Source organism: Chelon labrosus (assembly GCF_963514085.1).
Source record: "Chelon labrosus genome assembly, chromosome: 2".
Classification (NCBI taxonomy): Eukaryota; Metazoa; Chordata; class Actinopteri; order Mugiliformes; family Mugilidae; genus Chelon; species Chelon labrosus.
The window spans coordinates 7,897,037-7,968,292 of record NC_140338.1 but is presented as its reverse complement, the minus strand read 5'-3'; the positions used below and the strand labels follow the sequence as shown (position 1 = coordinate 7,968,292).

General features: G+C 42.8%; 4 protein-coding genes across 6 annotated transcripts; 2 read left to right on the top strand and 2 right to left on the bottom strand.

Moving 5' to 3' along the window:
- Window positions 1–10,998: 10,998 nt before the first annotated feature.
- LOC311496301 (apolipoprotein L3-like) lies at window positions 10,999–13,665 on the bottom strand. The gene is made up of 5 exons (XM_084556104.1): window positions 13,600–13,665; window positions 12,547–12,586; window positions 12,410–12,461; window positions 11,479–11,608; window positions 10,999–11,307 (listed from the first exon to the last, which is right to left on the bottom strand). The coding sequence occupies exons 1-5, from the start codon at window positions 13,636–13,638 to the stop codon at window positions 11,104–11,106; spliced, it is 465 nt and encodes a 154-aa protein (XP_084412230.1). The 5' UTR covers window positions 13,639–13,665; the 3' UTR covers window positions 10,999–11,103.
- Window positions 13,666–15,165: 1,500 nt separating this feature from the next.
- rps19bp1 (ribosomal protein S19 binding protein 1) lies at window positions 15,166–17,555 on the bottom strand. The gene is made up of 4 exons (XM_084560221.1): window positions 17,409–17,555; window positions 17,007–17,192; window positions 16,683–16,780; window positions 15,166–15,836 (listed from the first exon to the last, which is right to left on the bottom strand). The coding sequence occupies exons 1-4, from the start codon at window positions 17,461–17,463 to the stop codon at window positions 15,687–15,689; spliced, it is 489 nt and encodes a 162-aa protein (XP_084416347.1). The 5' UTR covers window positions 17,464–17,555; the 3' UTR covers window positions 15,166–15,686.
- A 3,684-nt stretch (window positions 17,556–21,239) lies between these two features.
- mpst (mercaptopyruvate sulfurtransferase) lies at window positions 21,240–30,798 on the top strand. The gene is made up of 2 exons (XM_084568196.1): window positions 21,240–23,969; window positions 29,048–30,798. Exons 1-2 carry the CDS (start codon window positions 23,390–23,392, stop codon window positions 29,344–29,346), a joined length of 879 nt encoding a protein of 292 aa, XP_084424322.1. The 5' UTR covers window positions 21,240–23,389; the 3' UTR covers window positions 29,347–30,798.
- A 1,217-nt stretch (window positions 30,799–32,015) lies between these two features.
- LOC311504840 (uncharacterized protein) lies at window positions 32,016–52,171 on the top strand. Of its 3 annotated transcripts, XM_084568169.1 has the most exons (11): window positions 32,016–32,383; window positions 39,346–39,391; window positions 44,521–44,732; window positions 44,863–44,983; window positions 45,165–45,261; window positions 45,679–45,766; window positions 45,863–45,996; window positions 46,103–46,304; window positions 47,441–47,537; window positions 47,620–47,686; window positions 48,592–52,171. In XM_084568169.1, the coding sequence occupies exons 3-11, from the start codon at window positions 44,630–44,632 to the stop codon at window positions 49,597–49,599; spliced, it is 1,917 nt and encodes a 638-aa protein (XP_084424295.1). In that variant the 5' UTR covers window positions 32,016–32,383; window positions 39,346–39,391; window positions 44,521–44,629; the 3' UTR covers window positions 49,600–52,171. The 3 variants fall into 3 exon arrangements, with proteins under 3 accessions (XP_084424295.1, XP_084424296.1, XP_084424297.1); XM_084568170.1 differs by lacking the exon at window positions 32,016–32,383 and having other exon boundaries at window positions 39,099–39,391; XM_084568171.1 differs by lacking the exons at window positions 32,016–32,383; window positions 39,346–39,391 and having other exon boundaries at window positions 44,263–44,732.
- Window positions 52,172–71,256: the final 19,085 nt, after the last annotated feature.

Genomic DNA, 71,256 nt, shown 5'->3' with positions numbered 1-71,256 from the left:
TGTACTCGTCCAAACCTTTTGTGAGGATCTCTGTTATCTCGCGGATTTTCTTTGCAAGCTTTGACTCTAGGCCCTTTTTTACCTTCTTCCCATCTTTTCCGTCTGTGAAGTAGTAATCCATACCAAGGGAGAAGCCTTGTATCACCCCGGAGGCCCTGTTGCTTTCCTCCAGTGACAAGGCACTTATCGCTCCATCAGCAACCAGCTTCACTATCCTGGATCCGCTCCTTGGAGGAACTTTCATCTTCATGAGGAGGGACTGACCATGCCCCGCCAGCTGTTCCAAGCCCTCTGTGATGAACTTCATGGACTGCTGAATAATCTCACAGAGGCCGTTGTAGTCCTGCAAGTTCTGTTGGATTTTCTTCTGGTCCATTGTGATGTTCACCTGGAAGAACATATTGCAATAAACAAATACTGATTTCTCTTTACACCAAGGTTCAGTGTAGTTGTTTTGTCCTTCAGTTTAATACTTGTTTTTTAAAAAAAAAATGCTGCTGAACATCTGTTAAATTTTTGACATTTTGTCACCAGTGCACGTATTCAGATTGTACATCCCACTACATGTAACCTCATTGTGGTTTATATTGCCATTCAATTCAACATATAGCACAATATAACACATAACAGTGTATCCTTCCTATGTATATAGCAAATATTTACTTATTTTTCAATTTCTTGTAGATTTGTACAAATGCAGATCTTGTACTTTTTCTTCTTCTGTTTCATTTTATTTTATTTCAATTTTATTAAAAAAATTTTTTCAACTTACACCTATTTTTGCTTTTATTTGTGATTTTATTTATTTATTTATTTATTTTTATGTCCAACTAAGCTACTGTGACCAAGCACTTTCCCTTGTGAATTCAATAAAGTCTATAAATGCTTTAAGTCAGGACTTTAAAGTTAGTTTACTATCGGGGCACCTTGTTTGCGATAGCTGCCGATGCACCGGTGACACCGCCGGCTGCAGCCACACCAACCCCGGCTGCAGTCAGAGCCAGCGAGGCTCCCAGCGTGAATGGGGACAGAATAACCCCAGCAGCTGCAGCCACACCTCCTGCTACAGTCGTGGCTCCTCCCGTGATGCCAGCGATCTTTGTCCCCTTTGAAACCTTAGAAAAAAAAAAGGAAATCCAGTGATGAACTGTAAATCCAACACATCTGAAATAACTTCTTCTTCTTCATCTTCAATACAGCCTACTGCTGAAATTAAATGCAATATACAGTAGATATGCATTCTTACCTTGTCTAAGTTGTCAGCGATGGAGTAAAGCTCAAAGATGAGTTGTCTCATGGTGTCGCCATGTATGTTCATCAGGTGGATGTAACGCTGGACAGCTTCATTGAGCAGAAAAGCTTTAACTCTGATGCACCTGAAATGTTTTACAAGAACATTTGATCATGTATTTATATATGTTTATACATTTATATATCATATATTTGCTAATTTCAAGACAGACAGAGTTTCAATCCATTCAAAGGTAAAGTTACCGTTTTCAAGGTGGAAGTATAGGCACTACTTTAACTTTGAGGTAAAAGGCAAGAACGTACACGTGAAGTTTACATTGCGCTCAGAAAAAAAATCTAATTCTTAGACGTATTTAAACATATATTTTTTAAAAAAGTAACGCAATAGTTACTTTCCCTGGTAACTAGTTACTTTTATAGTGGAGTAATTCAGTTACTAACTCAGTTACTTTTTGGGAGAAGTAACTAATAACTATAATTAATTACTTTTTAAAAGTAACATGCCCAACACTGTGGTTAAGTAATTTGCTTTATCCATTTATTATCTTCAAATAAAACTGTACCTATTTTTCACCCTGGGGGAATATGTTTATCAGGTTCCGATTCTGTGTCACAAAGAGGTGACATAGGACCACTATGGAGACTTATGATTGCCTTCATAGTGGGGATGGTGCTCTTGCTAAATCTCAGCATGTTAACATGGTCAGTTTGAGCATGCTGCACAACTGTGTCCGTGACATAGAAAAGACAACATAATCTACTTACTCAGCTTCTAATGACCCTTTCAGTCTGAGTTCTCTGCACACATCAGCCCAGGCTGTAAGTAGATAAAACTGTGGTTCAGCGCCAACAAGATGCCACATATACAACTGTTCAACAGATAGAAGTCTTACTCACGTGTCATGTTCTTGGACCAGTCTAACAGAGTTTTGGCATCCTGGTAAAAGAAAGGTCATTTATAATCCAACCAAAATACTGTGGGTTTTGTACTGGGATATTTTATATTATTTCAGTGGTTTAAAATAATTACCACGGTTTCAAATTCATCATCAAACTGGTGTGTGGGCACCCTATCAGGCGGCGGAGAAGGTCGTCCTCCATAGTTTTCCTGTGTTGGTCGTTCGGACACTTTCTGAGAAAATTTGTGATAATATCAGAACAAAGTAAAACACATTAAACCTGTGTCAGTATACTGTAGACTGGACCAACACAGTGATGAGTTTGATCACGAGCTGTTACGGTTTAGTTTCACACTCTGACTCAGTAAAAACAGAAGGAGACATTTATGTCTTGGTATAGTGTCATCATTACAGAAAATGTGCTTTGTGTCTCTTAAATGTGAAGACAGACAAAAAAAAATCACATTTTTAATTTAGCTGGTCAAGAGACCTTTCACATGGACACTTTTGATGGTGTATTTTCTACATGATGTAAGTGGAAATTCTTATCTGCACTCGTTTTGGGAACTGATGGAGAATTTTTGTCCTTTTAAAACACAATGTGTTCCCTGATCTATTTAACAATAAGCTATATAGATCTCTGCAAAATAAATTTGAGAGAAGAAGAACCCTTCTAATGGACCAATCTTTACACCTTAGCAGTAAAGGTGCCAATTTCTGATGCTAAACAGACCCACGCTAAGGGGCCTCTCTGAACGCTGAGGACATCAACTGAGCCAAAAAAGACAATTTACAATAATGAGGAATTTCCCACTCTCTTTTTCTGATCTAATTAGTCTCGAATTAAAAGGACATCAACAGGATCTCCCGTTGTTAAAAAGGACAGATGAGAGGAGTTACCTCTTCTACTTCATATGAACAGAATCTAGAAACCTTAATGTTATACTCCGTAATGTTTTAAATCTGTGATTCATGAATTCTTCCTTTTCACAGATACACACATGCAGGACACTTTCTTTCTTCCCCTCTCCCAGAGTGACCAGGGGACGGAAAACAGATAATGGTCGTAAATACCTCCTCTCCCACAGCAAAACTCTAATATGTTCTCCGCTGTAAAAACCTAAGTTTGATACTATGTCTATCGAAATTGTATAACCTAGTAAGTCATATATTGTTTTTCAAGAAGTGCAAATGATCACAATGAGACAATATTCATCCTCATACAATAAAATTAACACGATCTAGCTAAATTCAGAGAAATGTTCCGCAAGTCAGATGGATCTACAGTGCCCTCAAGTGGCTATTCTTAAAAACATTTTTCTTTCTTTTAAACCATTGTTAAATTAAAGTGTGTTGAACCTTAGGTATGTTCTTATACTAATAGTAGCTATTAGTTGAAATTGTAGTATGAAATTGTTATTTAGAAACCCTAACCTTTCCTTCATTAGCAAAATATCATCTATAAGGAAGAACCTGATGTTATTAATGTACTGATGCTTGTAAGTTATTTTGATTTGGTCATTCAGATATGTCATCTTGTAATGTTGAATGTTGCTGCATAGGCAAAAACATTACTAACGAGCCATGAGTGATGCAATGATTAAATTACTTAATATAAAGTAGGTTAAGAAGATCAGGTAATAAGATATCTTTCGACAACGAACTATAGGCATTCCCTTCTCTTTCGGCGCAAAGAATTTGGAAACCCGATCCAAAACACGCCCTGAATAATTAACAGATAAAACCAGAGGGACACACTCTTCTCTGCACTTTTAACTTTCTTTTGACTTTTTAACTTTTAACTTTTCTTTTGACTTTTGACTTTTGACTTTTAACTTCACTTTTACTTTTACTTTAACTTCATCTTTTCACTTCTTCTTTTCTCGTCTGACCCTTTTTTGTGACGCACAATTTTTGTAGTAAACTTAAATTTTTAGGTTTTATTTATTTTTCTATTCTGCCGCTGAAGTACTAATTAAGAAAGCCAGCCTAGTTTATAAGTTAGCCAGCGTAGTCAGGGGGACTTCAGAGCAAGACCCAATCTCTTCCACGGATCAAGAAACCAAGAGGCTTGAAAGAAAAGAAGACTGAAATAAAAAGGAAGACCAGTTGTTGTACCTTTTCTATTTCCTTACGCTCACCGAAACTTTCACTTAGTCCGGAACGTCTCCTGGCAGTCCTCGTCTTTTGTAACAGCGGTGGTGAAGATCTCTGAGTTCAAACGAGAGACAAAAAAGCATGTTTGCAAGTTTTCAGGTTCTGTCTCATCTGTGAGATTGCTGTGCGCAAACTTCTGGAGGTTTTGTGGGAGACTGAGGAATGAGAAATCAAAAAAGTAAACCAGATGGGGATCTGTTTTACTTTGTTTTACATCATTAATTTCAACTTCTTTTGCCAAATAAACAAGATTAAAATAAAAAGAATAACTGTACTGTTTGCACGTCCTTATTGAAGGTTTCTCTTGAATCCATTTTAAAAGATTTAGGCTTTGGTAACACTTTTGGTGGAGTTGGACCCGAACCTCTCTGAATTGAAACAAAACATATATTCACCAGATCAATAAAAATAATTGAAATTTAACAACGTCCAGCATGTTGAACTGTTTAAGTTTGCAGGTTCTGTCTCATCTGTGAGATTGCTTTGCACAAACCTCTGGAGGTTTTGTGGGAGATTGAGGATTAGAGGCCCTTGGCTTGGGAATTGGAGGAGTTGGCTGCAGAAGAGAGAGGGAAACAGTTCAAACCATTGACATGCATCTAAACACTGAAGGTGTTGGAGTATCTGATGACACATTTACCTAACCATCTCAACAAGGAAAAACTTTTTCTGTAGAATTTGTTTTCTACATACACTCCTATACGTATTCATTATTGTGCTGGAAGCATATGTGAATAAATATTATTTTACATCATTAACTTCTACTTCTTTTGCTAAATAGACAAGATTGAAATAAAAATAAAAACAACTTTACGTCATCATTGAAGGTTTTTCTTGAATCCTCTTCAACAATCTTGGGCTTCGGTAACACTGGATATAGAGCTGGTGGAGACGAAGTAACCGAACCTCTCTGAATTGAAACAAAATGCATATTCATCAGATCAATAAAAGTAATTGGAATTTAACAACGTCTAGCATGTTGAATTGTTTAAGTTTGCAGGTTCTGTATGGAATTAGAACGCTGCCATAAATCGTGCGCGCGCAATGAGACTCGCGCGAGCGCAAATCAAACATCCGCGCGCGCAATGAGACTCGCGCGAGCGCAAATCAAACATCCGCGCGCGCATTTTTGCCCCCCGAGCGCTTTTCCAAGCACTCGCGAGCTATTTTGTAGCTCGCGCGCGCGCAGAGTCCGCTCGCAAAACTTTCCCCTGCTCGCTCGCGAAACTCTCCTCTCCTCGCGCGGAAAACTGTCCCCTGCTCGCGCGCGAGTTATTTCTTTTAGTGGGCGTTTTTGTCAGTGAGGGGGACGGGCCTGGGGGCATGCCAATCACCATTGTATCCCCGAATATAATTGGTTGAGCGTATTGGCCAGTTGAACAGCAGGGTACGGCAACACTACTAGGACAAACGGGACAAACCACACAGCCCCGAATGCCTGAATGACATGTATTGTGATTTGGTGTCTTGACTTGAAAGTTTGCAAAATGTCACACAGAGCAATGAACTTCAGTATGTTTGACTGAGTGCTGTCTTTCCTTCCCTCCATCGTCGACATTAATCTGATAAAATGCTGATCATTTTTTGTAACTTGGATTCTGTTGCACAACGACATTTTTTATTTTGGTAAAACTGTTTTGTTCATATTCTCGATTTAGACTTCTTCTTTCTCCCTGAAAATTATAAACGTAATGTTAAAAAATCCTAAAAATAAATAAAAAAGATAGAAGGCCTGTAGTTTATATAGGCGTCAGCAACTCTCGATATGAGAGCAGCATATAGACGTATGGTCCAGATGCAGATGTGTGTCAAAATATAGTAGGCTATTTCTTATTAAAATCTTATTAAGGCAAATATGCCCATGGACACTCTTTTTAAGAGACACAACCCTGCAAACATTTCGACGTCTAATAAACGTTGAAACAACGTCTAAACGTACACGTCGCCAGGAGGTCTAAAAGTAATCTTGAAAGGCAAATTGAAACGACGTCGCGTTGCAACCTCGACGTCTTTTTAACGGTCATAAACAACGTCCCGTTGTAACACAGATGTCTTCTAAGCGCGCATTATTCACCTTCTAAAAACGATCCAGTAAATATTCTGATATATATTTACAGCTGTATGTGTCGAGTTTTAGATGTTGTTTCTGCAGTGAAGTTAAAAAGAGGTTGACAAATGCAGGTAGAGAAGATGTTGACGTTGCGATCTGACGTCTTTTCAACCTGCATTTCAGCATTACTTTTAAAGCCCCTGGCTGCGTCTAGGTCTCGACGTCGTTTTAACGTTTGTTCAACGTCGAAATGTTATCTGTTCAAACTGACTGATTAACTGTAACAATTAGTGTTTACATATAGATAATACATTTAATGAATAATAAATGATATTAAAAATATTTTTTGCTATAAATAAACACATTTATATAAATACAATGTATTAACAGAACCTACCTTTGGGGGGAAATTATAAGTTTGACAACACAAAAGTGCAATTTCTTTAAAGTTTTATTACACAAACAATCAGAACACTTGAAAAACTAAAAACTAATGAGACCAACATGATTCTTACACATACAGCTCTGGAAAAAGTTAAGACACCACTTCAAAATGATCAGTTCCTCTGGTTTTACTATTCATAGCTATGTGTTTGAGTAAAATGAACAGTTTTGTTTCATTCTATAACCTACTGACAAAATTTCTCCCAAATTGGAAATAAAAATATTATCATTTAGAACATGTATTTGCAGAAAATGGCAACAGGTCAAAATGACAAAACAATTCTGGTGTTTTCAGACGTTGTATAATGCAAAGAAAACAGGTTCATATTCATTTTAGAACACAACACTACTTTTCAAACTTAGGAGGAGTTTAGAAATCAACATTAGTGGAATAATCCCAATTTAATCGCAGCAGTGGTCTCTTTATTTTTAGCTGTATGTGCAATAAACATAAAAACACCAACACAGTTGAAAAACACTTTGTAGGCGATCACGATCTCCTCTGGACCCCTCTCCCTCCTATCAATGGCTCCTTCACCTGGAGTGGAGATCCTCACTCTGTCATGTGAAGCTGGAAAAACATTTGAAGTATATTACTTAACAATTCTTAAACACATCTTGGAAAATTATACACCGTTTTACCATCTAATTCACCTACGTACATACTACATACATCACATGAATGTTAAGTCATGAAACAGACATAAATTGCTTTTTGGTTATATTTACATAGGCCAAAAAGTCCCAGATAATGATAAAATAAAAACATTACATGATTTTAAATAGAAGAAGCATTGTTGATTAACAAAGCAGACAATTAGGCATTGCATTGGGAGTCAAATTTTTATGTTCACAATCCACTGAATATTAACATTTTAACAGCTAATCAATAGATTAGGCTACTATTGTTTTTTTTGTTTGTTTGTTTTTTCATGAAGATAAATTAACATTTTCAAATTATCTTGGGGAAAAAAATGCATTTTCTGGACACCTCCATGTCAGCTCGTCTGTATAAGTGCTTCACTGATTTATGTCTGGATTTCTAAACTCCAATAGTCCAAAAATATCAGAATATTAGACAGAAAGCACACTGCAGAGCCCTGTTTATGTTAGCCGAGTGAGCAGCTAGCTTGAAATCCACTCGACAGTTAAACACATAACGCACGGTCGGTCAATGACACTTTTTAAAACACAGAAAGTTGCAATATGAACCTACAGTCTATGATATGAACACATAAACCGTCTCTAATGTTTTATGTCAACGAACTTACCGAAAAAACTGTTCGGTACGTGCCGTACTTGCTTCTCTGCAGTCGTTCCGCTGCCAGGTTTGGAGTAGAAGGTCCCGCCCTTTCCGCCTCTGATTGGCTAGAAGGGCTCACCCGATTGGTTGTATAATTTAATTTTTTCTTCTAGTTGGTTTGTGGTCGAGGTGCAACCTAGACCTACATTTATTTTTTTCATCAAGTTGGTTTGTGGTCGAAGCGCGACCTAGACCTATTTTAAACTCGTTTCACGCTAGAGGTCGCCCCTTAGACCTACCGTCAAGGTTGATGAAATGTTTGCAGGGTACTGTCTTTGACGTTACCTGAATGGCGGTTCGGCAACCAGCTTTTTGGTGCATTACCGCCACCTTCTGTTCTGGAGTGTGAATAAGTGTGGTTTGTCCCGTTTGTCCTAGTAGTGTTGCCGTACCCTGCTGTTCAACTGGCCAATACGCTCAACCAATTATATTCGGGGATACAATGGTGATTGGCATGCCCCCAGGCCCGTCCCCCTCACTGACAAAAACGCCCACTAAAAGAAATAACTCGCGCGCGAGCAGGGGACAGTTTTCCGCGCGAGGAGAGGAGAGCTTCGCGAGCGAGCAGGGGAAAGTTTTGCGAGCGGACTCTGCGCGCGCGCGAGCTACAAAATAGCTCGCGAGTGCTTGGAAAAGCGCTCGGGGGGCAAAAATGCGCGCGCGGATGTTTGATTTGCGCTCGCGCGAGTCTCATTGCGCGCGCGGATGTTTGATTTGCGCTCGCGCGAGTCTCATTGCGCGCGCACGATTTATGGCAGCGTTCTAATTCCATAGTTCTGTCTCATCTGTGAGATTGCTTTGCACAAATCTCTGGAGGTTTTGTGGGAGATTGAGGATTAGAGGTCCTTGGCTTGGGAATTGGAGGATTTAGTTGCAGAAGAGAGAGGGAAACAGTTCAAACCATTGACATGCATCTAAACACTGAAAGTGTCTGATGACACTTTATCCAGCCATCTCAACAAGAATTTTTTTTTTTTAGAATTTATTTTCTATATACACTCCTCTACGTATTCATTATTGTGTTGGAAGCATATGTGATTAACACAAAACACTGTTAATCTGAATTCCTAATCTGAACAACCATGCCAGCTGCCCTTCTTATCAAGGTGGAGACGTCTGAGATGAATCCATTTAAGACAACTGAACCTCGCTGAGCATGTTATACAAGACTGCATATCTCTGTAGCTGCATGCTTTCATTTTTGCTTTGAACAAACACTGGTTATTTATTTGGTTGTTTATTTAATACAAACTTGACATTACCTTGGAACATGCAAAGACATTTATTAATTTGCTACAACAATAAGATATAAGATATTTGAAATCAAACAACATGAGTTTTTGCAGGATGTTAGAAACTTAAATCACATTTAATTTGAGGAGTGCAACCAAATCTCTGTTACTAAATGCTTCACAATGCAGGTTTATACATAGTATTAGTTGCTTTGTTGCAAGAAGTAATATCTCAATAAAGTTCCAGGAGACGGCTGTGCAGTGAGTGAGATGGAGATGAACAGTAGAGTTACATAACCTGGTAACTACATAATGTTAAAGACCAGAGAGTTAATAAATGGGCAGCCTATTGAAAAACCAAAACACGTTTTTTCTTCCCTAACCCTACTGCTATCTGTCTAATCTATGGTCATGATTTGAAGATATGTGCTATCACTCCACGTTACCTTAAATGTGCTGGGAAAAAAATGTAATCACATTTAGAAAATCTCCAGAAAGAATTTAAACTGTATGCGTCTGTGAGAATTTGATGAAATTATGCATTCACTAAAAGCAACCTGCACAATGAGGGGTTTTATCTGACAAACAAAACACATTCAGTTTTATTAAATTATTTCTCACCTTGGACATGGTGGAACTCGTCGTCGCTCCTGCTACTGACAGCCGATCCAAATCAAAGCAAGTCAGGTGTAAAAATGAAACCTTGTGGCTCAGCTGGTATTTATTTAATGCTGTTAAGGCGTCAGCATTTCAAACATTACTAAACAGCTGAATATTCAAGTCATACCAGTCTGGCTGATAGCCTATAGAGATAAAACCCATACAAAGTCATCCATTCAGAAATCAGTTGTACTTGTAAATGTGTGCCCTGTCCTGTGAATGCATCACAGACGGTGATTAAACTTGATGGATCACTACTATATCTCACAGAGTAAAGGACCAGATTGCCCCCCTTGGATGTTAACTACTTTATTTTAACAATCACGAACAGATGATTTGCCAAAAAAAAACATTGAACCTGGACGGACTCAATCAGTGTCATTAAAGACAGAACACCAAGTAAAAGAACAAAGAAGACCATCCAGAGTAAACAGGGTAAGCAAACAAAGATGCAAAATATAAGATAAAGTCGAGTTTTCATACATGCATACATATATATATATAAAAAACAACAAAATGACCGTAAAATCAGTCAAAAGAAGAGCTTCATATGTTCCTTAATAACTCATGCTGCACAGTTCCTTAATATTTGTGAGCTCAGTCAAAGCTTTTTCGAGGTCCTCTGCAAGCTCGCGGATTTTCATTGCAAACTTTGACTCCAGGCCCTTCTTCACCTTCTTCTTCCCATCTTTTCCTTGGGTGAAGTACATATCCATGCCGAGGGCAAAGCCTTTAATCACCCCGGAGGTCTTGAGGTTGGCGTCTAAGGGCAAGCCGTTCGCCCCCGTCGTAGCAGCCAGATCCGCCATCTTGGTCGCCTTCTCTGGGTCCATCCTGAGTTTGCTCAGGACGGGCAGACCGTGCTGCTTCAGTGGTTCTATGATGGACATCAGGCAGGGCTGAATACTCTCATTGATGTGCTCGTAGTCCTGCAAGATCTTTTCAAGTTTCTTCTTGTCCATCACGGCATTCACCTGCAAGCACAGATTTCACAGTGTGTTAAACAGATGCCTTGAACTGATGGTTTATCAGATGTGCAAGTTAAAAATTTATTTCTTTTGTTTTGCGTTGAGAAATGAATCAGTCCTGGTGGGATTCAAGTTAGTCTCATATCTGGGGCACCTTGTGTGCGATGGCTGCTGATGCACCGGTGACGCCACCGGCTGCAGCCACACCAACCCCAACTGCAGTCAGAGCCAGCGAGGCTCCCAGCGTGAACGGGGACAGAATAATCCCGGCAGCTGCAGCCACACCTCCTGCTACAGTAGTAGCTCCTCCCGTGATGCCAGCGATCTTTGTCCCCTTGGAAACCTTAAAGCGAAAAAAAACCAAGTGATCATATAATACTTCAACTCAACTGTTAATCTAACACATCTGAAACAAACTTCTTATCCTATCTCCATTTTTGCAGCCTAATGAAAAATTAGGTGCAGTATACAGTAGATATGCATGCCTGCTCGTTATCCCATGTGGGCTTGTTACCTTGTCTAGGTTTTCAGCGATGAGGTAAAGATCACAGATGTATTGTTTCATGGTGTCGCCATGTTCATCCATCAGTTCGATGAAACGCTGGACATCTTTTTGGAGCTGTTCAGCTTTATCCTGGATGCTCCTGGAACATTTTATAAGAACATTTTACCACATTAATAGTACTGATCTTTAATTATAGGAACTTAAACGGGGGCTGCACAGTGTTTTCAATGCTTCTTGAAGATGAGGAGTCTTGGGAGTGTTGGTTGGTGGATCCACTGCTTTGGTTTTTAAGATGCTTAAACATCTTAAAAACTGCCAGACTGATTTCCATTAAAGTTAGCGCACAAACATCTTATGGCACCCAGCTCATTATAGAATCTTACTGACTCTGACAACGGTCTGACTTTTCCTCTTTTGACACAGGACACCCTCAGAAGGCCCATGTACATTCTCTGATGAGTCACAACTGCTTTGGAGGCAACAAGGGAGACCTAAACAATAATGTTATGCCTGATCGGTGTATGTATATATGTCATGTCAAGTACTTCTTATCACCTTGATGTCTGACAAAGGGTTAATAGACCGTGACAGACTCTTGATGTCGACAGGTGAGTTTACCAGTTTTAGAGGGTGTAGTGGATGCTGAGGTGTGATGGTCAAAAAAGCTTCTTGCAAAGTTTACACTAGACTTTCTAACAAAACACAATGACATGTCCAATAAATAAAAATGTTTGACTTTTATTTATTGGACATTGTGTCATTAATTTCAAGTAAACTTCCAGTTAATCTTAAATCTAGAAGTCTCCATTGGGTCATGCGAAGTAGCACGTCCTTTGTCATGTGGCATTTCAATGTGGGGAACAGAGGGCCCTGTGACCATGGGAATGGCTTGTTGCACAGCCGTGTCCCCTGCACAGAGTAGAGGAAATACTCGACTCACTCAGCTGATGATGCCCCTTTTTGTTTGAGTTCGCTGCAGATACCATTCCAGCCTGTAAGACAACAAAACTGGTTCAACAATAACAACAACTCTGTTACATCAGATAGAAATGTTTTCAATCTCGCTTTCCTACTCACCAGCGGTTTTCTTGAAGAAAGATGGCAGAGATTGTCCATCCTGGGCAAAGAAAGTGAATTAATCGACGTGCCTCTTCATTTAGTTCATTAGTGGTTTTAAATAATTAACATGGTTTCATTTACATTATTAAGCTATTAAGCTTATTTTTTGCCAGCTCTGCAGGCAGTGTTATCTGACATGGTGAGTTTGATCACAGAGTTGTGATGGCTACTACACCGACCAGGCATAACATTATGACCACCTTCCTAATATTGTGTAGGTCTCCCTTGTGCCTCCAAAACAGTTGTGACTCATCAGAGAATGGACATGGGCCTTCTGAGGGTGTCCTGTGGTTTCTGGTAACAGAATGTTGTTAGTGGGGATCCTTTGAGGGGAGGGGCCTCTGTGAATTATCCTACAGATACGTGATCAGTTTCAACACCTTGTGCTGTTCTTCTTGTTTTTTTTTTAGTTGTTCCTAAACAGTTTTTGTGTGTGTGCCTGTGTCAGGCTGCATCCTGCTGGGGATGGCTGCTGCCATCAAGGAGTGTCATTGCTATGGGGTGGGGGTGCCTGGTCTGGTCTAGGTGGGTGCTACATGTCTAAGTAACATCCACATGAATGAATGCCAGGTCCAAAAGTTTCCTAGTAGAACACTGAATTGTCACAAGACGTTCATTGTTTTTCACTTCTCCTGTCAAATGTCATAACGTTATGCCTGATCGGTGTATCCTTTTTTTTTAATTTTTTTTTTTTTATTATTGCTATGTCTAACCTATGCACGATCCCTTTACTTTTGCAAATTTTGCATCTACAGCTTCAGAAACAGTCAAACTTCTGTTGATAAATGCTGATAAAGTTTACTGTCACTGGGATTTCATAGGACTATTGGAGTCAAATTAATGAAAACGGGTTTCTTAAAATGTCCCCAAACTGGAAAATCCCACTGGGAAACTTTGGACTTTGAGGTCAGTACTGAGCACATGGGATGGGGACTGTTTCATTAACTTCTGCTTCTTTTGCTATACTTTTAAATAGACAGGATTGAAAAAGATAACATAAAATAACTTTACTGTTTGCACGTCATCACTGGAGCTTTGTCTTGAATTCATTTTAACAATCTTGGTTTTCGGGTACACCGGAGGTGGAGTTATTGGAGTAGTTGGAGTTGTTGGAGTTTTTGGAGTTGTTGGAGTTGTTGGAGTTTTTGGAGGAAGTGGAGGTGGTAGAGGTGGTGGAGTTTTTGGAGGTAGTGGAGGTGGTCGATGTGAGAAAGTTCTCTGAATTGAAACAAAACACATTTTGACCAGATGAATAATAAACAATTGGAATTGCAGCATGTCCAGTGTGTTGAACTATTTAAGGGATAACCGTGCACAGACCTCTGGAGGCTTTGTGGGAGACAGAGGGAAGGAGGTCCTTGGCTTGACAGTGGGAGGCATTTGCTGCAGAAGAGAGAGGAGGGCAACAGTTCAACCACTGACATGCATCTGAACATCGATGGTGTCTGAGTATCTGATGGCACATTCAGACACATGTAAAGCAAGTTACACAGGTAAAGCAAGTTAACGGGGTGTATGAGTTTATGGTCATACATAGAGTCAAATCTTGGCATCAGTACTAAAGGATGAACAATCCAAAGCAGCTGCTTTAGATTCCTTTCAGTCATTTCACTACTGAGATAAAAGCAAAACATCAAAAGTGTCGAGACAAAAGGAATGTCAATCTGAATTCCTGTTCCACACATCGATTCACACTGCATCTATTATCAGGGTGGCGATCAATTCATCGAAGTCAAAGGCGTGTCAATCTCGACACGCTTTTGTTGGTTTCACTTTGGTCTGAACAAATCTTGGTCACTATTTATTTTTTATGCAAACTTGACATTAGCTTGGGACATGAGTGTTTCTCCTTTTCCCACAGCAGTAGGATCAAAGATCTTTAAAAGCACCTAAATCACATTTAATTAATGATTTTAATGGATTGTTCTGAGTAAACTCGAACCAAATCTCCTCTATTAAATGTGTCACGATGAAGGTTTATGTATAAAATTGAATGTTTTGTTGCAGAAATAACATCTCAGCAAGGTTTCAGGAGATGTCTGTGCAGTCGTGAGATGGAGAAACAGTGGTATTTCAAAACATGGTTCACTGCAAAGTGTTAAAGTGTTAAAGACTAGAGAGTCCTTGACCATTTTGACTTTCTTGGACAAAATTTCTTGGACAAGATATAAATTTTAAAAAATTTAATTACATTCTGAATAAATTAAATCTATGTGCATCTGTGAGGCTGTGATAAAATGATGCATTCTCTAAAAGCAGCGTGCACATTTCAATTTGGATATTTATCTGCCGACCAAAAACATTCAATTTTATCATCTTGTTTCTTACCTGGGACATGGTGGGACTCGCCGCGCTGTATTCGCTCTACGTCCGCTCCTTCGGTGCACTCACAGTGTAGCTCGCAGGCTATACTGCCACAGCTGATCCAAATCTGAGCGGGTCAGATGTAAAAATGAAACCCTGATGCTCACCTGGTATTTAGCCACCGAGGTTCAGACGTCAGTGTTACAACAAGCAACTGAACGATCACGTCACGGCAGCTGGGCCGACAGTCTAGTGAGAAGAAACTTACACAAAGTCATCCGTTTAGGAATAATTTGCGCATTTAAATTTATTGAAATTACAAATCTGGGACGCTGAATGTTAGAAAGAAAAATACTGCATGTTTGAATTTCTGCTCAACATGCAACATTAATTAAATTACAGAATACAAACTGAAGCATCCTGCCTGGCATTGTGACTGTAATAAAAAAAAAAACAGAGAAGAAGAACCTTTAATGTCATTGTTTGAATAAAGCCATCTTTTACTCCTAAAATGAACACTGGCTGCACAAATCTGAGTCATTTATCAGATTTTCTCTAAGTTTTAGAACAATAACTTATCAAATGATCAGTTTCACTGTTCAGAATGGGCACGTTTTCATCATGACACTTGACACCGGGCATACTGAAAGGTTCCTGTATGCAACACAATGTGTCCAAAGTATGAAGTGGAATCAACTTCCAGAAGACAATCTGATCCAGAATCCACCTTCATCCACAAAACGCGGCCCCGCTGCTTCCACTGAGGCTGCAGTGTCTTTGCGGCTGCGCGTTCCTTACTTCTCCTCCTCGACCATCCGCCCAAAATACTCTTTCTGGAACTTCTTGAACTCTTCCTCCGTGAACAGAGACTCCTCCTTCTTGGCCTTCTGGACCGGCCTGTCCGGGCGGTTTCTAGACTGTCTCCCCGCATTGTGGCTCAGGATCTGAATTGGATGGAAACACACACACATATTTAGGACAAACTCACACTCGCGGACGGCAGAAGGAGCACAGGGCGACATTAAGATGTGAATCTACGTGGATCCGCAAGACAAAGAAATACTGAGAAAGCAGATCGCCTGGGATTCTGCCCTTTACTGTTTCGATTTTTCAGAATAAAACCCAAATAAATAACCTAAAAGTCCTTTAAGGAGAAAAAGAAACATATTTTAATCAGGTCTATAAGTTTATTTCTTGAACAAGTATAAAACGAAATACTGTATCCCTGTTGTAATTGCATATACAGTATGGTAGCGTTTGGGATGTCCCGATCGGTACTGGGGCCGATCCAGGTCTACCACGAACCAAAACCACGCCTCTGCAGCGTCAAAACAGGTTCTTCTTTTTCTTTCGTTTTAGCGGTGGTTGGCTGGCGTCAAAGCCACCAAAAATCCAAGAAGAAGAAAAAGAAGACTAGGACATCGTCAGGGCTTCTTCTTCTGGTTCAGTGGCGGTCGGCTAGCGCTAAAGCCGCCAAATATCAAAGAAGAGGAAACGAAATCACTAAACAACGTCCGCCGTGAGGAAGTACTTTACGTGGGAAAATAAAGTTAGTCAGACAGTAATTACTAAATTGTGCAATGTGGATGTTTGGCGAGGTGATAGTAGTAGATAATCATACAATACTACCAACTTGAGTCTGGAGTCAACTCAGGACTTAATACAGTCAGACGGTGCAAAGATAAGAAAATCCTTTAAGAATAACCAGGAGGAACATTTTGTTTGTTTAAGATCGAGAACTGGGACATCCCTAGTTAGAGTTGTGGGTGACTGATTAAAGGCTTCCTTACCTTCATTGCCTCTGAATCTGATGCCGTGGGTACAGTTGCCATGAAGTATTTGAGGTTAGCGCTCAGGTGGCTCTTCCCCTGCTTCTTCCTGAACTCCTCTATCATTAAAACACCAAAGAAGAAGATGTGACTTAGAAGCAGGAAGGAATAACAAACACCATCACACCAGCTGTAGATACCAGAACTCAATTATAGCCAGGTTCAAGGAACAGGTCTTACTGCACACAAAGTGCATGGTCACATCTTGACAGTCATAATTGGTGTCTACGAAAAATAACTTTTTGGACTTTTTTCTACAGTGAGATATTCCACAAGCTGACCCACCCACTGCAGATTTGATCCTCTTGTCTTTGACAGTGGCTTTGCTCTTTCCTGGACCGAGCCGGCCCTGCAGCCTCTTGACCTGCTTGGTGACTCCCTGCCTCTTGGTGCTCACCAGCTCCATCACTTTGTCCGAGCCGGGGGTCCGGTGCTGCTGCTGCTTCTTCTTCTTCTTCCCTTTACTGACATCTGGCAGGGAGCACAGGAGAGGATTGACGTTACTTTTAAAGGGCTTAAGAAAAAGCAATTTTCCACATCAAACACAATCTAATCTAACTTAATATCATTTAACTGAAACAATGTAACATTCAAACTGGTCAAGACAGGACAGGGACCACACAGAATGTCCCCAGCTACTTTTAGCCAGCCAGCTAGCCGGCTAGCGGGCTAGCTGGCTAAACCGACCTTTAATATCATGGCTCAGCAGCTCCAGTCCTCTCCTGATTAACGACGCCGACATCTCGACTTAATAATGTGAAGTTTAGTTATAATATTGGCAAGTCACATCTACCAGCCCTTAACACCGAGAAGCAACATGTGAGTCAATCAACATCCGGTAATCTCCTCGAGTGCGCCGAACAAAACCTACCGGCCGGATATAAGTCGAATGTGCACAAAGTTCCTACTTTAATTAACTCTTTTGTCACTCCTCCTACTTACTTAAATGTAATAACAACAACAACAACAACAACAACAACAATAATAATAATAATGACAGCTGGCATAGGCTTAAATAAATACCTTTATTTAATGGTATTTTTTAAATTTCAATATTCAAAGCTACTAGGCGCGTTCGACTTGATCAGAGCCCGTCTACGGAGATCCGTGGCACTTCCCATTAGCCCCATTGTATCGATCTTGATTGCAGTTCCATTAGAATTCCACTGGAGGCGCTCGCGGGCGAGTGCAGACTGAATGGGACTCTATGGAGCTAGACGGCTAAATGTATCTCTTTCTCCTGCTTGTCGTTGAATCAACGTAGATTTTATTGTTGATTCCGCAAGTTCAATATAGATTATAGTCCAAAAGTCGAATGAATGAGTACTTATGTCTTTTCAATTTCTTACAGGTTGGGCCGTTGTTGGCCGGAACACGCTAGCATTCTGCTAATGAATGCTGATTGGTTAGTGACGGACTTGCGACTGATTACGACCAGAGACCTCATTTGATGGCACCTGAAGCTAAAGCAGAATCAGAAACATTTTCTTAAGGAGGACTTTCTGTCGAAGTTAATATTTGTGTGCTGTATTTATGTTTTCCTGCGGGCACTTTTATTTTCATATCGTTATATATGTGTTGTAAAAAGTACACGGGTGAAATTGCCGTAAAGCAGCACCTCTGGCAGTATGAAAATATGTGACGTCATCACATTTTTTGAACGGATTTTTAGAACAGATAAATGAACTTAAAAATGCAATTTTCAGCTGAGTGTATTATCTTAGCCCCCCCTTTTGAATGCAACTTTCAAATTACTTGATAAAAAATTATATCCTGAGAAAAGTGGATTCTGGGGGTGAAACCCCATCGGCTCCAATTCATTCTGCACTCGCCTGCGAGCGCCCCCGCATGGACAGAGACGTGTTACTGCAGCCAGTCCAGAAACCGGAAGTAACCAGAGAGTGCCACTTCTCTTCCTATTAGACGTTCTCTGACTTGATGCAGATCTGTCTGAGTCTGACCAGAGAACGTCTAATATGGGGAGAAGTTCCACTCTCACTGAACTTCCGGGTTCTGAACTGTTGCAGTTCCACTCTGATTCCATATGAGGGCGCTCTCAGGACGAGTGCAGAATGAATGGCGGTCTATGGAGCAATACCCCTCAAAATCCACTTTTCTCAGGATATAATTTTTTGTGCAGTAATTTGAATATTGTATTTGAAAGAAGATGCAAAGAAATTACACATTGCTGGGTGTTAGATTTTTTAGAGTCACTTATTTGCTTTAAAAAGTATTTTAAAATGTCAATGACGTCATACACATCGTACGACCAGATACTGCTTTACGGCAATCCTTCAGTCACTGGTGCTTTCGCGCTCTGCACTTTCTTTTCTCTCGAGGCATGGACAACACAGCTGACACGGGTAAATAATCGTGCTAGAAGAGTTTCTGTTTCGTTGTTTTAAAAGACCGGGCCGAAAAAAAAAACTTGGGCGAAAAAGTCCGCCTTAACATTCTGGTCCCGCTTCAGCTGCCACGATGCCGTCAAGCGGGATCTGGTCGTAATCAGTCCTTCACTGACCAATCAGCGTTCATTAGCACAATGCTAGCGTGTTATGGGCAACAACAACTCAACCTGTAAGAAAACGAAAGGACATAAGTTCTCGTTCATTCAACTTTTGACCTATAACCCATGTTGAACTTGCAAAACCTACAATCAAATCTGAGATTTCTCAACGACAATCGGGTGAAAGAGACACATTTAGCCGTTTAGCCCCATAGAGTCCCATTCATGTTGCACTCATGGCGATCGCCCCCAGTGGAAATCTGGTGGAACTGCAACCAAAATTCGTTACAATGGGAGTTAATAGAGAGTGGGAAGGCTCTCCGTAGACGGGCTCTGGTCTGACTTGACGTGATGCATGCTGGGATGAACGCAATGCATGCTGGGATGGACGCAATGCATGCTGGTTAGAAATCCTGTCCGACTTGAGTCAGACGGGGAGGGACTTACCACTACGTCACCATGTCACATGACCTTAAAATATCGCGGGAGTCTTCACCTGCAGACAGATCTTGCAGTTGCTCTCCAACGAACTGCACGACCGGAAACCCGCCCTCATGACGTCAGGTCAAAGGCGTGATTGGGCAGTTTGGGAGGAATCTCCTAATGACGATTTTGACGTTTCTCGCAACGTTATGTTGGAATATGCGAAAATGAACAGAAATCGAAGGGATACCTTCTTATATGTGATTTCTGCAACAATGGTAGGCTGGCCTACTGAAAACGTTGTACATCTGACTGCAGTTCAATGCAGTGTTCATTTCTTCGATTAAACAGTAAAAAGGCATTTTTAACATGTTGGTAACAGTAGAATAAGCGGGATAATGGACTTCACTCCATTAGACTATAAAATAAAAAATAAAAAATAAAAATAGCCTGGACTATTGGCTCAACTGTCAGCACGCTGGCCTCCCGATCCGAGGTGCTGCTGGTTCGAGTCCGGGCGTGTGCAGAGCTGAATCGTGCAGGTTACATTCTAAGGCTTCGCGTTGGGCCGTTTTACCATCTAGAACGCGTGCATTCAATTTGTAGAAGTGTCGTCCATTGTCCTTCACTTATATGGTAGTACTGCTTCTTCAGTATCATCCTAAATTGGTTTAGTGGGTAACACGTCAGTCTGGCGATCAGCCGTCCGTAGTTCAAATCTTGTTAACGGTTAGTAGATTTTTGGGGTTCTTCTTCACACTTGTCTGTCTAAAAATGAAAACAAATGGCATTTAATCTCCATCTCAATATCTTTCTGTGAATTCGTTTCATGGTTGAGTTACAGGTGCTAAACGACTTTGGGTGTAAAAGTAAATATTCAAATAAGTAGCCAAATCAGCAGTTCATTTTCGCCAAGACTGGAGACCAAAGCACTATGCTACTTAATCCTTATTCAGTAGATTTGCTGCTATTCACAATCCTTTGCATGCAGCATGCTTGTTGTAACACGGGTATAAATTCCGGTAACTCCAAAGGTTCTATTTCGTCGGCAACAACGAATGCAAACACCGCGAGATCCGCCATTGTTTACACGAAGTTGACCGTGTCCGACTTGTCTGCAGCCGTTTTATGCTCCACCCCTACAGTCGGCGTAAGATCACGCTGACGTAAGCAAGTCAGACTCAGACAGGCGCAGACAAGTCGAACGCGCCTACTCATGTTTTGCCGCTGGAATCCTGCCAACATGGCGGAGAGGGTGAGGATCCCGCGAGACACCGCGATATCGAGGGGAGGGGCTCTGTACCATGACGACAACTCCTCACTCTCAATACACCAGCAGTGCATATCAGAATGAAATTCGTATCGTTGACTCGCAAGTAGAATTATACACACAATAAAAAAAAAAATAATAGCAGATAAAGAAAACAGAAAGAAGTAAAAAAAAAAAAAAAAACAACAACAATATCATAAATATATTATGTATAGATAGCTGTGTAAATAATAATAATAATAGATAGATAGATTGGTTTTATTTGTCACATGCACAGTTATACATAGTACAATGCACAGTGAAATGTATTCTTGTACCTGCAGCCAGTAGTAAAAAAAAATGTAAGTACTACAGTAAACAGTAGTTTGCACACAAGGTAAGCAATATAAGTGTAATGTACACACATACATAATAAGACATACATAAGATATGTTTATTATTTCCATGTCACAGTAGCACGAAATGTAGCAAAATATATATACAAAAACAATAACGACTTCGACAGAGGAATTACCAAAAAACACAATACAAATATACAAAAAAATATATACAAAAAAATAACAACACTCTGAAAAATAAATATAGAAAAAAATAGAAATATAAAGACATTCTGTATGCACAGTGTGGTGGTGGAAAAAAACTTTACAAATAAATAATTGCTAAAACTTTAAAACACTATAAGATGGTGAGGTAGTGGTTCGTGCAAAAAAACAAAAACAAAGCTGATTTATTTGTGCAAAATGACTGTTATTGTTCAGATGACTCAGATGGCAGCTGGAATGAAGGACCTGCAATAGCGTTCCTTCTTGCAGCGTGGATGCAGCAGTCTGCTGCTGAAGGAGCTGCTCAGGTCGCATCTAATAACAACCGTTCTTGCTGTTTTTCCCCATTATTACAAACACCGTAATTTATCAAATCTAATTAGCCCATTCTTATTCAGAATAGTCTAATAACAGAACATATTTCATTGTGATTAACAAACTTATCTAAGTATGATCGAAGAAAAGCGTGCAGCGGTATAACTGCAAACTGCAAAACATTTTAAGGCCAGTAAAACTGGGAGTGAAGCTATTTAAAGGTGACAGAGAATGAAAAAACGTTTTTACCTTGTCTTAGTTGAATAACGGTAGTCTGCCCGCATTCACGAACATACGAAAAGTGCTAGACATTCTGAACATCTCCGTTTCATAGAAATTCCTCCTTTAGAAATGTCAGCCAGAAAATGGCCCAATCTGAACAACGGATACATATTACGTAAAATGCATCTCACTGCCCCCCCACTCTCATTCAATTCCCTCCCCTTCAAAATAATTAGCATACATCCGCCCTCTCGCCTCCAACGGGAAGTACATTGCAGCAGTGCTTGCGGAGTTCAAGGCGAAATGGCGAGTCGCGTTCCGAGGTGTGCTCTTCCAGGCTGGGCAAGCGGTGTGCAAACTTTCCATTACATTCCCACCGAAAGAAATGCACGAGATGCGTGGCTGCTGTTCATTTATAATCGGATTCCAACTACATTCAACCACAGACTGCTACTTCGTTTGTGAACGGCAGTCTATGGCGAAAGATAAATTATTTTCTGGTCCCCATCGACTTGTGCCTTGGATTATACATATGTTGTTTTTCAGAATAAAAAATGATTTTACATGTCAAGAATGTCACAGTTTGTCGCAAGATAGTTCAGTAAAACGCTATGGAAAATACGTAATTAAACGAACTACAAGTCCCGCATGCTGGCGCGTACAGAACCGACCAAAACTCCCTTCGGTAAGTAGAGAGGCGGGACTTCGGCTCTCTTTTGAGTGGCAGCAAATGCAGCCAATCAGCGTCAAGTGCTTGCATTTCATAATGAGGTTGCCAGTTAAGCCCGAAGGGGCGCCAAATAGGTGCAAAACCACGCGTTTAAAATCCCCCACCCTAATATAGCTTTCTGAGAGAGGTTTTTAGGAAGCTTCTAAGGCATTACAGACCCAACCAAAATTTTGTTGTCTACATGTCACATCACAGATCAAGGATAAATACCCCGTTCAATCATTCTGTGTCACCTTTAAGAATATAGGTCGAAGCAACGGACCCAATTAAAATACAATGAGTGTTTTTTTCAACGTGAACAAGTTACTGTAGGTTACTACTGGTCTAATAGGTTACTAATGATAATAATAATGACAATTTCTGTTAAAATGAATTATGGCATGTTATATGACAGCAGGACCATAGATTACACAGTAACAAGGTAATGTCACCGGCCTCCTTTCACTTCCAGCTCTCTCTCTCTCTCTCTCTCTCTCTCTCTGTATCTCTATATCTCTCTGTCTCTGTATCTCTCTCTCTCTCTCCTTCTCTCTCTCTCTCTCTCTCTCTCTCTCTCTGTATCTCTCTCTCAGCCGTTCCCAACCTTTGGCACAGGACCAGGTGGATACAACTGAACTCCGGTAAACTTTGCGGCTCCTCCAGCTCTCCAGCATTTTCACCATGGCGCTCCAAGCAAGAGCTCTGGTCACCACTAAATGGCTCGCGGACGCCGCCAAGTCCCAGGGGAAAATGCGCATCTTGGACACTTCTTGGTATTTGCCCAAACTCAAACGGAGCGCCAAGAGCGAGTTCAAGAAGAGGCACATACCGGGCGCCGGTTTCTTTGACATTGACCAGTGCTGCGATAAGACCTCTCCCCTGGACCACATGCTGCCGCCGGAGAAGGTCTTCGCAGATTACGTGGGGAACCTGGGGGTAGAGAGCGACACGCACGTCGTGGTGTACGACGGCAGCGAGTACGGCGCGTTCTCGGCGCCCCGCGTGTGGTGGATGTTCCAGGTGTTCGGACACAGCTCGGTCTCTCTGCTCAACGGGGGGCTCAGGAACTGGGAGCTGGAGGGTCGGCCGGTGAGCGACCGGTACGTGAAAGCCCCTCCGACCGAGTTCAAGGCCTCCCTGAACCGCTCGTGGATAAAGACTTACGAGGACATCCTGGATAACCTGGACACCAAGAAGTTCCAGGTGGTGGACACCAGGCCCAGAGGCAGGTTCAGAGGACTGGACCCTGAACCCAGAGATAGTGAGTAGACTGCTGCAGAGCCCGTATCATGCATGCTTCTGTTTAGTTTTCCTGCAAATGTGCATGCAGTGCTTAGGAATTGCAGGTGATACGCCAGGTTCTGATCAGCCACAACATTAAAACCACTAACAGGAGAAGTAAATAACATTGACCACATTGTGACAATTCCGTGTTCTGCTGGGAAACATTTGGTTCTGGCAATCTTAGACATGTAGCACCCACCGAGACCAGACCAGGCACCCCCACCCCATAGCAATGACACTCCTTGATGGCAGCAGCCATCCCCAGCAGGATGCAGCCTGACACAGGTACACACACAAAAACACTTTAGGAGCAACTCAAAAAAACATGACCTGACCTCCAAATTCACTAGATCCCAAACTGATTAAGTATCTGTGGGATGATCCACAGAGGCCCCTCCCCTCAACCCATAGGACCCAAAGGTCCCCACTAACAACATCAACTGTTGTCAGACACCACAGGACACCCTCAGAAGGCCCATGTCCATTCTCTGATGAGTCACAACAGTTTTGGAGGCACAAGGGAGACCTACACAATATCAGGAAGGTGGTCATAATGTTATGCCGGATCGGTGTATGTCGTTCATATGCTGATTTTCTTACAGAAACAAATATTTAAGCACTTTAACAGTTGCTCTATCTTCTAGAAAACGTATAGTCTGCACCTTTCTCTCAAATAGTAAAGTTCAGTATAAAGTCAAATAAAGTTTAACCAACACAAACTTCAGACAATCTTCAGAATCATCGACGGCGATGGTGATGATGAAGATGACTCAAGAACTAAAGTCTGCTTCTCCCATCTGTGCGATGACGGGGTTACTCTAAATTTTGCTGGAAGTTTGATTCATGTCTTCATATGACTAGATGACTCATACCAAAAAAACTAATAATAATAAATAAATAAATAAAACCTAGACCAGGCCGACTTGTTTGACAGCTTGAACTGGATTTTCAGTTTCAGCTTGGCCAGAGTTACATGACATCCTCAGCCGTTGAATGAGAGAAAACGAGTCACAGTAGCTTTCGTAAACAGCTTCAAAATAGTCAGCTGATTTATAGATGATGCCAGTTTTTTTATTCAAAGGTTTGCATCTTGTGATTTTATAATCTTAACCTGATTGCGTTACTCAGCTTGTTTGAGGCTCGCTGGCCGGAGACTGATAAAGAATCAAACTCCGACCAGGAGATGAGATATCAAAGGTTGCCGAAGGATACGGACAGACTGCAACAAGTTGCGAATGCAATCAAGTCACGGTGTTGATCCACAAATAAAAATGTCTCTATGCTAGATTAAAGGTCACATAAGTGCAAGTGTTTGCTAACCTGGTGTTGTTTCATGAGCACTGAGATGATGAATGATCATATCATCAGTACTGTCACAGTGACAGTCAGTATTATGCAGGTCTCCGGTCAAAGGTGAACAAGGGGCGCTGTCTGAATAACGCTCTTAGTTGCCGGATCATTCAGTCAGATTATTCAAACAGGATCTGGCAGGATGGGAGGCGTGATGACATTTGCATCAGTGACTCTGTTCTCTTTTTCTTTTCAGTGTCTTTCTAAAAATAAATACTTTGGCTTGAACTTTTTAGGATCAGAAAGATTAAAAAGGGATATTAAACAAAAATACAGAAACGATAAGTCTACAAAAAAAGGCCTGAATCGATTCACAAGGTCTCAGTTCCATTTATTTAAAGGCATTTCAGTTTTCGTTTTGTTTTTTGCTTAGTCATGACTGAGGTTTTCACAAGTCACTGGTTTGAGAGATCTGTGGAATGCAGCTGTACTTCTCTGCCGTCGGACTTTTTTAAATCAAAAACGTGGCCACACATCAGCTTTCAGGCTCGACGGTGCCCTCAGAGTTGGAGCTTTTGTCTTCTTTGGGATCTTCCTCACACGTGGGATCGTGCTGGGCCAGACCACAGCGAGATTTCCAACGAGAGGATGCAGGAATTGGCATATATTTTAAAAAAGCAATATCAGGATGGGGCGGCACAGTGGTGTGGTGGTTAGCGCTGATGCCTCACAGCGAGAAGGTTCTGGGTTCTAATCCATTTGTGTAGAGTTTGCATGTTCTTGACATGCTTGTTAGGTTAATTGGTGATTCTAAATTGGCCATAGGTGTGAGTGTGAATGGTTGTCTGTCTCTCTGTGTTAGCCCTGCGATAGACTGGAGACCTGTCCAGGGTGTACCCCACCTCTCGCCCAATGACAGCAGCTCTCTAGACACAAGATGAATGAATGAATGAATATCAGGATGTTAAGAACCAGTATCGGAGCTACTAATGAAGTTCTAGATCAGACCAGTTCCGCGACAGCTACTTTAAGCTTTAAGCACGTGGTGGAAAAACCACCTCTGAGCTCATTGCTTCCTTGAGCGGAGGCTTTTCGCAGAGTTTGCTCAGGACAAACATGCATGGAGGGAGCAGCAGCACGCTGGGCCTGAATCACAGAGCAACACAAACGCATCCGGAGAAAGAGAGCAGACAGGCTATTTGATTCTCAATGTTTACTTAAAATACGCCCCAAATACCGCTGAAGGACAGTAGCAGATAGAGGGAATGGTGTGGAATTTAGATGTTGTCCACCCATAGATATGTCAGTCTGTACAGATAGCAGTCCGTGAGAATACAACGCAGAGATAAGACCTCTTAAGTACCCATATAATTCTCACTACCGCACACACTTACCTGCATATATAATACTAAACACACTCACACTGATATACAGACAAAGAAAAGCTTTGCTGTGCTGTTGCGGGGCCCGTCTGTGGGTGAAACTCCATTTGTGAAAGCTGCCTCAGCAGTGAACCTTGGCCTGCGGTAGACTGAATGTTTTCCACCGAATGGAGAAGTTTTCGTTTAGAGAAGTGGGGAAAAAAAAGAGGGAATTTTCATTTTGATGAAAACAAATAACACCAATAACATTTTCAATCTGCGGTAGAGCTGTTTGTTTCTGCCACAGTTTTTCTTTGCAAGGTATCTAATTCATTCTGACTGAATGATAAGACAAGACTTTTTTGTTTACACGTGCAAAAGTAGTGAAGTTTTGATGTTAATACACAAATTTAGCTGTTGTGCATTGGTGATATATAAATAAAGCTACTCACCATATTTACCACGTGGGCCAAAATTTTCAAGTTTGACACCACAGATATAAACAGTAGAGTCAACAGGTGAGAGCGCTAGTGGCCAAGGTAGCTCAGCACTCTGCGGCTTAAGAAAACACATGCAAATACAAAAAATTAAGAAAATGTGTTCATCAGTTTAACAATTCCTGCCCTACAAGTACTTGTAGCACAACCAAATACAGAAACAGAATACAAATACTCACAGTACCTGCAGATACAGAAGCACATTGCAAGCAGCACAAACGACGATAGCACAAAGTTTTTCTAGGGGATCTCAAAACTTTAATAAAAAGCTCAGGAATATGTGTTTAAATATTAGAAATCCTGGCAATCTGCAACTGACTTGTGTATTTCGTCTGATTATTTCAATTGACAAGCTAATAAAAAGCAAAAGTCTTGCAAGGAACGACGCGATCAGGTCATGGTATTTGAGCACCAGAAGGCCGAATGCTATACATTAGCTTCAAGAGAAGATGGAAATATTTAACTGCCGATGCCTCCATATATATTGCAGTTCACATCAAAAGAATCTACACAGATTAAATTGCGCTAAAAGCCAGAGAGAAAAAATACAAAGAGCGCCGCTTGGAATTTTCTACATTTTTCTCGTAAAAAGGACAAAACGTCAGCGGATTTTCACACAAGCAGACAAAGAGAACTCGATCAAACTGATTAAACAGAAATATTATGCTTTGGTATCTGTGAAGTCGGGAAAATGAGCCAATATTACATATCTGTGAGGTGCAAAAGTAAGTGCACTTCTAGGAAATTAATTTAAAGGCCAAATTAGAGTCCATCTGTTCTTGATTGTTTCTAATGCATGTTATGACACTTGGGAGTCATTCAGTGCTCCGTTCGTTTAAAGAAAATCAGGGATTAGTTTCAGTCTGATCCTCACAACGCATGTTTGCAGAAGTGTGTGAGACGGACATAGGAGCTTCCCGAGAAGCTCAGAAAGAGTAAGAGTTGTAATTAATCATCGGGCAGGAAAAGGTTACAAAACCGCCTCTAAAGAGTTTGAAATCCACCGTCAGACAGATTGTGAGAAAACTGATTTAGTTTGGTCTGTTTGTATCACTTTTCTGCTAAATCTGACGTTCATGTGCAGCTGCACTGACATAACACTTCTCCTGACCTCCGTCTCATACATGCAGCGCTTGGAATTAGGACATAGTACAAATAATCTGTTCTGAGAGGCACTGCAAGAGAGAAACTAAGTGGGGGGGAACAAAAACACACTGGCTGGGACACTGTATGTTAAGTCTGCCTAACATTAGGCTTTAATCAGTTGCCATTTAAGTGTCCGAGCAATTAAGAGTAGGCCAACAAGCCAGCATAATACCTCAAAACTAAAGCAGCGAGTGGAAGTACTTATCATTATTACAGTGTGCACCATTAAGTTGCTTTGAAAATAGCTTATAAAAATAAGGACTATCTGTTAAATCCATGAGATAGTCGTTTCCACTGATGATTTTTGACAAATTGCCGGAACATCAGTGGTAGATAAGAATAAGAATAAGAAAAACCTTTATTAGTCCCGCAATGGGGAAATTGCAGAGTGTCTGCAATTGTGTCTTTCAGCCTGTTTTGGCGAACTGGCGAACATGAGGAGCATTTAGTAGCTTAAGAACCACAGATTTATCTCAGTTGAGTTGGTGAAGATCACAGAGGAGCTGAAATGAGAGTTAATATTTAGGGTTTTCAGCACAAACAGCACTCCAAATCAGCGCTCAGTGTAAAAATAAGACAATGTCGACTATTGTTGATTTTTAAACAACAGCTTTAAATACAGCTCTAAAAATTACACCCTGACAAATTGAAAGTCTCCGAATGTCTCTATTGATTTATAATTCTCTGCTGATTTGTCTGTTTCCAGAGTTTTGCTGAGAGTAGTTGTTAAGTAACCCCGTTTCTCTCTTTCTGACTGACAGACACGGAGCCAGGCCACATCCCCGGCTCCGTCAACATTCCCTTCAACTCCTTCCTGTCCGCCTCGGGTCACTTCCTGCCCAAAGATCAACTCCAGGCCCTGTTCGCCCGCGCTGGCGTGGACCTCAGCCGCCCCATTTGCAGCTCTTGCGGCTCTGCCGTGACGGCGTGCCACGTGGCACTGGCGGCCCACGAGTGCGGCCACCCGGGGGTGGCGGTGTACGACGGCGGGTGGTCGGAGTGGTACACCCGCGCCCGGCCCGAGCACGTCATATCTGAAGGCAGAGGGAAGCACGTGTGAGATTGACCCGAGGATGGTTTGGAGCTGGATCAGACCGACACTGGACCACGAGAAACTCTCTACTTGAGGACAGGGGAAGGAAGGAGCAGGAACAGCTAGCACCGAGTTAGCTAAGCTTAGCATAAAGACATGATGAAGAAGAAGAAGAAGAAGACACAGCTAGCCCTATGCAAACATAACCTCTGAATTTATTTACACATTTTAACCTTTAATGTATTATCTGTGTGTGAATATGTTGAGCAACAACTTTAGGATTAGCTGCCTCCAGTCTTTGTGCTAAGCTAAGCTAGCTGACTGCTTGCGTATTTAGCGCACACACGTGAGAGCAGAAATAAGCTAATAATCACATTTTACAGAATGTCAAACTATTTTGTTAACATTAATATATAACAAAGGAACATTTTCTTTACTACAAATACACTGTTGAATGAACAAGACACTATATGAACACTGAACTGGTCTAAACTGCTTTTTGAAACAAGACAAGGTTTGTTTACAGCTTTAATGCATATGTTGGAATAAAATAGAGCGCCACTTTGAATCACAAAGTGCCGCTGACATCTCATGTACGTCTCCTGTTATTAAAATCAATGTGAGCTTATTTATTAAGTTACAGGTTTAACAGAAAGGACACCTGACCTGAGTGCAGAGTCTACTTGTCTAACATGCTGAATCGACACACACACCCACACACACAGACACTATGTTTAGTGTTCTCTTTTTAAAATTCATAATTTTCCAGTGGAAAACCCATCTTAATGTACACGGATCAGTCACAACATTATGACCACTGACAGGAGAAATGAGTAACACTGACTGTCTTGTGACGATTCAGTGTTCTGCTGGGAAACTTTTGGACCTGGCATTCATTCATGTGGATGTTACTTCGACATGTGGTACCCACCTAGACCAGACCAGGAACCCCCACCCATAGCAATGACACTCCTAAACAAAATTAGCAAGGTGGTCATAATGATCGGTTTATATCTATTTTAAAAGATTGTTTTTGTTTGTTTTTTTCCTGTGGAGACGTGAACATTTTATGTTTTTTTGGTTAAAAAAAAATAAATAAATACAGAGATTCAGAAATTCACAGATGATTCTCTTTACTTGAAATTTAAATCTTGTTACTTCAACATTTCAAATCAAGCTGGTAGTTTATAGCGTTGAATGGCTGAAATAAAAATAGTTCATAAAATCAGAACAATAGTCTTCGATTACATGGAGTGTAATAAACTGCCGCACACTGGCACCAAAATCTAATTCTACTGTGACATATTTTGAAAGCATTAAAGTACGTGAAAGTACTCAAACAGCTTTCTATTACTTAAGAAAGGAATAACTGCAAATATATATCAACAGTCAAGTGACTGTAGCCCATTAACGTAAACTAGTTTCACATAGGTTGAAATGGGGGGAAGTGAAACTTGAAAAAGGTTTCGTCTCTCCTCTCAGTTGTATGTCACCTCTTGTTGAGTTGAAGTCATTTCGGAGAAGCTCTAATGTTCTTTTTCACTGATGTACAACGGAGGACGCAGAAAGAGGTCGATTAAACTCTTCGTCTCTGCTGTTTGAGCCTGAGGGAGTTGCCGTCCTGTCCTGGCCCTCACTGGTGAGTGTGTCCATCTGATAGAAATTATTTCTCTGTTATCTTGCTGTGAACATGATGTCAGCTGGCACGGTTGCTGTCGATAGCTTCCAAGGGGCTGGAAAAAGTCTCTCAGTTTTGTCTAGTCTGTTTTATGTCTTAAAAATATATATATTTATGTACTTGATTTACGTACTTGATTAACTCACAGGGTGGTAAGCACACTGTGAATATGTCTGGAGAAACTGGGCCTGGAAAAGTGACACCGCAGGGCTAAAGCTTGTTCGAACAAGGAAGAAGGAGTCTTGAGCTTTTATTTGTGCCATGTGGACTGTAGCATTTAAGTGAATCATACAATCAAATTCAGGTTAAAATGTGTGTACTGGAAAAAAATCATGTGCTTGAATTGTAACTTAAAAGGTCATACATTTAATGTCATGTTTAAGGTTTAAAAGTGATGTATTTTAAAGGACTTTAAAAGGTTAAAAAAGCTAAATGTATGGGATTGTGTATTTGTAGGAGGTTAAAGCTGCTAAATTTGAACAGTGCTTTAAAAGTGTCTTCAATTTATTTGGGTGCTTTAAATATGGAGTTTCTTTTAGATTAGATTAGATTAGATTAGAATATACTTTTCTACTTACTTTCAAGATTAATTGCTAGTAGTTTAGTTGGGTTAGTTGGGTTATGTTGGTTTATTATGGTTTCTTGGCATATATTTTTCTTGACCTATTTGTATTTGTGTTTGGGTTTAAGGTTTTTCACCTGCTTTTGGCCATGACAACTTTCAAAATAAAATAAAGAAAGAATTGATTCCTGGTCATTGAGTGAATTCCAGTCCAAATCTTCAGTTACAAGCTGCCCTTTCAAGTGGGGGAAACTACAGGGTTGAACCACATTAGAGTGAGGAGCACTTGACACATGCTGTCAATTTCAAACCTACCTTAAGATTCTTCAGTTATAGACCAAGTAGATAAATAGTAGTTTGCCAATGATCTGTTTCCACTTGAGGGCAGCAGACCATCAGATCAGTTTTTAATTGTAGCTGACAGTACAGTTGTAGTATGAGCTCACAATTTCTCAGCAGCTTCTGCATTTTGTGAGATGCTCTGTTTGATGCTCATTCCAATCAACAGCTGATTTCCTGAATTCGTCCTGTGTTTAAAAAATTAGGTCAAAGAGATTTTCGGCATGACTCAGGGAACTTAGTTTAACTTTTGTGACTGAGATACAAACACAACAAAAAAGGCCATAAAAAGCCGTCATGCAATTTAGAATCAGAGATATGAGAGTAGCTGTTACCAGAGCAGAAGTGCCTTTTTCCTCATTTTCATTCGTTGGTTCTGCAAAAAGCTGAAGTTGAACGCTTGTGGTCGTGAAATGTGAAGGTGACTTGATAGTGGACATCCTCTGGGTTTTACACACGACTGTGTTGGAACTGAATCACGTCAGGTGGGCAGTCAGTTTCGTTTGTAGAATTTCTTTTTCCCTTTTTTTTCTGTTTGGCTCAAGGGCTTCACAATTTGGAATTGGCGTCTCGGTGTAGTCATAGTCACGGTTTATTTCTGACCTGACCACTAGGGGGTGCCAAAGAGAAAGAAACTCTTCAGAACTCACAAGGATGAAATGAGCTTGGAAGACATAATGATACTGAGAGATGTCCTCTGGCTAATTTCCTCATTAAATTTAAGTGTATTTTCTGGAGTTATTTATTCTGCTTGTTTATACATATAGAAAGTTTTGGATTTACTTTTGCAGTACATACTGAATATGTGACCATAAAGAAGTAAGAGTATAACTTTCTTTTAACTTTGCATGACTTGATCTTGATCTTGATCCAAAGTTGAACCAATTGCCATTTTTGAATTAGACTATACTGAATCAGGATACTGCCACCTGCTGGTGCGGAGAGTTATTTTCTCTCACACAGGACTACATGCTCCCAAGTGTCCATGTGCAACTCCTATCCCTAGCCAACGTGTTACGACGCCACAGTTGGTGTTTGATGCTGCTAATTGTTGTCGGTTAGGTGTGTTGGGGCGTGTTTATCAGATCATTTATCACCATGCAGAAAATGAAGTAATTCCAAAAGTTTAACAGTCGTGTGGTGTTTAGCACTGATGCCTCACAGCAAGAAGGTTCTGGGTTTGAATCCATCGGCCGACTGGGGCCTTTCAGCCGATGGATTGTGAAGTTTGCATGTTCTCCCTGTGTCCACGTGGGTTCTCTCCAGATACTTCTGCTTCCTCCCACCGTCCAAAGACATGCTCGTTAGGTTAACTGGTAATTCTAAATTGGGAATGTGAGTGTGAATGGTTGTCTGTCTCTCTGTGTTAGCCCTGAGATAGACTGGAGACCTGTCCAGGGCGTACCCCGCCTCTCGCCCAACGACAGGACAAGCGGTTGCAGAAAATCAATGAATGAATGAGACATGTGACTTTAAAGGTACTGCTTAGCAGCTATTGTTGCCTTGTTACATCACACAATCAGATTATCAATGAATGCCATGGACTTCTGCTTCTTTTGTAATATAGTTTTATATAGTAATATATGACGCACAAAGATAAAAATATGTTAATTAGTAATATCCTGAAAACCCTGGAAGGCAAATCGTATTACCCTCCGTACAGACTGAGTCCTGCTTCCAACCTTTGTGCTAAACTAAGCTAAGCTAGCTACATATTGAGTGTAGGCCTACATATACAATGAGAGATATCAATCTCCTCTCTCTTATCTCTCATGTGAACTTAACACCGGCATACAGAGTTTGAAATTAATGACATATTTGGTATTTGTGATTAGGATTGAAGTTGATTAAATGATTGATGTCAAAAAAAGGTTAAAAAGAAAAAGAAAAAGGTAAAAGTGTATTTTAAAACAGGGTTAATATAGACCTGGAAAAAAAGATTCATAATTTAAGTTCGCAAAATATTAGTATGAAATTAAGGATCTTCTTAGTTTTAACTGCATTTCCGTGTATGCTTTCGCTGCATTTTAAGTCTAATTTGGGAAATTCCCGCTGTCACTTCCTACCACTTGCCGTGGTAACAAGGCAGCAAATAATCGAAACTTAGTCTTCTGGGGCTCGGGGATGAAGTGCTGAACGTGAACGAAGTAAGAAAGCAGGGCAGTGAAAAAGAAAAAAAAATAGGGGTCGGTTAAGAGTCCGTTAAGTTTCATTTCTCTGCCGGACGAGTGAGTGGCTGCTGACTCTCAGGGATCCACGCATAGCGGTTATGAGTAGCGGTTAGTTTCATTTCTCTGCGTATTGTGCGTAAGTGGCTGAGTGCCTTAGTTTGCTAGTAGTCGAGTCGGGTGAGATGTAAGATGTTAATGGTGCAGTTTTTGATTATATATCAATCAAACATGGTAGGACTCAACTGAGCCGGTTAAATAGGCGTCTAGATTCACGATTCTTGAGTCGTCTTTGATGGCTGGTTACATGAGCCGAATCTTTTTTTCCACCGCTACTGAATATTAATTAATGAATGAAAATTAAATGCTACTGAATATGTCATTACTGTCATATAAAAACAATTAAAGTGACGGGTAAAAATAGATTATGACGGGACTTTTATGACCCTGTCAGTCAAAATGACAGACAACGAAAAAGTCTACCACAACCTCTGGGTGGTAGCCTACATGTCTAAGTAACATCCACACAAACGGCAGGTCCAAAGGTTTTCCAGCAGAACATTGAATTGTCGCAACATGATGGAAGTGGTTCCAAGGTTGTGGCTAATTGGTGTAAGTGAGCAGTAGGGTCATTTCTCATACACGTTTATACAATCGATTACTTTTCAACCAGGGTAGTCGTCCCCTGAATACAGGTTTAAGGCACTTTTGTCTTAATCCTAGCAGCGCTAACATTTATTTTCTGCCCTCTAAAGGCTATAATTCCAGACAAAAATCAAAGAAAAGAAAGGAAGTGCAGACTTCCTGGAGAGTAAATGAGCTTTTCTATGATAAGCAAATAAAATACCTTTCTTGGAACAGAAGGGGGTTGAGGTTGTGGTTTGTGTGTATGTGTAATTTGTGGTTGTTTACTTGCCTTTGTCTCAGAGAGAGGAAATGGAAAGAGTGTGTATAAAGAGAGAGAGAGTGAGATAGAGAGGTGTCAGCTTTTACGTTTTTATTTTTTTTCTGCTGGAGCGGATTAGGGGAACTCCAGATACCGGTGGTAAGATACATATGAAGAGAGAAAAGGTAAGGAGGTAGACATTTGAAACAGTATCTGAAAATGTAAAACGAGTAAATAGTTCTTGATAAGTTAGTCTGATTCAAAGTGCTGCTTCCCCATCGTGTTTTTTGCCACCAGTCAGTCATTATGTCAAGAGATGGCTCACAGCACCTTTACATTTGAAACTCACAACTGTAACAGTGTGATAATCTTAATAAGCAGAACCATCTTCCTTGAAGTCAGCGTCACGTCGTTCTGTTTCCCCCTAATTGATGCCATGACAGGGAAAGCACGGCTCTAGTAGTGTCGGTGCCTTTGTGCATGGGGAAGATTTTTAGGTTTACTGTCATTCTTCGCGGGACAGTTAAAGGAAGTGAGGCCCGGTTCACGAAATTTGTTTTACCACCAGCATTTCCTGCTCTGACAAGTCAACATATGGGCTCATTAACACGCATCTTGGGCGATCCCAACACATGTGGGCTGCTCTAAGTACGCCCATTCACACCTGGCATTAGAATGTGTCTCGTCTCAGTTCATCCATATGCAAATGATCATTATCATCTCTTTTATCTTTTTTTCACTTTAATAAACTGATCAGACCTTTGCTTACACCCTACAGCCTTTCTGGAAACATGGTAACTTACCTCCTGAATACAAGGCTAAGAATTAAGAATTAAACCACATGTGAACGCCAATTTGTATTTCCGATATCCAATTCTGAAATTTATTCATTAGTTAAAAACCTCTTTCCACTATCGAACACACAGTACTAGTTGTCGGTGCGTATCTCAATGATTCTTGGGTGAGTTTGCACCGAAGTTTTTTTAACTTCTCACCCGAGACACATTTAAATGCCGGGTGTGAACAGGCCTGAGCTACCACACGACCATATCTACAGCCATTAGCATGTAGCATTCCGCACGGACATTGGAAATGACATTAGCAAGTGCAACTCAATAAAGTTGGGGGACTTGGATCCTTGTCCTTGGATCCTACAATCCCCAACATGCACCTTGATAGTGTCCTGTCCTAGGACATTTGTTTCTCGGTTTGTTCAGATTGCTAAAATTATGTCCCAAATCTGGGCGGCACAGTGGAGTGGTGGTTAGCACTGATGCCTCACAGCAAGAAGGTTCCGGGTTCGAATCCATGGGCTTTTCTGTGTGGCGTTTGCATGTTCTCCCTGTGTCTGCGTGGGTTCTCTCCAGGTACTCCGGCTTCCTCCCACCGTCCAAAGACATGCTCGCTAGGTTAACTGGTGATTCTAAATTGGTGGTGTAGGTGTGAGTGGTCGTCTGTGTTAGCCCTGCGATAGACTGGAGACCTGTCCGGGGTTTACCCCACCTCTCGCCCGCTGACAGGATGAGCAGTCCCTGTAAGCAGTTACAAGATGAATGGTAGGGTGCCCCACACTGTTTCCTGATGTTGGCTGACAGTTCATATTGCTCAATAAGTCGCAGGATGTCCTTTGTCATTTTCATCACGGATGTCCTTTGTCATTTTTCATCCTAATGCTAGTAACAAACCGCAGACCGATTGTCTTTGTTAGGGAGGAATTTGTGGTGATGCCGAAGAAGAAGTACCAGAGTCCTGTATGTCTTACGCTGAAGGAGTTTATTTAGACTCGTATACGAGGAGAACAGAAGCTTCGTCATCACAACATAAGTGCATGAGTCCACCTCAATTTTCAGGTCCAACAGTAAAGCTCAGATTCTTATACTAGAAAGGAAGGCCGAGGCAGCAAAGGGGAGATGTGTTAACATCCAATTGGCTATAGTACATAAACATGAAGACAAGGATTCACACCAGCTAGGAAATACAAAGTGTCCTCCAGTGATGGAGGGCATTATCATCTAACTCTACGTCTGTAATGCAAAGTATCCTCCAGAGAGTGAGATTGAAAATGCCAAAGAGGAACCTTGGTCTTGGTATGTTCCTCAGAGAGAAAATAGGGCAGATAACTGACTTTTTGCAGGTGACTTTGCACTCGGCCTTTGTTGTCGGTCTTCCCAATCTTGGTTTGCCATGTCCGTACCGTAACATCCAGACCTCAGCTCCTCATAAGTACGAAATGAATCGAAATTATATGTCAGGAAACCTCAAACAAAGCTCTAGTCAACAGTTTAACTGCTCATATGAATTTGTGAATTAATGTATAAGTGACATTGACTGCGGTTCACTTTCTGCTCAACGCCAGTGCCTTCTTATCAGACAATTCCTCTCACAGAAACCAAACAAACTTTCAGTTAAACTCACTGAAAATGATACATCAATCACAGCCAGCGATTTCTTTCAGTCAGCTATGGCGTAACAATGGTTACACAGTCATATCAAACAAACGTGGCTTTGTTTCAGCAGAAGATGATCACGTAACAAAGTTTATAGATCAGGCAGATTAAATACGCGTCTACACGAAACGCACCGTAAGCAGTAGTAGTGAATCACTGAGGCCAGAAAGTGGAGATTGTAAGTGAAAAGCGCAGGTGGGAACACACACCGATCAGCCATAACATTATGACCACCTTCCTAACATAGTGTAGGTCTCCCTTGTGCCTCCACAACAGTTTTGACTCATCAGAGAATGGACATGGGCCTTCTGAGGGTGTCCTGTGGTGTCTAGAAACAGGATGTTGTTAGTGGGGGGGCCTTTGGGTCCTATAGGTTGAGGGGAGGGGGCTTCTGTGGATCATCCCCAGATAGTTTCAGTTAACTGACACTGACTCTGTATAAGTTAAACACAGCAGATTTGCCTGAATCTAGTATCAAGAGCCAAGGTTCAAGTGTCTTTATTTGACACATGCATAATCTACAGTTACAGCTGCATTGAAATGACACTGCAGCAAGGATCGATCTAATTCACCTTTTTTTACAAGTGAGGACTTCCTGATGGCATGTTTAATGCTTAGTTACGCAAATTCGTGCTAAACATGTCATCAGGAAGTTAATTTCCTCTTTTCCAGTAATGCTTATAATAAAAAATGGGCCCTTCAGGTTATGGGCATTACTCATTGTGGAGATAAGTTAATGCCTGAACATGCAATCTGATAAAAGCTATTTTAAGAAATGACATTAGCAGAATGTGCACCTATCAAAAATAATGGTACATTTGGGTTTCTCGGAAAACCATTCTGACCTTTATTAAACCTCATAAACCGGTGACCAGAGAGACTGCACGAACGTGTTCTTTCCCCTGTGCACGGAAATGGAAAAACAAAAGTACATATATATATATATGTCTATATACGCATATAATATCCAAACATATGGAAAACTTGACAAGTCTTTATGACCTTATGTCTTGTGATGTTGTCATGCACCAGAATTAAATTAGAAACCTCCCACATATCATGTGATGAATGAAGCATCCAAGTTACTTTTCCCAAAACTCTGGTATTCTGCATATAAATGTCATTTGCACAAAAAAAAATAAAGAGAAAAGCTTGATTTTACATCAACGTGCTGATGCACAAAACTGAACATTTAAAAAAGCCAATAGATGTTGTGCTGTTTCCGTGCAAAGCGAAAGGTGGATTTGTGGGTCGACTCGCAGTGGGCTGTTATAACCACATACCACAGATCCTACTCGAACACACACACATTTATTTTTCATCCTGTTTGTTACAGGGTTTAAATGTCACAGTGGTTCAGACGCAGAAGCCTGATTGTAGAGTTGAACAGTTTATCAGTTGAATATTCTCAAAAATGAGGGAAAAAGGAGGAGGAGGAAGAGGAGGAGGCATTCTGCAAATAGATAAAACAGACTGTGGAGTGCAGGGTGGTAAAAGAGATTTGTTTAGGCATATACACTGATCAGGCATAACATTATGACCTATTATTGTGTAGGCCTCTCTTGTGCCTCCAAAAGAGTTGTGACTCATCAGAGAATGGACGTGGGCCTTCTGAATGGGGGGCTTTGGGACCTATGGGTTAAAGGGAGGGGCCTCCGTGGATCATCCCACAGATACTTGATTAGTCTGGGATCTAGTGAAGTTGGAGGCCAGGTCAGCTGCTGCCATCAAGGAGTGTCATTGCTATGAGGTGGGAGGTGCTGTTTATCAGTCGAAGGAAAATTCAAATTAAGTGTTCACACACTTAGCGTGCACACACGCACTCAGAGGTCTGTGGTAGGAAGTCGAAGGTGGTAAAAGCTCTTCGTCGCTCCTCCTTATTTGTGTGAGAGTTGACAGTTGATTTATGACGGAAGAACTTTACGTTTGATGTTTGTTTCACACAGGACATGAAATGGGACAGAAGCAGCGAGCTGGCAGCTTTACCGACAGGTGAGTCTCTAATGTGGACTTTCGTTTTGTGGCTGTTTCTTTTTCAGATGAAGTCTTTTAATGTCTAAGAAGTTAAATGTTAATGCTGTTGTGTGTTATTGCTGATCAGCCAGGCACTTACAAAGCTTCAATTTGGGATATTTTCCTGTCTTTATGAGAAAACGAGGTGATGACTGTCTGACTGAAACACATTCTCAAAAAAGTTTTACCAAGGGTTTTTCAGTATCACCACACGTCGTATATCTCACAGAGCTCGACTCATTTATGCATTTATCAGTTGCTGCGTGACATTATGAGACGGAGCCGAAAGGCAACACCAAGTCAGGCATTTATTGATTGCGCTCCCTGATGTAAAGAAATAAAAGACAAACAATCTATTTCCTAAGAGAGGTAACTTATTCCTGGGCTCAAGTCAGACTTGAGTCACTAAAGACTTGCAGCAAGACTTTTTAACACCACTGACTCCCGCTGACGTCGCTTGGACATGACTAATTGCAGAGCGCAAACTTCTAGTTCAGAAACCAATCAGCATTAAATCAACGGGAAGTTATTAATGTTACTCCCTGCTCGATCTTAACCCTTTATAGGACACTCACTGAAATACTTGGAAATTCCAAACCCTATAGTAATAATAATAATAATAATAATACATTTTATTTGGAGGCGCCTCTCTGGGCACTCGAGGACACCGTACAACATATAAATAATAATAAAAACACTAAGAAGAAATAAGAAACAGATAAGAGTTAGTGTTACTGTAGGGCAGGGGTGACAAACTCATTTTCACCGAGGGCCACATCAGCATAATGGTTGCCCTCAAAGGGCCACATGTAAAAGTAAAGACAGTATAAATGTAACTAAATGTAACCAAATGTCATGCAAAATAAATGTAACTACTTCTTAGTGTTTAATAACTCTGAATGTATTACTTATTCAAATATTACATATGCGTTTTCATAGATGTAAAAAAAAATATATATATATGCTCACTAGTTGCTCTGTCATAACATAAATCCTTTAAAATTGTCCGGTTAAGAAACCCACATTACTCCATCAATCAATGATCAAACTATCCAAGAAAAATATCATCCAACCAGAGGTTGCGCTAGACTTTTTCGTTGCCTGTCATTTTTACTGACAGGGTCTTAAAAATCCCGTCATAATCTATTTTTACCCGTGACTTTATTTTACTTTTTATTAAATGATAATAATGACATATTCAATAGCATTTAATGGCCAACAAAGACAACTCAAGAATCATGAATCTAGAGTCTATTTAACCGGCTCAGTTGAGTCCTACCACGTTTGATTGATATATAATCAATAAACGGCATCATTCAAACATCTTACATATCACTCGGCAGAGAAACAAAATGTAGGCCTACTATCTGACTTGACCACTGGCAAACTAAGACACTCAGCCACTCACTCACTTACGCACAAAACGAACTTAACCGACTCATAACCGCTGCTCATGGATCCCTGCTTAACCGAGTCAGCAGCCACTCACTCGACCGGCAGATAAAAGAAACTTAACCGACTCATATGGCTCGTTTAAACCTTGACCGTTTTTTTTTTTAAAAAAAAGGTCGATATTCAGTTAACGCGACCCCTGCATCCAACACTAGTTATGACATTAACTTTGTTCAAAAACTTTTTGTCACAGTTGTTAAATTTGGTATACTCAAAAGCTCCGTGGTTGGTGTCAAAATGCCGACGTAGATTGTACTCTTTGACAGCCGTCACTGCCTCATAACAGAAAAGACATACCAGTTGTTCTCCTTGAAGCACAAACATGTATTCGCCTTCCCATCTTTCTTGAAGCAGCCTTCCATCTGCATCAACCTTTCTCTTCCTGGACATTTCGGAATCGTATTTCTTAATTCCAGTTGTTGAAAATCGCATTGATGTGGATACACTGCAATCTAGTAGCCTGGGTGCCAGCCGAACTTGGTCCCGCCCACAACATTTGAGGTCTGGAAGTTCGGTCTGGTGTTGCTCGTTGAGGCGCAATTATGCTCGAACAGGAGCTGTTTGTACCAATCAGATTCTCAGGGCGGGCTTTATACGATGATGGACAGATGATCAACAGTAACGTAATCAACCACGTCACCAAAGAGCGCTTGGGTTGAATTTGTTTACAACAAAGATGGCTGCCGCTGGAGAACTGAGGTGTGTAGATTCTGCCATCGAGTCTGTTCTAGAAGATATCGACAGCGCATTAATTTTAAAAGAGGAACAGATAAATGCGATCAAGGCATTTGTTAATCGGAAAGATGTTTTTGCCGTCCTTCCTACGGGATTCAGGATTTTTTGTGGAGATGTAATCCTAAACTGAGAACTTGTTCGTATACGCATTCACCTTTAATATTTATCTCAAAAATGATGGCCGTGTTGGTAAGTACTCCGTGTATCCTTAAATTCTTTTTACAACACCGGCAAAAATCGTTTACACTCATCTTCTTCTTCTACTTCTTCCAGCGTGCATGCAGTTGAGTTCTGTTGACAACTATGCGTTGCTTAACATACGTCACACACTCCGTTGCTCTGATTGGTTATAGGTCTATCCAATTGAGTGTAGAGGCATTTTTTCTCCTGGTTCGGTTGAAACACGCCCCATAATCACAGCCCAATTGAGCGGTATCAGACTCACATTCTGACTAGAGTATGGCTACGTCAGGCTAGCAATCTAGTGGCGGGATGCCGTCACTTCGCGGATAACATTATCGGCATGAATTGTGGGAAATGTAGTTTATGGTCAATGCACGCTTTTGACTTATTTATTTTAAGACAATCAGACCTTTTATGTTCTCACGGGCCACATATGGACTGCGGGCCTTGAGTTTGACACATATGCTGTAGGGCATAAGAAGACTTTTTCACTTTTGGAAATTTTGTCAACATGCACATTGTCACATCAGACTACATTAGCCCACTTCTTTCTGGGACCTAATGAAGCTGTAACGCTCAGTGTTCATGCAGAGGTGAACCTTGCAGACCACATTTGACCTGACAATGTTTCCTTGATCTTCGGTAACTGCCTGGTTGAAAACCACATGCTACTAAACCTCACTGAGAGGCACGGGGACCCAGTTTAAAATCAAACTCCAAACACAGGTTGGAAATTCTCCTTCACATGTATGAAACATGAAAAATTACTTAAACACAAGTAAGTGACGTTGCTTTAACCCTCGTGCTACCCTCTTGCATAATCTCTCTCTGTCTGTCCATTCACTTGGGGTCCCAGAGACCCCAAAGGTAGCACGAGGGTTAAGTTTAAGACTTCAAACTGGCCCGTCTTGAGCAGAACCAATGGCTTGATCCAGCTTCTGCTACTTCTAAGCCTGGCACTGAAGTACCTCAAAGATGCTAATGCAAATCTTGTGACAGGTGCTGCCGCAACCCCCCCCCAACTTCATCTTCTTACGATAATGTCTTAGTTTCACTTGAAGAGTATAGGAAGTGAGGGCAGTGTTTTTGTTTGTCTTTCAGTAGTAGCACCTTGCAGCAATATGTGGTTGTGGGTGTGATAATTGGAGAGAGCAACAGAATGCTGCATATACCCTCCTGATGTCGCGCAGCTCTTTGCATGTAAACATAGTTGGTTAAACCACCTATAAACCACCTGTCACAGCTGTCATTGGGTGAGAGGCGGGGTACACCCTGGACAGGTCTCCAGTCTATCACAGGGCTAACACAGAGAGACAGACAGCCATTCACACTCACACCTATGGCCAGTGTTGGGAAAAGTTACTTTGGAAAGTAGTTAGTTAGGTTACAACGTTACCATCAATTAAAAATAATCAGTTACGTTACAGCGTTACCTATGAATAAAAGTAACGCGTTGGAGCACTCATGCGTTACCAAAAATTAAAAGCCGTTTGCAGCGCCTCGCACATGCTGCAACTCAGCGACACACAGCCTCCTTTAAATGCACCGAGAAGTCCTGACAATGAATAACGTCATTCATCCAACCAAATTAACTCTGCAGGATAACAATAACAGGGTGATAGTGTTTGGATACAAGATGTTTTTTTAAGTTGGAAGTGGAATTTTTTGCGGTTGACAGAAGCTTTTCACCAACGCAGACTGTGCATTTTACCGTTATGTTGTTCTTGTCCTTTTCGCTGGCGAATTGAAAATAATGTGCGTACTACATTCAAAAGCTGTCCTCTCTGCCATCTTGCCGGCAGTTCGAAAACACACACACACACACACACACACACACACACATACAGATAACGTAGGTCAGCAGGGCACAGATGCATCATCACAGCGCTACGCCTCCGCTGACACATCCGCAGGTGGCACAGAACTGTCTGACAAAAAGCAGGCTGTAGTCAGAATTTTTCTTTCCTTATCCGGAGAAATTCTTAAACTAACGGATTACTTTTTTAAAAAAATAACGAAGTTACTGATTACTTAACGCACGAAACTAACGCGTTACGTTACAAGTTACACGAAAAAAGTAATTAGAGTACCTTTGTAACGCGTTACTCACAACACTGCCTATGGCCAATTTAGAATCACCAGTTAACCTAACCAGCATGTCTTTGGACGGTGCGAGGAAGCTGGAGTACCTGGACAGAACCCACGCAGACACAGGGAGAACATGCAAACTCCACACAGAAAGGCCCCAGTCAGCCTGGATTTGAACCCAGAACCTTCTTGCTGTGCGGCGTCAGTGCTAACCAGCTTAACTTTCCCCAAAGTCTTATCTCATCTTATCACAGTGGATTTCACCAGGACTTTGGATTCCGGCTAGAGGTATGCTGTTATCTTATGTGAATCACCTCAATAAATGATAAAGGGAAAATCCAATTAAAAGGAAAACACATTTGACCACTAAAGCCTGATTTAACTTGAAATAACACATTATCAGTTTGTGTCTTTTTGACAAATCAAATCTGACCTTTCAACAGATGTTCTGTTAGCGCGCGGAACCGCAGCACATAAACCGTGTCAGGATCTGAAACATGCCTATTTCGGTTTCTTTCCAGTCACCTGTTGGTGCCGCAGCCTGTTTTTGCTATCTCTGTGGTTACTTGTGTGTGTGTTTGCGTGTGAGTGACCAGAAATAAACTCTATTTGACATTTAACAGCCACATGTTATTATTATACGTGTACAGAATGAGAACAAGAAGAAACCAGTGAGCTACGCCCGAGGAAAGTACAAACCTCCTCCTCGCAAACCAGCGGTTTGACAACTCCCGAAAGAGATTACGGACGGCACGCTACATGGAGAGAAACATGAAGAACCCCCTCCTGCATCTTCTTTTCATTCCTCTGATTCAAGACCTCATCGTCAGAAGTGATAGTTGTCCGAGCCTTCCAATTAACAGTGAGTCATTTCTGTGTTCACTTAACTTACGTATATTGCACAACTGTATTTGAAATGCATTTGAGGCAGCGATAAAGAGCAAATTCCTCCCAGAATATGACAAAGTTTCATCTCTTTTTGTTCCTCGCAGATCTCACTTGCTACAACGACTTCAATCAGAACATCACTTGTGAGTGGGACAGCCCATACTTGTCTCATCACAGAGACACTCGCTGCAAAATAAATGCTAAGAGGATACCTCCTTCACGAAGGTAAGGACTAGGTCTGCTTCAATAATTATAATTTATATCAGAATGTTGTAAAAGTGTTGGCCTTGAAGTTATCGAGTACATCCTCAATCTGATTATCTCCTGAGCTCTGATCGTTGGGCTCTACATATATGTACAATATCCACAGTGTATAAATAACATCTCAAACTTATATATTTTTCAGTTCCTTGACATACAGCGCTTCTTGTGACCTAGAACCAGGTGACATCTCCAACCCAGCACGACAGAAGTGCTCCCTAATCTTCGCCTACCCCTACATAGTGAGTTAAAAAAAAAATAAAAAAATACATATAATAATACATATTTCATAAAAGAGAAAAACGGGTTATTGGCTAACTCAGTGTGAAGGCTGGTGCCACTCTGATGTGTAACACCAGTTATCATATATTTGTGTTATCTCCAGGGATATTATTATCTCAAGTTCTCAATGATCTCAAGAATATCCATTAAAACTTCATACTGATGTTTTACTATTATTATTTTTTAACCACATACAAAAACAGCAACAACAAAATTTTAACCAGTCTTGACTGAGTGTTTCTACATTATTCTCAACATGCACAATTATCCTTTAAGTTATTAATATCTCATATTGTGATAATTTCATTTGTTTAACACGCATAAAACCATCTTGACTGGCACTTCCTTAGTTTTGCATTGTTTTTCAATCTTTCCAGTTTGTAAAAAAAGACGTGTTGTCTATCAACGTGACCTGTAAGGATGTGGAGCAAAGCGTAAACATTGAGTACAAACCAGCTTGTCACAGTGAGTACACTGTATAATACTAGTACTGCCTTTTTGAAACTTACCCTCCGAACTATTCGTGGTTTTCTAAAACATACTGTGTGTGTGATCTTGCAGTTAAAGTGAATCCTCCAGGAAAACCAAATGTCAATAATACCACCGTTTCCTGGCTCACCTATGTCAATGAGGATGACGGATTCAAATACTATAAGTCAGAACTGCAGTGGAAACAACAAGCTCAATCTTGGAGTGTATGTACAGCATATATTTTGTGCCTCTATTCATATGCGATGGCTTTATAATGCAAAGTGCATGTAAAGCGATGTGGAAAATTAACATCCGCACATTGGATTGCAGGATTCCTCCGTTAAGAAAAAAACCACTACCTGTGTAAAGGAGTGCAGGGCAGAGCTGGAGCCAGACTCTCTGATACAAGGCGAGATGTACGAGGCACGCGTTCGTGTGCAGGTCAAAGAAGACGACTATGAGGGAACCTGGAGTGACTGGAGCCTCACTGCATCATGGTCATCTCCTGTGGGGAAACCAAAACCACCATCAGGTACTTAACTGGTGAATATGAAGAAAGCTAAGTTAAAATTTGCCTTTTGGTCCAGAATCAGAACTTCATAAAAAAAAAAAAAAAAACGTGGGATGAAAAATACACAATTAAAGATGGCGGTTGGCAATTTGCAAGGAGTCAGGCAGTTGGTCATTCATTGGTCAGTGTTGAATCAGCTTAGCAAAACAGTGCAGAGACATTTAAATACACAAATATTTTCACAAAAACATGATCATCTGAAATGAAACGGATACTGTAAATGTTCTGACCGAATGATCAGCGTGATTCAGGAGAGGCCAATCGTTTTGCAGCGGTTTACAGCTCTTCCTAGCCTCACAGCTAATATTAGCAGTTTTCTCATTTGAAGGACAAACTACTGCCATGCCCCTGGTATGAAGACTTATTTCAAGTCACACAGGCACAAACTTATGTGCCGGCTTGCTGGTGGCTGTAGTCCTTAACTCTTTTCCCCATGGAACGCCTTATAGAACATTCTAAGGCTACCCATGGAGGCTACACGGAACTTTCTCTTGTGGCCGTCAAAACCCGTCTTTATTGAAACAAAGGGGCCGTCAAAACCCGTCATTAAGGATTTGCGGGGGGCGTCAAAAGACGTCTTTATGGGGAAAAGAGTTAAGGTGTGTTCAAGTTCAAGCTCTAGGTCCAGATGTGAGGAGTCACTGAGGCATTGCTAAGTGGACTTTAGCCCGAATCAGCTAATAGCTCAGCTGAGGCATCCGTCGGCATTCAATATCTAATTCATGGTGTCAAATAAGTTCATTTAACCTGCCTACATTTGCCATTTCCTCTGCAAGCTGCTCTGCAACCCACCTCTTCCTTCTCTGCTGTTTTGGTCTAGATCAGTGTCATTTCTGCGTCAATACTTGCTCAGTTCTGTATTCGTCTGCCTTTACTATGACTCTCACTTCCTTAGGCACCTAAAAGGGCCAGGAACGTACCAGAACAAAGCCATAAAGTCAAAAATACTCAATTAAATGCTAATACATATATGCTTCTTTAACCAAAGTGGCCCAAACTGAAGTGGGCATTACGGATATCACAGTGGTATATGGGCAGATTGGACGAGTCTTCATTGTCTTAAGCTAATGGGACCTGTTCTGTTCTGTGTTTGCCAGGTTTTGCTGTGGGGATTGTGCAAATGATTGTGGCAGGTGTGGCAGTGTTTGCCTTGGTGCTGGCTGTCATACTCTATAAGAGCAACAAGACCACCTGGTAAGCTGACATAGATGACTATCACACATATACAGTTGGGTTCTGTGGCATTCTAGTTTTCTCACAACTCTGGTTTGTTTAGGGTTTACATGGTCAAGAGGATCAGAGGTCCGCCCCTTCCAAACCCAGCAGAATCCTTCTTGCAGGATGTAAGTTCATGTATACACAGGATCCTGTAACTCTTTCTTGTAAAAAGAACATTTTCTTGTAAATAGAATTAGCGATAAACACAATACCGATCTGATAATGGGGTCAACAACTTCCAGCCTTAGCAAAGATCTATCTTTAGCATTTATTTTGCAATTAAGACATTAAGCCGTTACACATCTAAACAGTCATTTAGCCTTGTTTTGGTTAGCTCTTTTAGATGTTGAACAAAGGAATTGCTAAAAGCTAGCTAGCATACAAATGGTTTCAAATGGATTCATGGATTTAGATTTAGACCAGGGGTGTTAAACTCATTTCAGTTCAGTGGGCACATACAGCCCAACTTGATCTCAAGGTGGCCGGACCAATAACACAATAGCATAACAACCAATAAATAATGACAACAAGAAAAATAAGGAATTTTGCCATTTTGCTGTTTAGTTCCTGGTCTCAGTGTTGTGTTATGTCTCCAACTCGTACCATAACAGTGGGACCTCTACTGGACAAATTAGGATTAGTAGTTACTTTTATTGAAAATTTGCAGTAAATATCTTCTAAATTCAGATTGGACCCTCCAGCGTGCCGGTTTTAACCCCCGGGACGTATGTTTGACACCCCTGATTTAGACTGCAACAATAAAATCATAACAATGCATAGACAGGGGAACTGAAAAGTTGAATGACTGCTAGTAAACCATTCCACATGCCAGCCTTGTCACATGACATGTATACAACCTGAAGGTAGTGAAACCAGACCAAACAGAATTACTTATCAAAGAAACGGCACATGGTCGAAAATGTGTAAATACAGAGAGACAAAAACACCAAAAGCGGTAGTTTCATCCTACACATTGAACATTTTCTAATTCTTCCTCTTGCTCAACTACCTTTGACCTTTTCTCCTCCAGAGTTGGTTGACACCTCACTTCACCAGCGACTCCTTCCATTCCTTCCTGAAACCAGTGGAAATCGTCTCTGTGGAAGTAACCTCCAGCGTGGATTTTGTCGCACCCTGTAAGCCAGTGGAGAAGATGCCACAGAACAAGAACAGCGCTGAGTCCACCAGCTCCAGCTTCTCTAACCCGAGTTACTCTGAACTTGGCACTCCTCCTCCTCCTCCTGTTCACTTGCTAACTCCAGGAAATCTGGAGCCCTGCCCTGCTGATTCACCTTATGGTCCCGTTGGTAGTCAAAGTGAAGAAAGAAACACAGAGCAGGAAGATAATAAAGTGAGAGAGAGAGACATGGAGTTCCTTAAGTTGCTTTCCAAAGGTGGCAGCAGCAGCAACAATGAGTCAATGACGGTCATTTTAGATTATGAGAAGACAGATCAGGTCCAGGCCGAGCGCCTTAGGCTCCAGAGTCTAGATTCAGGCATGCGCAGCTGCGAAGAGGTCAGTGAAGAGAGCATTGAGGTAGATAGCATCAACGTGTCTGACAGCCACGAGGAGGAGCTTGAAGATGAGGAGCAGAAGAAGGAAGAGGATGTCCAAAAAGTAGCTTTTGAGAAGCTGTTTGGAATCAAAGGAGGTGTTTTGGGCAAGGAGCCTATTCTTGTTTGCTCTGATTACGAGCGAGTCCAGAACCTGCAGGCTGACAGCCCAGAGCTTTCCAGCCTGGATTCAGGTGTAAGCAGTGGCGGTGAGGAGCATGTGAGTCAGGAGGAGTTAACGGAGGATGCTGACAAGCCCACTGAAACGACACGCTTCCTGTTTCCACCTCCTCCTTCCATTGCCTTACCGTGCTCCTTGCTCCCTTTGCCACAACTGCCTTTGAACTTCTCGGCTCCGGCTTTGAGCCCGGCCTTACGACCTCCTCTAAGCCACGTGCTCGATAGGATTGCTCGGATGTCGAGTGGCAATTTAGTGGAGCCCTCTGGTGATGGCTATTTACCGGTGAGACAGGAACAGTGCTAAACCAGACAGAAAGCTCTTCAGTAGGCCTAACTGTAAAAAGCTGCACAATATAGTATGTAGCATGTGCAGGTTTAAAAACCATGAAGGAGGAGCAGTGGCGGCGCCAGGGAGGAGCTAGGTGGTGCTGTAGCTCCCCCTATAATAGCCATAGCACCCGCCCAGCACCCCCAAGAAATGTCTGTGACTTTTTTATATTTATATTTTAATGTCATATTTGAATAGTCTTTTTCACATGGTTTAAAATGTGAATTAAATAATAATAATAATAAGAAAATATTTTAGTCTGAAAAAATAAAAGAGGCCCAAACAGGTGATCTTCTTTGGCCAATGGGCGCAGCGCTGTGAACCTTTCCATTGAGGATGCTTACGTTACGGTTTGTGCTGCAGGTGATATTAGCAATTATTCATCATTAGACGAGTGTTGGTAACTGGCTGTGTGATTTCGTGATCGGAGTATTTTAGGCCGAAGCGTGCACAGTGTCTGTTGCCTTCTGTTGCTGCTGCTTGCTGCTCCGTTGTATTCGGGGCTCGACTGTGACAGAATTATCTGAAATATTACTTTCAGAGGTTTACATTGGCAGGCTTATGTATGTTGTATCTATAGCCCTTGTGTTTAGGGTTGCCAACTGTCCCTTGAAAAACGGAATCGTTCCATATTTAGAAACAAAAGTACGCGTCCCGTATTGAGCTGAAACGGAACACACTTTGTCCCGTATTACCGTGACAATCCAAAATAGTGTTATCCCCAGGCCGTCTCCTGCTCTGTGACCAATGAGATGACAGCAGGAATCTCGCTCATCTCATTGGTTGAGGTACTGTCGCTTGAGAAGAAGATACCGGAAGACAACAAAGCAACAACTTTTCCTCACACGTTTGCACTTTTCTTATTGCACTATTACAAGAGGAATGTTCTGCTTTCTACTGTTTTATATTAATTTATACAGTTTTAAGTTAAGCAGGACAGGTTTCTGTTTAAGAAAGATATTTATTTTATTTTATTTTATTTTAAAAACAAATTATCATTGAATTTAATTAGATGAATTTAATTATATGCATCTAATTAAATTCAGGTTCGAGTCAAACAGTTAAAATATAATTTCACACACACAAATAAAGGTTAAAGGTAAAAATTTTCCCTTTATTCGTATATATGTATAGTATAGTTAATGCGGGCGTGTACGTGTGTGTATACCAAGGGTGGTCCGATGCGACCTCGATAATGAAACGCATCAAAATTTAAAGCACCTCCTCTTAAGTGTTGAGCATCCCCATGGCACCTGCAACAGAAAATCTCCGGAGCCGCCACTGAGGAGGAGGGGTGGCTGGCATTGTCCAAGATGTCCAAAAAACTTGTGAAGTAAGAACCAAATAATTTGCAGTGTGAATGTATGTTTTTATTCTTATTCTTATTACTGCTACTGTTTTCTCAGAGGGAAATGTAAAATATCTATATTCTGCCTCAGAAAAACACTTCATGCTTTAAACCGCTAAACAAAGAATGGACATACGTGTCTTAACCAATGTCAGAGTTGCACTGTTGGCACTGAGAAGGTACAATAAATGTTTTGACGATCAGCTGCTTTGGTACGATATTTCACTTGATTTACATGTGTCCACTATCTAGAATGGTGCCTTATTTAAATGATATTTTTATATAGATTTTTCTTTTTTTTTAACAAAAGCTATTTTTTGATATTCAAAGGTTAACCTAGAGGTCATAGTTAATAGTACAGTGACTACTGTATAGATATAAGAGGACTATACACCGATCAGGCATAACATTATGTAGGTCTACCCTTGTGCCTTGTGTTGTGATTCATCAAAGAATAGACATGCGCCTTCTGAGGGTGTCCTGTGGTGTCTGGAAACATATTGTTGTTAGTGGGGGGCCTTTAAGGAGAGGGGCCTCTATGAATCATCCCACAGATAACTGATCAGTTTGGGATCTAGTGAATTTGGAGGCCAGGTCAACACCTTGTGCTGTTCGTCATGTGTTTTTTTTGTGTGTGTGCCTGTGTCGGGCTGCATCCTGCTGAGGATGGCTGCTGCCATCAAGGAGTGTCATTGCTATGGGGTGGGGGTGTCTGGTCTGGTCTAGGTGGGTGCTACATGTTTAAGTAACATCCACATGAATGAATGCCAGGTCCAAAGGTTTCCCAGCAGAACACTGAATTGTCACAAGATGACTGAATGAATGTATTCCCTATTCCACTTCTTCTCCTTCTTCTTCTTTTATTTGTTGCATTTCTATTGTACTCAACGCTTCAGTCATTACTGTCCACCACATCTCCAACAGAACCTGTGTGCAGTCATCCACTCATCAAAGCAGCACAAGCGGACAACGACAACTTTAAAGGCATCCTCTGCCACAGTAATACAGAGCTATTCCTTATTTACATTCGTATGGCAACTATATTGAAATGTACTTACTTGAAGAAGTTAGACCTTAACTGGTTTAACTTTTCATTATTTTCTTATTGTTGATAACAATATATAAGGGACAAAGATTTCCAAGGACCGCAGCTATCATGTTAACATTTACGTCTGATTAGTATGCTGCTGTATATGTGAAATAAAATGCATATCTTGGAACATTTGTTTTTAATGTCAATTTATTCTTTTTTTATTTATTTACTCCTCACAAGTTTGCCACAAATGATTCTCAGAACATTGACAATATATCCTGATAATAATATTAAACCAAACGGGACTAAAATACATAAATAAACTGGATGATCGTAAGCGATCACATCATATCATAAAGGGGTCCATGCCGTGGCGAAGTCGTCCCTGAGCGGGATGCAGACACATAAGTCACCAGCAGCGCCCCCTATAGACCGTACTGCATGAAACTTAGTGGGCTTGTAAGGAGTCATCCACAGATTATTGTCAAATTTCAAGCAGTTTACTGTGGTGGTTTGTGAGATATAAACATGTAGTCATTGTAGCGCCCCCTACTGCACCAATTTCACGAAACTTGCCATGATTGTACGCAAGCATATTATAATGAGTTGTTTCATAAGGATTGGGTGAATACTTCTATTCTATTCTTCTGAATAACCCCGCTAAAGTTCTTTTGAGAACTCTTTATTATCTTTGTCCATAAATGATACATGCCTAGTTTGGTGAGAATTGGATGAACGGGCTAGGAGGAGCTGATTTTGCTTTGAGGTGCTATTTTTTCAAAATGGCAGGCGAAAAATGTGTGTGGCCTAGTCCATTAGAACCAGGGCTATGTAAGGAATCAGAGGGAGAAAGGATATTTGTTTCTATGGCACAAGGTTCTCGAGATATTAGGTAAAACGTAAATGTGCACCCTACTCCCTGCCTGCTCTCTTTAGATGTAAAAACACTCGACAACATGTATGGTTAGTCTTCAGTTAAGAGTCCTGTGGATGCACAGAGTTAATTCAAACTATCTCTAAGTGAGAATGTGCAAATCCAAACGGGCTTTGGGAAAATATTGACTAGCTTTTTTTCTTTCTTCTTCTTCTTGTTACCTTTGGACTTACAAACAAGAACCGGAGTCGTTCTGTGCCTGTCAGCGCAACATGTCTGCTATGGGATAACCAGAGATGCTTGGTAACAGCTGTTAAGTTGGAGATTCAGTCATCAGTGAGGCCCTAATGGACGCTAAGATGATTTTTCAAGGATCAAGGAATGCAGAGTGATGCAATGGCGCTCGGGCATGGCTCAAAGAAGTCAGCCTCCAACAACACCCATTGAGCCCACACTGGGACACTAATTGCAGAGATACATTGGAAGAGTTGTATTCATTTAAATATAGGGCTTTATTTTCACCCATAAAAACTATATCATCGCATCAGTGATAAATTATTGTTTGAACTTTGAAGTAAAAATAAAATTTGTTTGATTTTAATTCACACATGCAGTGATTTTGCAGATTTAAAATGATTCCTGTTATCTCACAGCAGCAGTAATTCTGGTGCAATTTGTGAGTCCTCTACATATAAACAATGGAAGGAAAAGAAGAATGTAAGCTATTGGAATAAAAATATAACTAAATTAAACTAAGGGCCACCTGTGTGCATTTAGGTGTCCGACAATACAACACAGAAATGGACCAAAATTACCGAGGTAAATGGTTTATATCATGATGGTTGTTTTCTGTGCTGAACAGCAGGGGGCAGCATTGTGCCACACGACCACAAAACCTTCACCTGTGAGCCCATTTCGGGTTCAGAATAAGCATTTCTACTGTAGGTATGTTAATGAATTGCTTTCATCTGTGTACTGAACAGCCTGCCCGGGCCAGTTCCTGTGCACCGTTAATGGCCTCTGTGTTCCCGTCTGCGACGGAATCAAGGACTGTCCCAACGGACTTGACGAGAGGAACTGTGGTACATGCTTCACGGCAGTCACTCCCTGTCTGCACACATATTTTATTGTTTCCTGCTACCACCAGAAATTAGAGGAGAAATAAATTCTCAAATGTTAAATGCGACACACGAAGGCCGCAAATCCCAGTGCAGCGAGACACTGCTGAATTTACTGCCTGTCAGACACTACACAACTTGTGAGGCCACTAGGGGTGTCAAACTCATTATAGTTCGGGGTACCACATACAGCCCAATTTGATCTCAAGCAGGCCGGACCAGTAAGATAACAGAATGATAACCTATAAGTAACGACAACTCCATTTTCGTGCAAAGAAGAACAAGTAAATCAGGAGAATGTTTACATTTTATAAACTATCCTTTAAATAAATATTAAAATAAGTGCAATTTGGGCACATTGCTGTCTGCTGTGTAGTCCTGGGTCCCAGCATTGCGTTCTGTCCACTTCTCTTTCTAAATCAGTGGACAAATTGGGCAGTTATTTTCATTGAAATTTTTTTACGCTTTGCACTAATGCTGCAGGCCAGATTAGACCCCCTGGCGGGCCGCTTTTGGCCCATGAGCCGTATGTTTAACGCCTGTGCTTTAGGAGACCTGAGGATGCCACATTTTCTGCTTCTATCTTTTTGTTTTCATGTGAACAAAAACACAAGCTGGTACTAGTATCTCCTTCGTGTGTGTTTCAGTGTGTGCGGTACAGTTCAAGTGTCCAGAGGACAGTCAGTGTGTGGACTACTACAAAGTGTGCGACCAACACCCAGACTGCCCCGAAGCCACAGACGAGATGAACTGTACCGAGGGTAACAAACTCACACCCACGAGTAAACACATATTCACACGTACAGGAGCGCCACAGCCTCTGGCAGCAGGTAGTCTGAGAAATAGCTGAGCTCTCTCTGACTCAAATGTGTTGTTTGGTCTCGGAGTTTATTCTACTGGAACTTTCTGTTTATGTTCAGATGAGCGAGATTACATAAGAAAATCTGCTAAATCTGGTACAAGTACAACAGAGAGAAGCAAGACAAAGCATTCATATCCGTCTATGTGCGTGTTCAGGTGTGCAGTGCACTTGTCTGAAAAAGCCAAAACCAGGGGTGACTCTCTCACCAACTGCCCTGATGCCTCGGATGAGAAACAATGTGGTGAAAAGATAAGCTACTTTCATTCTCGATACATGAACTTTCAAATCAGAATCGCTCTGCACCGGTTTCACAAGATTTTTTTAAGCGCAACATGAAAGTGAAATCAAATCGAATAACAAATCAGTTTTTCTTTCCTTTATGTTTTTCTTGTTGTCGTTGTCAAAAGAATTACAATATATTTAATGGATGAAAACTTTAAGTAATCCTCAAGAAGTTTATTTGCAGCTTATCTACACCAATCAACCATAACATTATGACCACTGACGGGTGAAGTGGGTGTTTTCATGGAGACTGTTAATGGGTGGGATATATTATGCAGCAAGTCCTTAAAGCTGACATGTTAAAAACAGTAGAAATGGGCAAGAGGAAGGGCTTCATTGCGACTGCAACCCTTAAGCATCTCAAAAAATGCAGGTCTTGTGGATTGTTCCCAGTCTGCAGTGGTCAGCACCTATCAAAAGTGATCCAAGGACGAAAACAGAAGAGCAACTGTTGCTCAAATTGCTGGAATAGTTTATGCTGGTTCTTATAGAAAGGCATCAGAACACACAGAATAGATCTGTATTAGAATTCCCTCACGGCAGTGGCCTCCTCCGGCAGGATAATGGGCTGTCCCACTAAGCAAAAAAGGTTCAGGAATCTTGAGTTCAATGAGTGTTGACTCCAGACTCCCCACATTTCAATGCAGTCGAGCATCTGTGTGATGTGCTTGTCAAATGAGTCCAATTAATTGAGGCTCCACCTCACAACCTGCAGGACTTGGATTCGCTGCTAGCGTCTTGGTGCCCGATACCACAACACACCCTCAGAGGTCCAATGGAGTTCATGTCCTGGTGTGTAACGGCTGGCAAAACCTAGTCAGATGGTCATTATGATGTGGCTGATCGGGGTATGTACTTTTTTGCATTTTGTCTTCAGACTGCGGCCTGAGGCAGCTCTCCAGCCGCATCGTCGGGGGTACGAATGCCTCAGAGGGGGAGTGGCCGTGGCAGGCCAGCCTACAGGTGCGGGGCACCCACCTCTGCAGTGGGTGGTGTCTGCTGCCCACTGTTTGTGACCACAATAACAAATGGTTGGTTCAATGCCATCAAAAAAACACAGTAACAGAGTTAGAAGAATAAAGACATGAACCACCCGTTACTCTTCCTGATTTCTGTCTCTTTATTACATTTGTGAAAAACATGAGATGCAGCAAAAAACTCATTCCCTAGTGTAACCATGTTCAATGTCCATCTTTGGTTTTGATTAAATGTCTCAGTATATTCGTCTGTCTTTTCACACATCAGGTTCAACACACATCTTCAGCAAAATAAACAATCTCTTTGTTCAGAGGTATCTTCTATAACACAGTGCAATCACGTTTTAGCATGTACCTTTAACTCAAAACATACTGCCCAATCAGTGAACATATATCACTCATAACCATACTTCAGCTTTAAGCTGGTACCAATACTTTTAATGTCTTTCCGGAACAAAAACACGAAACATGCTACACATAGGGAATTCTGCTTAACTCACAATGCCTTTCATCTAAACTCTAATCAAGCGTATTTCGGTGGTGAACATGCTCACCTATAACTCCACAAAATCCGAAGTAACTCCTCTAATACAGATTATATATATATATAATCTGTAATAGACAGTAGAGATGTTATGCTCGAAGCAGACGCTCGAAACAGTGTCGAGCCTTTAAAGCAGAAGTATCGTGACAAGATGTTTTGATGCCTTGCTTCATCAGTCGACAAATCACGTGACTCCCCAAATGGAGCTTCATTACGTCACACGCGTATCGGCCGCCATCGGCGACGTGTCACTCCAGTTTTGAATGCAAGGCGGGATTGTCAAATTCACAATGGTTATAAATGTGCACAATCCCTCAGACGGTTGTGTTTTTTGAGAAGAGGAGAGTTCTCTTTCATAATATTTCGCTCGATGTCTCACTATGGGATGTACGCCTCGCTGCAGCCCTCAGAAGCATTAATCTCATTACGCCAATCCTGATTGGCTGGTGAACGTGTCCGTCCGCCATAGGTAGTCCCACCTACCTTAAATAGCTCAGGCGGACGGCAACACGTCATTCAAACACCTCTTCTCACTCGGAGCATATCTCGCGTCCAGGGCTAGCTAGCTAAACTGTCCACAGACTGAGCTTTTTTAGCTTCGGTCGCCGGGCGCTTCTGGCCTTGGACGTGTTCTGCCAGTCGGTCACACCAGATCGACCCCAGTGCTTCCTCGCCCTCCACGGCCTGGTCAGCACTGTCCTCGACGCCTCACCACGGCGCTTCGAGTACCGAGTATTAACACACCAGTTAATCCCTCGTCTTCATAAGTTAACACACCAGTTAACTGCACCCGGTTAACACACCAGTTAGCTGAAACACCTAGTTAGCACACCAGCTAACTGCCTCGATTAGCCTTGCTGGCACACCAGCTAGCGAGGAATGGAGGCTAGAATCCCTCACACCAGAGGGCACGGAGACTCCGGGGCCCGTCCCTGTCGCTGTGGGAATAAGATCTCGAAAAATGATCCACACCAGGTCTGCTCGAGCTGCCTAGGGCTGGAACACGCCCGACTGGCTATCGATGTCCCCGGCTCGTGTCAACACTGCGCAGTGTTCACAATTAAGAGTCTCCGCAGACGGCTAGCCCGCCAGGCTAGCTTGTCTGGGCACGACCCCTTTCTCCCTCCCGACGGCGCCGCCGCAGAGGACGGAGAGGAGATGGCGGTCGCTGCGGTGGCGACTCCGAAGGCTAGCGCCAGCTGGGGCTCCCAGCTCGACCTAGCCGCGGATCCCCCGCAGGAGGAAGATGTTCTGGAACTGGACTATGGGGACGATGAAGATGCCGCCTCGGAACTCCTCATATCAGAGGATGAAGAAGAGGACGACGTTTTCATCACTCCGGCCCGGGCTGCGCAGCCCGCGGCCTTCGTCGACTCTCGGGATGGAGAGGAGGGTAGCATACCAGCTTCTCCCCTGCCCAGCTCGGACATGCTCGACGTGTGCAAACGCGCTGCTGCCCGGCTTGGCATCCCCTGGCCCGCTGTCGTAGCTGAGACCACCAGATCCCGCTACGAGGGGAAGAAATTGCCCTTGGCCAAGAGCGCGACGAAGCAACTTCTCCCCGTCTTCCCAGAGCTGCTGGATGAGGTCGCTCGCTCGTGGAGAGACCGCCCTTTCAGCAGCAGGAGCCCGATTCCCGGAGCCTCGTCCCTCGATTGTGAGGCGATGGACAGCCTGGGTCTGCTCCGCATGCCTCCGATGGAGCCACTCGTTGCGGCGCACCTCCACCTCCGCCTGTCAGCGGTGTCCCCTCGGAGCCCCAGCCTGCCGTCCAAGTCGGACCGTTTTCAGTCAGCCCTGACTGAAAAGGCGTACAAGGCGGCTGCGCTTTCGGCCAGAGCGCTCAATGTCCTCTCCCTGCTCACGGCTTATCAGGCTGAGTTGTGCGAGGATTTTGTGCAAACTCAAGACCCAGCAACGTGGGAGGAAATACCGGTCATCACCGACCTGTGTCTCCGTGTCCAACGCTGCGCGGACCAGGCCACGGGGAGATCGCTGGGGACCATGGTCCTGCAGGAACGAGCGCGATGGCTCAACCTCGCCAACCTGTCGGACAGAGAGAAGGACGACATCCTGGACATGCCCATTGTCCCGGAGGGGATTTTTGGTTCCGCGTTGGCCTCGATGCAACGGCGGTGTGAAGCCAAAAAGAAGGAGGATGAAGCTCTCCAGCTCTGCCTCCCTCGAAAGCCCCCAGCGCCCTCTCCACCTGCGCAGCGTAAAACCTTTGCGCAGGCCGCTTCTCAGGTTTCGCAGTTCAAAATGCCGAAACAGCTGAGACCCCAGCCCGCCCCACCTGCCCCGCCTGGTCGGCCCGGCTGGCCCAAAAAACCCCCGGCCCCGACTGCAGCTTCGCCGGCGCGGCCCGCGCAAGCTGCCAGCAACCAGGCCAGGAAGAAGAAGAGAGCGGCCTGACCACCCCTCTCTCCACCGGTGTTGCAGCTGGAAGTTCCCCGTTCTCCAGCTCCACCTGTTTGGCTTTTGAGCGTGCACCTGGGGGTCCCCCACGCCCCCATCTCCCAGCTGCCACGGACCGTGCCAGAGCAAGCCGGGAGAGATGGACATTTGACGGCAGAGGGTTCAGCGGTTACCCCTCTCTCATGTCCACAAGCACGCACACATACACAAGTTTTCACGCAGAAAATAAAGTGTGTTCCACTGTCGCATCCAGGCCGCGGGCTAAGGGCGCAGTTAATAAAAGCCAAATTTGTCAAAATAAGCAGCGCGGTGGCGACACCCGCTGCCCCCCTCCGGCGAGAGGCCGCGGCTCTCCCCGGGGTGGGGGCTGTGAGGTCCCAGCCGCTGCGCTGTCCTCCCGGGCAAAAATGCACCGCACCACGACGGGCGCCTCTCGTGGTGGAGGGACTGCGATGCGTGTCGCCTCTCTCTCTCAGATGGGAGAGATGGGCCGCACTCGCAGCCCCATCCTGGGTGTTAAAGACGATCTTGAAGGGTTACAGGCTGCAGTTCGCCGCTGTTCCCCCGCGGTTCGCCGGTATAATACAATCCCAGGCTCAGGGAGAGTCAGCTCGTGTTTTACGAGAGGAAATCCTCTCACTGTTAAACAAAGGAGCAATATGTGTCGTCCCTCCCGCACAGTGTCAGAGCGGTTTTTACTCCAGGTATTTTCTGGTCCCCAAACGGGGGGGGAGCGGGATTCGCCCTATCCTGGATTTGCGGGCTCTGAACAAATATCTGAGGAAATACAAGTTCAGGATGCTTACACACGCATCCCTGCTGCGTCTTGTGCGTCAGAACGATTGGTTCACTTCTGTCGATCTGAAAGACGCGTATTTCCACATCCCGATCTATCCTCCCCACAGAAAGTATCTGAGGTTCGCTTTCCAGGGGATCTGCTACGAGTACCGCGTGCTCCCTTTCGGCCTGTCTTTAAGCCAGAGGGTGTTCGTGCGGTGCACGGAAGCAGCAATAGCCCCGCTGAGACGGCGGGGCATCCGCTTGGCCAAGTATCTGGACGATTGGCTGCTTTTGGCACAATCGGAGCAGGAGGCCAGGGCGCACACGCGTATTCTCACACGGCACCTAGTCGATCTGGGTTTTGTGATAAACGCGGAAAAGAGCATGCTGTCCCCAGCGCAGGGCATAATCTTTCTGGGATTATCCCTGGACTCGGTAACTTTCACGGCGCACCTGTCGGCGGAACGAGTGAAAGCTTTCAGGACGTGTCTCGCGCTTTTTCATCCAGGCAGGTCTGTTCAATTCAGATTGTGTCTTCGGTTACTCGGACTGATGGCGTCTGCCATCCTCGTAGTCCGTCTCGGTCGCCTCCACATGAGGGAGTTCCAGCTTCGGGTGGCCTCGTGTGGGTTGGATCCCGTGCGTCATGGCGCGCGGAGAGTGTTGGTCACACCGGAGTGCGCCAGGGCGCTGCGCCACTGGCGGGCCCCGTCCTTTCTGACCCTGGGGGTGCCCATGGGTTCCGTCCTGTCCAGGAAGGTGGTCACTACGGACGCCAGCCTGACGGGTTGGGGCGGAATTCACGAGGGCCGGTCTGTGAGGGGCCGCTGGGGATCGGACCTCCAGCGGGCTCACATAAATTTTCTGGAACTTTCAGCGGTGTTCCTCTCCCTGAAACATTTCCTTCCGTCTCTCATGGGTCATCATGTCCTAGTGAGGACGGACAATACGACGACGGTGGCGTATATCAACCGTCAGGGGGGATTGCGCTCCCGTCAGTTGCACATGCTGGCACGCAAACTGATCCTGTGGAGCTGCGGCCGTCTCCTCTCCTTGAGGGCGACGCACGTCCCGGGCACGCTGAACACGGGCGCGGACCTGTTGTCCAGAGGCGCGCCGGTGTACGGGGAATGGGCTCTGCACCCGGAGATTGTGGGACAGATATGGTCCCGCTATGGTCGGGCCGCGGTGGATCTGTTCGCGTCGAGAGAGAACGCGCAGTGCGCGCTGTTTTACTCTCTGCGCAGCCTGGATGCTCCCCTCGGCGTAGACGCACTAGCGCACGCCTGGCCGCACGAGCTTCTTTACGCGTTCCCTCCCCTGGCCTTGATACCCCCCACTCTGTCCAGAGTGAGGGAGCACGGCCTCGCACTGATTTTGGTAGCTCCGCATTGGCCTGCGATGCATTGGCTGGTGGAGATATATCGGTTACTGTGCGCTCAGCCCTGGCAGCTCCCGCTGCGCAGGGACCTGCTGTCGCAGGGGGGGGGGATGGTCTTCCACCCGCACCCGGAACGCATGTCGCTGTGGGCTTGGCCCCTGAATGGCTCAATCTGTCGGCTGTGGGACTGTCACAGCGTGTGATTTCCACGATTCAGAGCGCTCGGGCCTCCTCCACTAGGTCTTTGTATGACTGTAAGTGGAGAGTGTTTGAGGGGTGGTGTCACAGTAACGGCCACATTCCTTTTCAGTGTCTGGTAGGAGTGATATTGTCATTCTTGCAGGACCTGATTGACAAGCGAAAAGCCTTCTCCACGGTTAAAGTGTACTTGGCGGCTATCGCCGCCTGTCACGTGGGGTTTGGGAAGCGAACGGCTAGCCAGCACCCTCTGGTTTGCCGTTTTATGAAGGGGGCGCGCAGGCTCCTCCCCGTTTCCAGACCGCTGGTACCTCCGTGGGATCTGGCTGTGGTTCTGGAGGGACTTAAGGGCCCTCCTTCTGAACCACTGGAGGGAGCAGATTTGAAACACGTGTCTTTGAAGACTGTGTTGTTGATGGCTCTGGCTTCGGCCAAACGAGTTAGTGACATCCATGCGCTTTCGGTACATCCGTCATGCGCTCAGTTCTTCCCGGGGGATGTGAGGATGATTTTGAGGCCCAACCCGGCTTTTGTGCCCAAGGTGTTGGGCTCATGTTCCCCTATTGACCTTGTGGCTTTTGCTGCTTCATCAGAGGGCCAGCAGTCACATGCGTTATGTCCGGTTCGTGCGGTGCGCACTTACATGGACAGGACTAAGGGGTTCAGGAGGAGCGATCAGCTGTTTGTCTCCTGGGCTAATCCTCATAAAGGAAAACCTGTCACGAAGCAGCGCCTATCCCACTGGATGGTGGAGGCGATTGCTTTGGCCTATACGAGTCAGGGTTTGCAGCCACCTGTGGGCCTGCGAGCGCACTCGACTCGGGGCTTGGCCGCATCCTGGGCCTTATTCAGGGGAGTCTCTGTTCAGGACATCTGTGCTGCGGCGAGTTGGTCCTCGCCTCTCACGTTTGTCCGCTTCTATAGGTTGGACGTCTCCGCGCCGTGCGTGGCACGCGCGGTTTTACTGTCCTGATGGGAGCAGAGTGTTTTTCCCTGTGGGTTGGTGGACGCTAGATAAGCTTGTCTGGCAATACGGGAGCTACCACATCCCATAGTGAGACATCGAGCGAAATATTATGAAAGAGAACTTTAGGTTATTTACATAACCCCGGTTCTCTGAGTAATATGAGTGAGATGTCTCACCAGACAACCCTTCTTGCTTGGGCGAGTGAGAAGAGGTGCTTATCTTGAATGACGTGTTGCCGTCCGCCTGAGCTATTTAAGGTAGGTGGGACTACCTATGGCGGACGGACACGTTCACCAGCCAATCAGGATTGGCGTAATGAGATTAATGCTTCTGAGGGCTGCAGCGAGGCGTACATCCCATAGTGAGACATCTCACTCATATTACTCAGAGAACCGGGGTTATGTAAATAACCTAAAGTTTTGCACATGTTACGTAGTTTCATTGATATAGAACAGGGGGGAGTGAAGTTTAAGGTAAGATTAGTATAACATTAGATTAACTTGCATACTCACATTGGCATTCACACACTATACATTGATTTACATACCTGTATATATACATAGAAGAGGACCAGACTAGAGCCTAACTCAGCTGAAATGATCTTGTTTCTAAATAAAAATCTCTGAACCACCCAAATCGCCTTCCCAGTTTCACAAGCATTTTGTACAACTACTGTCATCACCGTCCCTAGATGCACAAGCATTTCACTTATTTGGTAAATATATTTTTGTATTTGTATGAATCTTATTAAAGCATTTATCTTAAACATACAGTATTATATGATGGCAAACTCATACAAGTATATTATTATTTTCTATAAAAGAAAAAAAATCAAGCATTTCAAGATGCACGTACTGTAGATCATTTATTGTTAAGCAAACACAACTTTCTGTTTCAGGACTCTTTCTTTCATGCGAATGCTATGTATAATATTATCCAGCAGATGTCGCCACATTTAACTTTATCAAATGCTTCGAAACACCTGGGGCCTCATGTACGAACGTTGCGTAAGTACAAAAACGTTACGTAAGTACTCGCTCACGTAAAAGTTCAGATGTATCAAGAGTGAAAGGTCCGTAACTTACGTACATTCCTACGGCAACTATTTGGCTGGCGTAAGTAGGATTCTATAGATATCGATCCTTTGGAGACACTTAGAGGTGATGCCGGGAAACTCATCAATGTGAAAACTATTAATCCGACCGATCGGGACTGTGCCGGTCGAACCTGAGCAGATCTATGTAAGCCGCGTGGGACGGAGCTATCCGCATGTCAGCCAGGTATATCAGATACCCACAATGCATCTGAACAGGTCAACATTAAAGAGCAATTTGCAGCGAGAGACGGTTTTCTGAATGTAATCAGAGCTATCAACTGCACACACATTGATATAAAAGCGCCATCGCATGAATTTGTAAATGTCAACAGGAAGATCATATGTGATGTGCAAATGCAAGTAAACATTGTGGCAGCGTGTCAAAGAGCACATTTTACGCATCTCCACTCCAGTGAGTAGCGTCTCCAATTCTCTTTCTGTGAAGTTCTTCTTCTTTCCCGTCTTATTCATTCTTATGTTTTCGTTTTCTGATCGCGCAGAGAGGGGAATCTCAGGTGCAGGGTCAATTTAAATATGATTTCCATATTTAAAATGGGCGTGGACAGAGAGTTGCATATTTAAAAGGGGCGTGGACTGTGATTTGCATATTTAAAAGGGGCGTGGACAGGGAGGGGTCCGGTACGCTCGATCGGGATGTCCAAAGGAAATGTGCTTATAAATGCATGTAGATCTGAGCTTACGTCACGATTTAAGTGGAAATCTACGCAACTGTTAGTACATGAGGCCCCTGAACTATTTCAACGCAATTGCTTCAGGTTGATTCAGTGGTTCAGAAAGCTTTGGTTTCTCCATCACTCATAAACAGTAGCAACTATTCAAACTATGTCAGGGTACCAAATGAAATAAACATGTCAAACAGAGAGAGCTTTAGCATAGAAATTTGATCATACTGTACTCAGTCACATCACACACGCGTTAACAGGAAGCTATCGCCATTATCCTAAAGTCCGCCAATCGCGATTCTAAACACGGATGGTTAAACTCGATTTCAAAATCAGGCAACAGACTCATCACTTCTTACTCAAATATAACACTAGTTAAATGTTTACTGAGGTAATACACCTATCAGCCATAACATTATGACATTATGTCCTAATACTTGTGTAGGTCTCCCTTGTGCTTCCAAAACAGTTGGACATGGTCATGGGCCTTCTGAGGGTGTCCTGTGCTGATGTGGTGATGCTGTTAGTGGGGGGCCTTTGGTTCCTATGGGTTGAGGGCATCATCAGATGCTTAATCATTTGGAGATCTAGTGAATTTGGAGGCCAGGTCAACACCTTGTGCTTTTTATGTTTTTTTTTTTGAGTTGTTCCTAAACCATTTTTGATTGTGCATCCTGCTGGGGATGGCTGCTGCCATCAAGGAGTGTCATTGCTATGGGTGCCTGGTCTGGTCTAGGTGGGTGGTACCAGGGGTCGCGTTAACTGAGGGGTCGCGTTAAAAAAAACTGAAGGCAATCTGTCATTTTGACAGACTGTAATTCACACCCTAGACCACTTGGTGGCGAGTGAGCACATTAATTGGCTCTTGTTTCTCTTGATTAGTAGTGTAAGAGTCGGTTAATAGTCGGTTAAGTTTCGTTTCTCTGCCGGACGAGTGAGTGGGTGCTGACTCTCAGGGATCCACGCGTAGCGGTTATGAGTAGCGGTTAAGTTTCATTTCTCTGCGTATTGTGTGTTAAATAGACGTCTAGATTGATGATTCTTGAGTTGTCTTTGATGGCCGAATCTTTTTTTCCACCGCTACTGATATTAATTAAAAATGAATGAAAATTAAATGCTATTGAATATGTCATTATTGTCATATAAGTAAGGGATAATGCCCGACGAGGTGTCCATTAACAGAAATGAATGGACGACACGGAGGCTTTGCATCGGACGGTTGCTTCCACGAAGGTATAAAAATAGATCATGGTATACCCCATGGTATAAAAACAATTAAAGTGACGGGTAAAAATAGATTATGATGGGATTTTTATGACCCTGTCAGTCAAAATGACAGACAACGAAAAAGTCTAGCGCAACCTCTGAGTGGTACATGTCTAAGTAACATCCACACAAACGCCAGGTCCAAAGGTTTTCCAGCAGAACATTGAAGTGTCACAACATGAGTGGTTCCAATGTTGTGCAGACTTCCTGGAGAGTAAATGAGCTTTTCTACGATTGGGAAATAAAATACCTTTCTTGGAACAGAAGGGGATTGAGGTTGTGGTTTGTGTGTATGTGTAGTTTATGGTTGTTTACTTAAGAATAAGAAAAACCTTTATTAGTCCCACAATGGGGAAATTGCAGTTTACAACAGCTTACCGAAAATGCAGAATAAAAAATAACAAGAGCATAAGAAAAAACAACAAGAGCATTAAAAATAAAATAATAATAATAGCCAAAAAGTGTAGCTATAAAAGATAAATAATGAAATAGGATCGGATAGAAATATTGCACAGATTGAATTATAATATTGCATGGGTTGGATTGTAAAAATGTTTACACTTGTGGTGTAGTAATATTGCACATATTAAGATTGTTCATTGTGGAGCCTGACAGCAGCAGGAAGGAAAGACCTTCTGTATCTTTCCTTCACACATCGAGGGTGAAGCAGTCCGTCACTAAAGGTGCTCCTTAGTCCTGTCAGGTCATCATGCAGGGGGTGGATGACAGTTTAGCCAGGACTCTCCTGTCACCCACCTCTCTCACTGAGTCCAAGGGGCAGCCCAGGACAGAGCTGGACTTCCTGATGATCCTATTGAGCTTCTTCCTCTCCCTCTCTGTGATGCCACTGTTCCAGCAGACCACTCCGTACAGGATGGCCGATACCACTACAGAGTCAAAGAAGGTCTTCAGGAGTGCCCCTTCCACTCCAAAAGACCTCAGTCTCCTCAGAAGGTAGAGCCTGCTCTGTTCCTTCCTGTAGAGTGTGTCAGTGTGGTGAGTCCAGTCCAGTTTGGTGTTGAGGTGAACACCCAGGTACTTATAAGAGTCCACTTGCTCAATCTCCATTCCCTGGATGTTCACTGGTGAGGGGAGGGCAGACCGACGTCTGCGAAAATCCACCACCATCTCCTTGGTTTTCCCCGCGTTGATCAGGAGGTGGTTTCGCTGACACCAGTCCACAAAGTTCCCCGTCAGTCCTCTGTACTCTTTCCTTCGAAATATAGGTCATATGACCGTGGCTGGCTGGCCGACAAGGTAAAAATAAACTAATCATACTAGCAAGCACAATGCACCCTACACGTTATAGGAAGGGTTGAATTCGGGCACGGATAAACACTGTTTCACGGTGCGCCCCGTGCGTAAAATTGCGCGGCACAGTCAAAAAATATTTTTCGGTATAGCAGTGCAATGCAAACATGGAAATGCATACAGACCAATTGCACAGATTACCGAAATGTCAAACACCCGACTTAAATGTAAAATCCAGAATTATTATCAGATGGGCTACAGAAAAATTCCTGTTTAAGCCAAGTTCACCTAGCCTAATACAAGGCCTGCACACTGTGCATTTGTTTTAGTTCGTCAGTATTTCCACCATATTTTAGCGACCACTAGATGGCCCTATTGTCCATTCGATCGATGCCTCATCTTAGCATACTTCCCAGTTTTGTGTAGATTCATATGCATTATAATAAAGAGTTTAAAGTTGATTCAGCCACTTACTCTTAATTTCGCACACACCAGCGCCTGCGCCCGCACCCAGTAGGCTACGTACGTTTGACAGCTAGTGAAGAACCATAGCAAACAACTGAACGTACTGAGAAATGGTACATCCCAATGGGGGTGAGGGTTTGAAAATCATATTTCATTATATTATTTCCTGAATTGATGTGATGGTAATACAGCATTTAAATACATACAATTTTGGAAAGGCTAACATTATATTTTATTAAAAAAATTTCAGTAGTAGTATTATTTTCATCTACTTTGGGGGGGGTCTAAGTCTCATCTAGGGGAGTCAGACCCCCCCAATAACCCCCGTAATTCGAACCATGCTCACAGCACCTTTACATTTGAAAATCACAACTGTAACAGTGTGATAACCTCAATAAGCAGAACAATCTTCCTTGAAGTCAGCGTCACGTCGATCTGTTTCCCCCTAATTGATGTAATGACAGGGAAAGCACGGCTCCAGTAGTGTCGGTGCCTTCGTGCATGGGGGAAGATTTTTAGGTTTACTTTAGGTTTACTGTCATTCTTCGCGGGACAATTAAAGGAAGTAAGGCCCGGTTCACGGAATTTGTTTTACCACCAGCATTTCCCAAGTCAACATATGGGCTCATTAACACGCATCTTGGGCGATCCCAACACATGTGGGCTGCTCTAAGTATGCCCGTTCACACCTGGCATTGGAATGCGTCTCGTCTCAGTTCATCTATATGCAAATGATCATTAATTTATCATCTCTTATTTCTTTTTTTTTCACTTTAATAAACTGAACAGACCTTTGCTTACACCCTACAACCTTTCTGGAAACATGGTAATTTACCTCCTGAATACAAGGCTAATAATTGAACCACAAATGCGAACGCCAATTTGTATTTCCGATATCCAATTCTGAGATTTATTCACTTTCCACTATCGAATACACAGTATTAGATGTCGGTGCGTATCTCAGTGCTTCTTGGGTGAGTTTGCACCAAAGTTTTTTAGCTTCTCGCCCGAGACACATTTAATTGCCGGGTGAGAACAGGCCTAAGCTACCACACGACCATATCTACAGCCTTTAGCATGTAGCATTCAACATGGACATTGGAAATGACGCAACTCAATAAAGTTGTGGGACTTGGATCCTTGTCCTTGGATCCTACAATCCCCAACATGCACCTTGATAGTGTCCTGTCCTAGGACATTTGTTTCTCGGTTTGTTCAGATTGCTAAAATTATGTCCCAAATCTGGGCGGCACAGTGGAGTGGTGGTTAGCACTGATGCCTCACAGCATGTTCTCCCCATGTCTGTGTGGGTTCTTTCCAGGTACTCCGGCTTCCTCCCCCGTTCAAAGACATGCTCATAAGGTTAATTGGTGATTCTAAATTGGTGGTGTAGGTGTGAGTGGATGTCTGTGTTAGCCCTGCGATAGATTGTAGACCTGTTTGGGGTGTAACCCGCCTTTCGCCCGATGACAGGATGAGCAGTCCCTATAACCAAGACAAGCGGTTACAAGATGAATGATAGGGTGCCCCACAAAATTTTTTCCTGATGTTGGCTGACAGTTCATATTGCTCAATAAGTCGCAGGATGAGTCAAGCTGAGTCTGATGGCTGTTCATCACGGATGTCCTTTGTCATTTTTCATCCTAATGCTAATGACAAACCGCAGACCGATTGTCTTGTCATTCATTCATGCTAGATGGTCAACACGATTCTGGAGGAACCGTCTCTGTAGGACAGTGTGTGTCACTCATCCTAGCTTCCTAGCCTCACAGCTAATAGTAGCTTTTGCTGTTTTGTCCTTTTGAATGACAAATAGACTACTGCCACCTGCTGATATGAAGAATTATTTACTTTCACACAGGCGTCGAACATAAGGGCCAGCTAGCGACTAGCGGCTAGGCGACTTTTTGCAGGTGACTTTGCACTCGGCCTTTGTTGTCGGTGTTCCCGATCTTGGTTTGCCATGTCCGTACCGTAACATCCAGACCTCAGTTCCTCATAAATACGAAATGAATCGAAATTATATGTCAGGAAACCTCAAACAAAGCTCCAGTCGACAGTTTAACCGCTCATGTGAATTTGTGAATTAATGTATAAGTGACATTGACTGCGGTTCACTTTCTGCTCCCCGCCCAGTGCCTTTCAGACAATTACTCTCACAGAAACCAAACGAACTTTCAGTTAAACTGACTGAAAATGATACATCAATCACAGCCAGCGATTGCTTTCAGTCAGCTATGGCGTAACAATGATTACACAGTCACATCAAACAAACTTGGCTTTGTGTCAGCAGAAGATGATCACGTAACAAAGTTTATAGATCAGGCAGATTAAATACGCGTCAACACGAAACGCACCGTAAGCAGTAGTAGTGAATCACTGAGGCCAGAAAGTGGAGATTGTAAGTGAAGAGTGTTGTGACTCATCAGAGAATGGACATGGGCCTTCTGAGGGGTCCTGAGTTGAGGGGAGGGGGCTTCTGTGGATCATCCCCAGATAGTTTCAGTTAGGAGAACATTGTATTGTCACAAGATGGTCAATGTTATTTCCTTCTCCTGTCAGTGGTCATAATGCTCTGGCTGATTGGTGTATGAGTTAGTATAAAGTTGCATTTTTTGTGTCTTCCTTATCTTATAGATGCTTTGGGTTTTTCTGTACCAGCTCTATGACACCCACTGAGGCACGTCTCAGTCCTTTTCACTTCCGCTTTTGTCTCCATAACGATTCCACAGGATTGACCTGATGTTGCTGTTATTAGAAACTCCAAATAAGTGCCTGCTTGTTAATTGACACTGACTCTGTATAAGTTAAACACAGCAGATTTGCCTGAATCCAGTATCAAGATCCAAGGTTGACACATGCATAATGTAGTTACAGCTGCATTGAAATGACACTGCAGCAAGGATCGATCTAACGCCAAGTCCACACATACCAAAACGATCTTTTCCCCCTCCGTTTTCCCTGGCATCGTTTCAAGAATATTTGCGTACACACGGATCCATCTCAACTCGACTCAGCACGCTACTTCATATTCCAGGCCTATAGGTGGCACTGTTTCAGTTTCAGAAATTCACCAAAAACGGAGAGGAAGAGGCAGAGCATGTGCATAAAGCTTGAGCGCTGTTTACATTAGGCGTGTTCGACTTCATGCAGATCTGTGCAGATCTGACTTGACGTGATGCATGCTGGGTTGTTCATACTCATAGACCTCGAATATGATTGGTTAAAATGAACTTGTTCAACCCAGCATGCATCACGTCAAGTCAGATCTGCACAGATCTGCATGAAGTCGAACACGCCTATTTACAAATCGGCAGTAGAACATAGACATATATACATAGACGCCTCATTGAGCAGGTTGGCCCGTTGTTGTTGCGATACGTCAATGTCGCCGCCATATCGAAGGAGGCAGCTCTGTCCCGCGAACCAGTACGAGTCAATGAAGTGAGCTTTATTAAGCGTCTTCTACAAAGTGCTGTAAGTTAATGCTTCTCATTTACATATTCACACATTAACGTATATATTCAGGAAACCGATGGGAACCTACGGAGCCCCTAAAGGGACATGGGTAAAAAAAAAAAAATGAAACATTTCTCGTGCGCACGAGAAAGTATCTCGTGAGCACGAGAAAGTATGTCGTGAGCACGAGAAAGTATCTCGTGAGCACGCGAACGTATGTCGTGAGCACGAGAACGTATCTCGTGAGCACGCGAAAGTATCTCGTGCTCACGAGAAAGTATCTCGTGAGCACGAGAAACCTTAAGTTAAGCACTTCCTGTGCGTATGCCTCTAGGCTCATTAACAAGGGCGGACTGGCGTACGGGGACACCGGGGATTTCCCCGGTGGGCCGGTGGGCCTGTGGGCCGGGCCATGAGAAACATAAATAAAGGGGGGAAAAAGTCTATCGCAACTTTCAGTGTGTCTGTATGTTAGCATGTATATTAACAGACTAACTGCAGTGGTTTTGGCATTTTTAGTAAGTTTTCTGTTAGCCGTGTGTGCTACCGTGGAACAGGAGGCTAACAGATTTAGCCCGTTGTCTGCTAACTGGTTACAAAGACGTAGTAACGCTGCTAACTGGTAGAGTTA

What these genes read in the sequence shown, in the direction of transcription:
- LOC311496301 (XM_084556104.1), bottom strand. Translation starts at nt 13,638, where the DNA reads ATGAATTCAAGACAAAGCTCCAGTGATGACGTGCAAACA. An exon ending in TTTCTTCAAGAAAACCGCTG is followed by an intron (nt 12,462 to 12,546) that starts GTGAGTAGGAAA and finishes GTTGTCTTACAG; the next exon opens with GCTGGAATGGTATCTGCAGC. An exon ending in AAAGGGGCATCATCAGCTGA is followed by an intron (nt 11,609 to 12,409) that starts GTGAGTCGAGTA and finishes AAAATGTTCCAG; the next exon opens with GAGCATCCAGGATAAAGCTG.
- rps19bp1 (XM_084560221.1), bottom strand. Translation starts at nt 17,463, where the DNA reads ATGTCGGCGTCGTTAATCAGGAGAGGACTGGAGCTGCTGAGCCATGAT. An exon ending in GCTGAGCCATGATATTAAAG is followed by an intron (nt 17,193 to 17,408) that starts GTCGGTTTAGCC and finishes GCTCCCTGCCAG; the next exon opens with ATGTCAGTAAAGGGAAGAAG. An exon ending in CAGATTCAGAGGCAATGAAG is followed by an intron (nt 15,837 to 16,682) that starts GTAAGGAAGCCT and finishes CATCCAATTCAG; the next exon opens with ATCCTGAGCCACAATGCGGG.
- mpst (XM_084568196.1), top strand. Translation starts at nt 23,390, where the DNA reads ATGGCGCTCCAAGCAAGAGCTCTGGTCACCACTAAATGGCTCGCGGAC. An exon ending in GGACCCTGAACCCAGAGATA is followed by an intron (nt 23,970 to 29,047) that starts GTGAGTAGACTG and finishes TCTGACTGACAG; the next exon opens with ACACGGAGCCAGGCCACATC.
- LOC311504840 (XM_084568169.1), top strand. Translation starts at nt 44,630, where the DNA reads ATGGAGAGAAACATGAAGAACCCCCTCCTGCATCTTCTTTTCATTCCT. An exon ending in TCTTCGCCTACCCCTACATA is followed by an intron (nt 45,262 to 45,678) that starts GTGAGTTAAAAA and finishes CAATCTTTCCAG; the next exon opens with TTTGTAAAAAAAGACGTGTT. An exon ending in AACAAGCTCAATCTTGGAGT is followed by an intron (nt 45,997 to 46,102) that starts GTATGTACAGCA and finishes ATTGGATTGCAG; the next exon opens with GATTCCTCCGTTAAGAAAAA.